Here is a 72,089-nt window from a genome sequence, read left to right as displayed (position 1 = left end):
AATTTAGTAATCATGGCCTGTGGAGATTATTCATGACAAAATTGTGAATATTATTTCTACTCTGAGAAATCAGGACCTCTTAAAAGAAATAACCATCTGAGAATGAATAATACCTAGAGAAGTGGTGACAACAACACACAGAAATACTTTATTTGGACTTCATGTCTTCACATCTCCAGAGTTAATTACATTCAGTTTATTCCAGGATGAAGGATACCTTAATTAACTTCATTTCTTTCAACAGAAATGCATATATGTTATCTGAAGTTGAAAATGTGCCCCACCCTTGGTAGAAAGCATGAGCACTCTTGAGATTGCTTTTGCAAGGAGGATCATCCAATATTTTTCTCATTGTCCCAAGAAATCATGACTTTCCTAAAGAACAGGAAATAATGTTAAAGGTAAAAATGTGAACATTAAAAAAATAAAATAAGAATTAATAAAAATTTTAAAATGCACACACCCATTTAGAGGCTTCATATAAGTAAAAGTCAAATATGTTTTAGAAATACATTTTTCATCACTACAGATATCACAGCTGCATAGGATAAAACTGCCAGTTATTAGCAGTCCATCTTATTCTAAGAGGGATGATTAAAATAAATGTGCACTAAGATTCTGATACAAAATATGTCCTTGACTAATATAAATTCAAACTGTATCTTTCCAAACTGTTATATTCAGAATTCCAAGGCCTTAGAGGAGTGCCAGAGAAGACTCAATTGGGTTGGCAGGAGAGTGTTAGAAATGGTAAGAAAATGTCAGATTTTGTTTGAAGAAAACACACTAGATAGAAACAGAGATAACTGTTGCCCTGATCTAATCTGAGAGGTAAATATTTTTTTTCCCTTGGGCATATAATACACATGAACACAAAAACACAATTCATTGGGTAGAGGATGTTTAAATAGCCATTTAAGAATTCACTCCACAAACTAAAATCTAAACTTCTCTATTTTCATTTAGATCAACATCATAATTTTTTAAAAAACTTTTTTTCATTATATCAATATTTAACTATTGAACTTGAGGTCTCAATTTCTTGTGCATACTGATATTTATTTATTTTGCACAGACAGGGAACTCAAATAACTGCTGAGGTTTTGTTTGATTTCACATACTACTTGCCATAACACTTCCTTTTCAAACAACACACTATATACTTCCCTTAAAACCATCATCAAATCTCATACCAACCACAATATCTTATCACTTCCATTTTTCTTAACTTTTTGTGTATTTGTTTTTGTTGTCCATCATGCCTCTTCTAGGTTATTACCTTTCTGAATTTCTCCTTAAAGTGAGTTATATACAATATACAATGCAAAAAGCACTAAAATTCACCTTCAAGAATATGTTTCTGGAACAAAAACTATGTTTCCCTAAAGAAATAAAGTTATATTCCAAGAGCATATGTCAGAAACTGGAACATGTGGTAGAATTATACTGAAATATATCACTTTCTGGGAGAATACAAAACTAAAGGAGATATACTAGAAAGACAATTATAATATTTGAAAAAGTTGTCACAAATTTGTGAATATTTTACACACTTTATATTTGAAATATTATCTCATTTTTCAAAAACCCATCTAAGTAAGTATAAACCAACATTGGCAGTAATAAAATGTGGCACATTAATTCTTGAGTATGTATATTTTATGTCAGAAGTGGAATTTGAGAGCCTTTATCATTCTTTTGTGGGATTTGTTGTTGTTGTTGTTGTTGTTATTTCTTTAACTTTTTTGAATTTAAAATTATTTCATGTGTCAATTGTGGTAAAGTATACAAAACAAAACATTTAGTATTTTCCATTTTGTAGGATGCACACCTCAGCAGCACTAAGTAGATTCTCATTATACAAGCATTACCACTATACTCTCCAGAAATCTTTTGATCTGTGCAAACTGAAACTTTGTACCATTAAAAAATAAATTCAGCTAGGCATGATGAGGATGGTTTGAGGATCTATGGAAGAGGCTGGCAGCTTAATTCCCTGAGTATTGTCTTGGGGATCTTCATGATTAGTTGCTGCAATGATACAGAGATTTTGTGTGTTATTTCCCCCAGGGGTTTTTCATGAGGCAGATTTGGGGATGTTAATTAGCCAATGTGCTTCTAGGACTGTATCCCACTGCTCTCCACAGGGCACCTCCATGGGAAAAGAGAGTCCTTCTCAGGTTCTGTTTTTTAGGATACTGATATGGGAGTGGTTGTTTTGTTTTGCTTCTCAAGGGGGATTTTGATGTCACTCTTCCACTTTCGGTTTCCCCTGCCACTGGTTCTATGCCACTGGTTGGCTATTGGTTCAATGAAGGAGTGGAAGGGGGTTCTGGCTTCCTCTGGCCTCTCTGATCTGTATTGCCCCCAGCCAAATGGCCTCTGTACAGGAAATTCTCTACACAAGATTGTCCTGAATTGCTAGACTTACTTTAAATCTCACAGCTGGCATCTGCCAGATGCATATGTTGGTTTCAGCCTGGAATTCATAGATCTAAGCTCAAAGTCTGAGTTTATGCCACTTTTTCATGGAGGTATTTAAGTCTGTGCTCCCTGTTCACAGCTCAACTGTGACTTTTTTGTGTACCTGATTATTGGGCTGAATAGCTTCTGGGTCTGCCCATATTCCAGCATTTATAAACCAGACCAGATTTTTCCTGAAAGAAGCGATTCCAGTCTACCTGTGTCAGTATAATAAATATGATTCCTCCTCTTTAACACTGAAAAGGCTACTTGAAGTGTTACAGTATACACAATCAACTTTTTCTATTGTCTATTTCCTTGTCTTCAATTTACAAAGTCCTGTATTCTGCCATTGCCCAGTAGGAGCTCCTTTTCTCTTATTTTTCCTTTAATTCTTTCTTTTTGTAATTAAAGTTGTAGTAATTAATGAATCAGGAAATAAAACAATTAGATGTAAAACTAAACGTTGTTATTTTCTTTTCTAATAAAAGATATATATTGGGATACATATTGGATTTAAAACAGAGGAGACAATAAAAAATATCAAACAAATGCATAACATGGAAAAATACACATATAGTAGTAGTAGTGGTTACCTGCAATTTTATATAGTTAAATTTTTCACAAAACAGTATATTATGTATCTAATTTTTGCATCTTAATGTTACTTGCATATTTAACTAATAGTGTGTGTATGTTTTTGTGTTTGTGTATGCAGAGGCAAAGAAATGAAGAGACAAAAATAAAAAGACAGATTGTCATTTAATCTTTTCATTGTAAAAACATTAAATATTTTACAATTTTTAAGCATCACTTGACTTCTATTCCTGGAAATGTTCCTCTGTATTAACTAAACCCAATTTGGAGTGCCTTTATTGTTATGACTAGAAATAACATATTCTGATAATTAAGTAATATGTTCAAAGAACTCTTGTTTAAATTTCCCAGAAGCATTCTTTCAAACAAGCTCTGGTCTTATTATATACTATTTATTTATCAACTTACCTATTTATTGCATCTTATTTAAAATTAAAATTAAGTGTGTTGAGAAATTGAATGAGTTAATTGTAAAACACATCTAAAAAGAGACTTGTTCCCAATCCGATTGCATTAGGTAGCTAATTTTACATAACAAGCTTTTCTATAGAGAATTCTATCCGAAGAAACTTTCTCTTCAAATTCATCTGGGATAAGTGTACATGAATGGCTTATTTGAAAACAATGCCCAAGAGTCTCAAGAAAAGCATACAAATAACATGATTGCAACCATTCTATGAGTTTTACACTTTACCTCCCTAACCTCTGCTTTTTGTATCACCTGAAACACTGATAGTTCTGAAGCTAATTCTAAATGAACATGTGTGGATATATTCCTTGATTTTTCTGAAAGAGCAAAAAACTCAAGTGCATTTTTCATTACTCTTTTACTGTAGGAAATTTATCAAAATAAGTTGAGTAAAAATACTTGTTCTTATGGACTACTCATTCTCAAAGACGGTAGGAATGTGTGTAGACAATAAAGCCTACTATACATATGAAGGGCAGAGTATATTTCAGTTCAAGAGAGACTTTCCTAAATTCTAAAAAAAAAAAAAAAAAAAACCTAGGTCAGTGGCTGAGGAACAACTAGATATCACTTTGTAATGTATATCTTAGTCTCTTACTTTAAACAATACTGAAAGCATTTAAGTTTTATAAAGATCTTTTCTGACAGAAATACTTGAATGAAATATGAAGTCTTCATTCAATCAAGTGAGTATAAAATGTGAACTCTTTTTTTTTTATTATATGATCAAATTTCAAGGATTGACTTTTCCACACCTTTCAATAAGATATTTTGGTATGAGATGAAGATGACTGATTATTTCTTCTGATCTTTTCCTCCAATGATGCCAAAAAGTGCTAAAAGTATAGATAAGATACTATGTGTTATGAAAATGAATTATGAATAATATACTAGCCTGAAAATGTGTGGGAAGTTGCAAAGATATCAACATGAATAATCTGGAAATTTGCCAACCTTTCTTTAAGCATTCAAGTGTAATGAGATAGGGATGGAAAAATCATCTAATGTAGATAGAATCCAAGTGATAATAAAATGTGAGCATAACATAGAAAAGATATGATCTAAGATTAAATTTAAAGAGCTCAAATATACTTCATAGTAAATGAAATTGACTTACACTGTCTCTGCTATATTCAAGGAAACAGATAAATGAAGGCACTATGGGGTAATGCTCATTCATTATGAACCACCTTTAAGGTGAAAAACAGGAACAAGATTTTAAATAATAAAAATTTAATAAACTCACTCAAAGCATAATTAATGGATTTTTTTTTTTAGAAATAGATGTACTAAGTTATATAAAAATTTTGGAGAATAAAATCTAAAATTGTTTGTTAAAAGATTAAAGTGTGGTTCAGGGTAGAAAATTATGAAATTAAGCCCAATAAATAGATAAGAAGACTCTAACAGTATAATTACTTAATAATGTGGTTAGATAGTAATTTTCATAAAAATATATTTCATAACTCAATAAAATTTAACCAAGTTTACTTAATATTTAATATGAACACACAATTTTAACTGAATAAATATTTGGGATGAAGTGTATTTCTAAATTCTCTGTAGACAATAACATCTTGAATGTCAATTCAAATAAAGTAAAAAGAAAGCTGGGTGTGGTGGCAGCACCTGCCATAATCCCAGCTACTTTGATGCCATGACAGGAGAATTGCAAATTCAAGGCCATCCTGAGCAATCTAGTAAGATCCTATTACATGTAAATAATAATTATAATAATAATAATAATAATAATAATAATAATAATAATAATAACAGCTGAGAATAAAACACAGTGGTAGAGTGGCCCAGGGTTCAAGCTCCAGAAAAAAAAAAAAAAAAAAAAAAAAAAAAACCAAAAGGGTATAAACAAAAAACATTCAAGAAACATACCTTTTGGACATATGCTTTCTTTAAAATCTTTTAGTTATTAGTACACTGTAAGAATAAAGCTTCAACAATGCCCAGAAATATGATTACTAAGATTTCCTTTAAAAAAGCTTATTGGAGTATTTGGTCCATCAGTCTCATTAAAGAGCACCTGGCATTATTATTATTTTATTATTTCTCCTGCATATTTCTGAAATATGATAGCATTTAATCCAAGGGTCATGTTGATGTCTTGGCTCTGAATAGTTTTGTGTCATAGTACAAAGCATGGTAAAGGGAAAATACCTCAGATTTTTGTCACTAGGACAGTGTCTTAAATTTCCATCTGAAAGCTCTCCATCTTATAGAATAGAGTGGATTTAATGGTATACACTATATACATACACATAGATAAATGTATATGTATGTCTGTTTTTATACATAAATTTAAATTATATACAAATTAAAATATATAAAAATTAATATGCAAACAAAACCTTCATTACCTCATTTACATTTCTCAAAATATTGCTTTACTCATCTATCAATTCAATTATTTTCTATGTGCCATATAGCTGAGAAACAAATATATGTATATGTATATATATATATATATATATATATATATATATATATATATATATATATATATATATATATCCTGAAAATGTAAAATAACTGGAGAATCTGAAAATGTATCTGAGCTTAAAGTGGGATATTGATTTTTCTCCTGACAGCAGTTGTGTTTAGTTCAAAAATATATTTTAGCTGTATATACATTCAGTTGACCACTGATAATTATTCAATATATCAATTGTATGCTGATATATTACAACAGGATGCTAAGCTCAGTTTATAATAAAAAACACACAAAGGATATATTAAATAAAATTTAATATAAGAGATTGAATGCCTATGTTTGACACAAAGAGTTATGGAAGAAAACTTTACAAATTAAATTTTTAAACAACAGGATGCTTATGTTGTAATTTTACTATCTCAGTTTGCAGGTACAGAAACTACTGCCAAAAGTGTTTGAACTTCTTGCTCAATTCTGAAAAGCTAACAATTATGTTCAACAGAAGGTCTTCTAACTATTCCAAGGAAATCACACTACTTTGTATTATCCAATGTAGTCACGTTACTTTGTAGCAACTATTATACTACCTAGTTTGATTGGGAAAATACTATATTGACAATTTCCATTGCTCCAGATTTTTTCCCTGTTCTTCCTCAACTACTGAAACCTCAGTACCTTTCCTTTTCTTAACATTTCTGTAATGCTTTGCAGCAGTGTATCTGAAAAGGAACCATCTTATACAAGCACCCCATGACAGAGCTCTTTCATCAGTTTATAAGAACCTACAAACTTTTATACAACCAGAAATATGAAAAAATGTGCTCTATATGTGTAGTAAGAATTGTAATTCATTGAGTTGTGATATATAAGTAAACAATAAAAATAAATAAAAAGAAGAACCTACAAACTTAATGTAGACAAACTATTCTGATGATATTTATGCCAGTAGAAGATTGAAAACTATTGCTTTGAACTTGCCATTGAATCCTCATCAGAATTAAAGGAAATAACTATTGTTACCTTTATTAAATATGAGAAGAAATTCAGTTACAGAATGATAAGTATGTTTGCTAAATGTAGCTGCTTTTAATTTACACTTATACTTATTACACTTATACTATTTGCCTAACAAGATTTTTCATGCCATCTCAGATTTGTGTATAGTCAATGCCTAATTGTGCTTTATCATTCTTTATAATTCTACACTTTTTAAAATAAATTCCTTACTATAGGTGAAACATTTTGTAGAGAATGGCACTAATTAATGAAAGCCACCCTAAAGGTTTTGCTGACCATCCGTAGCTAGAGTTTCCATTATTTGTTATTCTTCTCTTAGCATACCCCATTGGTGAGAAACTGCCATCATTCTGGTATCCAAGTTAGACTCTCATCTTCATAGCCCCATGTATTTCTTCCTCACCAACCTCTGCTTCCTGGACATCTGTTTAACCACAAGCATTGTGCCTCAGCTGCTGTTTAACTGGGAAGTTCTAAGAAGACCATCAGCTATGTGGAGTGTGCAGTTCAGGTTTATTTTTTCAGCACAGTGGGAGACACAGAATTTCTTCTTCTGGCTCTTATGTATTTTGACCATGATGTGTCCTTCTGCAGACCTCTGCATTGCATCCTCATCATGAATTAGCATATCTGTGTCCTATTAGGGTTAATTTTGTGAATGAGTGGAATTACTTATGGATTTTTTGAGGTCACTCTTATATTACAGTTGCCACTGTGTGGCATCAATAAACTGGATCACTTGTTTTGTGAGATTCCAGTTCTGATAAAGACTGCCTCTGGGGAAAAGGAAAATAATGAGCTTGCACTCTCTGTGACATGCATTTTTGTAATAACTGTTCCTCTGTGCCTAATTCTTGCCTCCTATGCTAATATTGAGCATACTATATTTAAGATCAAATCTTCTGAAGGAAGTAAAAAGGCATTTGGGACATCTTATTGTAGTTCTTTTATGTTATGATCCAGCCATTATCATGTACCTTCAGCCCACCTCTTCCATCTCAAGGGAACAACCCAAGTTCATGGCTCTGTTCTATGGATTGTTGACTCCTACACTCAACTCCTTCATCTGTACCCTGAGAAATAAGGATGTGAAGCTGGCATTAGGCAAGCTGTTGAGAAGCATTTTTAGTTCCAGGTAATACTTGGTAAATCAAATGAAACATTTTCAAAATTAGAGTTGATTTACTTGGTTCTCTTTAATAGCTCATTTTATCTTATAATTCCAGCTCATGTTACATATTCTTCTTCCAAAGAATATTTGTCACATTCTTCACAATCATGTCCAAAATAAATAAAGTTAACTAATATGCACCTGTGTAATATGCATCTGTGGCACTCTGTGGAAACATATTATAATGGTTCTATTATGGAACATACATGGTGAAATAGTAATTTCATTTAGTAGTTTTAAATTTAGGAATATAAAGTGATTAGTTCACACTAGTCATCATAGCAATTCCATGGTAACCATTCATCAGTGGGCTTTCCATCCATTCAACTGAGAAACATTTTCCTCACTCTGTAAGATTGGCCAAGGTCTGTGTTCACAGCCTGGCTGCACTCTGTATTCTGTGTGAAACACCGTATGCCCAACAATCAAAAATTTTTCAAACTCAGTTCATGTTGATGTGACATACACTCAACAAATGAAAAAATTGCTGTTGTTTTTCAAGGTCAGATGGCAAAAATTGGAATACATACTACCTTTGTACAAGAATATATCATTATCTTAGGGAAACAACTAATAAAGGAGACATATGAGAAAGACAACACAAAAATAGGAAAAGGTTGCTGTGAGTTAGTGAATATTTGACCATATTTTGTATTTGAAACCTTATCTAATATTTCAAAAAATCTTCAAGGAAAGTATAAACCACAGTTGATATATAACGATGTACCTCATTGATTCTTGAGCTCTTATAGTTTATATTAGGACTGAAAATTGAAAGCATTTTTTTTTATTATTTGGGGGTACAGGTTTACTCACTTTACCTTTTACATTGTTCCCTTTAAATATTATTTCATTTTTTAATGTGGTAAAGTACACATAACATTTATCATTTTACTTTTTTTGACGTATACTTCAGAAGTAGATTCCCCTTGTGCAATCATCACCACCATGCATCTCCAGAAATCTTTTGATCTTCACAACCTGCATCTCTGTACCAATTAAACAATAAATCCAATTCCCACCTCCAAACTCTGACAACCACTATTTTGCTTTTTATCTCTGTGAATGGCTGCCTTAGTTAATTCATGCAGGTGGAATCATACCGTATTTAGTATAGTGTCTTCTGGATTCATTCAAGTCACAGTAGGTGTCAGAATATCCAAATCTTTCCTCATGCATAAATTTTGTTTCTAATTAGATCATTGGTATTTTTTAATTTTAAAGAGGAAGAAAATATTGTACGATTTTGTTATAACAACATAATGTCTTGGAATTACATTAATTACCAAAAAAATCAACTCTTTTCAATTTATAGTAATCTATTTAAAAATACAATGGATTACTGGGTATGATGGTGCATACCAGTAATCCCAGTGCTTGGAAGGCTGAGGCAGAAGGATGGTGAGTTCAAAGCCAGCCTCAGCAACAGCTAGATACTTAGAAACTCAGTGAGACCCTGTTTATAAATAAAATACAAAATAGGGCTGGAGATATAGCTCAGCAGTTGAGTGACCCTGAATTCAATCCCCAGTACAAAAACAAAACAATAGATACTTAAGATTATGTTTCCAAAATCATAAATAATTCAATAATTTTCAAGCTAAAAATTACAAATTCTTAAAATTGAAAATGGGATATATGTTAAACCACCAGGTACCCAAAGAAATTGTAATATTAAAGAGTGTGTATTCTTACATGTGATAAAAACTTATAGGACTTTAAATACTATCATTATGTACAACCCTGAATTTAAGACCATATGAAGTAAAATTAAAAGTTGTTTTAAATAGAAAAATACCTAAATTTTTTTGTTAAGGTAGCAGTGAGGTCCTTCACTAAGATGTGTGTTAAAAATGTAAAAGAAGGGCTGGGGTTGTGGCTCAGGGGTAGAGCACTTGCCTAGCATGTGTGAGGCACTGGGTTTGATCCTTAGCACCACATAAAAATACCTAAATAAAGATATTGTGTACATCTACAACTTAAGAAATATTAAATAAGTGTAAAAGAAACAGAAATTGTGAGAAATTAATATAGTAGGTTAACTTGGAAATTTTATAAAATATAAGTACTCTGAGAAAAATATGAGCCATTGATAGTGGTTATATTTCATATATACAGAAATGAATAGAAGGTATAATTTTTTTCAAGAAGTAAATATCAAGAAAAGCATTTTCTAAAAGAGAGGTAGAACAAGGTGATAAGATTTATCAATAATTGTCCTTCTGCAGAAATGTAAAGTTTAACATAAAGTTTTGTGATGATTCTAATGTAAAATTTCACAAGAATTAAGAAAAAGAGGTGAGAGATCACAGTACCTGATTATTATATAATAAGAAGACGCTAGATTGAAGATAGCAGGAAAGATTATTTTACATTACCCATGTCACTATTTCCTCATGCCCACACAGAAGAATACAGAGAGACATACCATCTATTTGAAGAAAGGAAAGGAAAGCAAGCATAGACTTTTATTTACAACTCAACACTGAACCAACCAAGTAAAATTCTAGACCAAACAGACAATCATAGCCCCTGACCATAGGCTCAGACTTCATATTGCCTCCAACACCAGGTGGGAAATGTAGCCACTGGGAGGGAGATTCACTCTCTAGGTAAAAACCCTGCTGACAGAATACAGGACATTTGGACTTTTGTGAAATTTTCACGGCAGACATGCCTCAATTGTTGTGGTCCTCAGATATACTCTAGTGCAATGGGAGCCTTGTGACCATAGCCTTCAGGTACACCCCTGAGTTACAACAGCTCCAAGGATCAAAATATTCCAATCCAACATGTATTAGTCAGGGTTCTCAAGAGGAACAGAATGAACAGGAAGTATAATTATAAAAAAAGGGATTTATTAGGTTGGCTTATGTGACCAGAAGCTGGATAGTTCACAATGACCATCTGTAGCCTGGAGAGCTGGGAAAACCAGTAGCAGCACAGTCCAAGAGAGTGAAGCCCCAGAACAAGAGGGATCAATGATGCTACTCTAATCTGAGATCTAAGCTTTCTGGAGAATCACTGTCAGAGTCCACTGTGGAAAAGTGAAGAAGCAAGAATCTGGTATCCTCAGAAAATCACAGCAGCAATCAAGAACCCATTCCAGAAAAATTGAGCTTACATCTGCTGCTGCTTCTTTGTATTCCCAACTTTATTCCATTCAAGCCATCATCCTATTGGTTGGTGCTGCCCATGCTTAAGGAAGAACTCCTTTCCAGTTGGCTATCCCACATGCCAATCATTCCTAGACACACCCTCATTGATACAACCATAATCCTCTCAATCCTTGGTATTTTTTAAGCCAATCAAATTGATAATTCAAATTAACCATTACAGCACTATAATAAAGGTAATTGTCAAAGGATATAAAAACCATATCAGAGAGTCTGGCCAAAATATCTATGGATATATTTACATTCCTGCACAAAACTAGTATGTCAAGACTGGAATTAACACCTACTTCTTCAAAGCTTAGACATTGTAATAATCAAGCCAACGTGACTCCATTTTATAAAACAGCCATGCCAAATACAAGGGTCATGATTGGGGTAAGTTGTTCTTTTCCTTTTGCTCTAGAAACCCTTAAGAACACAGAACTACCTAATGGGGCATTGTTTCTGTAGCTAGGATAACAGGGCTGTGTTTCTGTAATTGGAATAACTGGGCTATTGTGATTGGTTAAGCTTCCTGCCACCTGGCTGCACTCTCCTGCTTCTGTAACTTGGCTTGCTTGCATTGACTAGACCCCCAAATGTCCCTTTTGCAGTTTTCAGGTTTATAAAGAGCACCCCTGTAATAGTTTGGGGCTAATCAGGAGAACAAGTTTATGTTCTGGTCAGTTGCCACCAGTGTGCTTCAATAAAGGCTTGATTCTATTACATGTGAGTAGTCTGTAAGTCAATTTATGAAACCTGGGGACGTTGCATTAACTATAACAACATCAATGCAGGAACAACCAGAGAAACATGATATCACCAAAAATCCCAAAATAAACTGGCAGCAACTGACCCTAAAGAGATGAATTACCTGACAAATAATTAAAATAACTGCTGTAAGAGAATTGGTTGAACTTCAAGAAAGCACAAATAAATGAGAATGAAATGAAATTCAAAAAATGAGAAAGAGTAAGTGAGCATAACAGAAAATTTAATAGATTAAAACAATAAAGAAATTTGACAGAAGCCCAGAGCTGGGATACACAAATGAGGAGTACTATTTAAAACATCTACAACATAATTATTCTCCAGAAGACAAATCTTTGAACTCAAACACAGGTAATTTTAAAATACTTATAGGAGAAAAAGTAAAGAATATGATGTGGTATAAAAAAGGATTATAAGATTTATGGGACAAAATAAGAAAAATTTGGAGTTATAGGAGTTAAAGAAGAAGATAAGAAAGACAAAAAGAGAAAGATTACCTACAAAAGTAATAGTAGAAGGGCTAGGGTTATAGCTCTGTGAAAGGTTACTTTATAGCATGCACAAGTTTCTGAATTTTGTTCAAAGCACTGTAAAAGAAAATAAAGGAAAAAATAAAGAATTGGATTAAGGAAGGAAGGAAAAAAGAGAAAGAAATAAAGAATGAAAAAGAAATCTCTAGGATATATAAAAAAATCAAAAATCTTAACCAAAAAACAAATAATCCAATCAATAAATGGGGCAAGAAACTGAACAGACATTTCTCAGAAGATGATATACAATAAATCAACAAATATATGAAAAAAAAGTTCAGCATCTCTATCAATTAGAGAAATGCTAATCAAAACTACTAAAAATGCTAATCAAAACTACTAAATCAAAACTACTCTAAGATTTCATATCACTCCAGTCAGAATGGCACCTATTAAGAATACAAACAACAATAAGTATTGGTGAGGATGTGGGGAAAAGGGCACATTCTTAACATTGCTGCTGGGACTGCAAATTGGTGCAGCCAATCTGGAAAGCAGAATGGAGATTCCTTGGAAAACTAGGAATAGAATCACCATTTGACCCAGCTATCCCACTCCTTGGTTTATACTCAAAGGACTTAAAAACAGCATTCTATAGGGACACAGCAATATCAATGTTTACAGCAACAGAATTCACAACTGCTAATTGTAAAAACAACCTAGATGCATGTCAGTATATGAATGGATAAAGAAACTGTGGTATATACGCACAATGGAATACTCAGCATTAAAAGTCAATGAAATCATGGCATTTGCAGGTGGAATGAGATGGACATCATTACCCTAAGTACATATATAAAAACACATATGATGTGACTCTACTTTGTGTTCAATCGGAGACAAAAAATTGTGTTCTATTTGTGTAATATGGAATGAAATTTTACTCTGCTGTCATATATAACTAATAAGAATAAGTAAAATAAAATTAATAAAAGATGCTTAAATCATTATACAAAATACATATATGAAGATGTGAATGTGGTGTCAACATACCTTATATATAATCAGATATATGATAAATTATTGTATAATGGTGCATTAAGAATTATAATGCAAACAAATAGTCTTCATAAAAAGATGCTTAAAAAGACTGTTTTTAAAAAGACAGAAAATGACTGCTCTGAGTAGATTAAAATTTAAAAAAAAAAACCCACCTATATATTGCTTACTAGAAAGTCATTTTACCTCCATGTACACATATAGACTGAGATTGAAGGAAAGGAATAAAATGTTTCATGCAAGTAGAATCCAAGACAAAACAGGAGTACCACAATTACAATAGATGAAATACACATTAGAACAAAGGCAATAAAAAGACAAATAAGGCCCTTATATAATGATAAAGGGGTCAATTTATCAAGATAATAATGTGTGTGTGTGTGTGTGTGTGTGTGTGTGTGTGTGTGTGTATTCATCCAATACTGGAGCACCAAATACATAAAACACAAATATTAATAGAACAATAGGAAATAATAGACTCCAATACAATAAGAGTTGGTGATATTATCACACTACTTTTGGCAACAGACTGATAATTCGGACAAAAAATCAATAAGGAAATAATGGAGTTAGAGTTATAATTCACACTAGACCAATTGACCCAACAGATACCTACAGAACACTCCATTTAACAACTGCAAATACACTTTTTTGTCAACAGCAAATAAATATTATCCAGGATAGATCACATTACAGACATCAAAAACATTCTCAAGAAATTTTAAAATCTTAAAATTATATGGAGTTTCTTTTCTGACAACAGTCAAATAAAAATGAAAGTCAACAATAAGAACAAATTTCAAACTATACAAATACATGGAAATTAAACAAGTTACTATTGAACATTCAATGGATCAAGGAAGAAACCAAGAAGGAAATTAAAAAGTTCTGAAAGAAGAGAAAATGCCACCGCAATGTACAGAAACCTACAGAATACAGTAAAAGCTGTACTACAAGGAAGATTTATAGCAATTAATATCCACATCAAAAAAAAAAAAAGAATGATCTCAAATAAATGACATAGCTGAATCTCAGGGAACTAGAAAATCAAGAACAAACCCAAAATTAGCATAAGGAAGAACAAAGACCAGATAAGAAACTAATGAAAAAGGGCTAAGGTTATACCTAAGTTGGTAGGTGCTTGCCTTGCATGCACAAGGCCCTGGGTTTAATCCCAGCACCAAAATAATAATAATAATAATAATAATAATAATAATAATAATAATAATAATAATAATAATAACAACAACAACAATAATAATGATAATTTTAAATGCCCTTGGTCTGTTTCTCTCAAGATTTTTGTCAGCTATGGTCCCAGTATAAATTAGATGGTATACTCCACCTGGGATTTTGAAGGTATGTTCAAAAAAAAAGCATTTACAAAGGTGTTTGTGGGAAGGACTTAGAAATACCAACAAGGGATTTATACCTGTGTATTACATATGCACTATCCTGGAGCTAGCAATGGTGGAGAGCCTGTTATCAACCAAAAACCTAAAGAAACATAGGGAGGAAGTGGTACTGGAAACAAGAGAGTAACTATATTAACATGGCCACCTACAGGAGGTTTCACCTTTGGCTGAAACTACAGGCAGCCTCACGTGTTTCAGCTGAGAAGCAGAAAGGGGAAAATACCCTAAACTCTCTTTATTCTCACATGCTAACTTTAATATTGTTTTCCATTAGCTAAACCCAACCAGAAGCCGGATACAAAGGAATTCTATTCAGTCAACCCCTAGAAGCACAAAACATGGTAGAAACATATAGAGAGATAGAGAATGGGTCTGGGATTGAGAGAGGGAGTGGGAAATATCTAGCACACGTGTAATTTGGAAAGACACACAGTCATGTACTACAAGTGATTACCTTCAGGGAGTTAGAAGGATTACAGACCAGGGAACAATTGTCAAAAGAAAGCCTTTACATTTGTACCTGATTTCAAAGATTTAAATTGTTTTTCAAAATAATGCATTCATGAATTATGTGTCTAATTTTTTAAATCTTAATACTTACCCACATATCTTAGTAGCATGCACTTTTGTGTGTGTTAGTCTTTTTGTTATAAAATCATCAAATATTTTGAAGTTTTTAGGTATCACTATTCCTTTCTATTGAAAACATCACTTTTATAATTTTTTTCTCTTCCTAATTGTTGTACCTTTTATTGTTATTATTAGAAGTTATCAAATATTGCTTGACATAATTTAATAATAAATAAAATACTATATTCAAGAATCTCATTTAAATACCCCAAATCATTTATTCAGTCTAGGTTAGATCTGTTTGCTATTTAATTATTCAATTATACAGGAGGCCCTCCCTGTCCCCAGGTTTCTCATCAGCAGATTCTACCAATAGTATATCATGTGCTATGCAGTTAGGCCTAACATGATTGCTTCTGTACCGAACATTTACAGACTTTCCTTCATTGTTATTCCCTAAATAACAGTATAACAATCCATATAGCATTTAAGCTTTGCTAGGTATTATAAGTAATCTATGAATAATTTAAAGTACACAGGAGGATTTTTGTGGGTTATATCCCACTAATATGGAATTTCATGTAAAGAATTTGAGCATACACAGATTTGGATGTCCATTAGGAATCATGGGAACAATTTCTCAGGGATACAAAGTGATAATTTATGCTGTTCAAATTTGTGTCCTGGGGGTTGATAAATTGACTGAGTTTATTTTAGAACACATTTACCAACAGAAGAGACCTGCTCTCATCCTCAGTTCACTAAGTAACTAATTGTACACAAGAAGCATTTAAATTACAAATTCTGCCCCAAGGAATGTTCTTTGTTAACTCATCCGGGAAGTTGATAAATGAATAAAAATGAATGGCCTGTGTGAAAACAATGCCCAAGAGGTCTCAGGAACAGCATACAAATAACATGACTACAAAGCATTTGTAATATTTTCTACTACTGCCTTCCCAATCCATCCTTATCTTTGACAGCCTTGAGTCAAATGAAAAACTGAATTCTGAAACAAATTCTTAAATGCTCATCTGTGTACTTCAGCTTCTGCATCCTTCTCTGAAAGTTTAAAAAATATTGATAAATTTCTTCATAATTTATTTTTACTGAATAATATTTATCAAAATAAGGTAAGTTAAAAGATACTTGTCTTTAAAGGTCAAACATTCTCAGTAAAGACATGAAGATATATAGATCATACTGCCTAATGTACATATGAAAAGCAAAATTTCAGGGAGATATTTTAAACTAGAAATATCACTTCAGTGACTCTGATAACTAAATTTCTCTTCTTAATTAGACCAAACTTTAAAGCATTTAAATATCAATAAACTCTATAACAGAGTGATGTTAAATACTTGAATGAAGTATAAAGATTTCCTTAGATAAAGAGAATAAGTCACATGAAATACTTTTTATTGTATAGTCAAATTTTCATGGATTCACTTGTCCTTATTTCATTCAAATGTTTTGATGTCATATAAAAATAACATTAATTTCTTTATCTTTTATTATAAATAAAGGTCAAAAGTACTGTGAATATAAGTCAAATACTGTGTTTGATGAAAATTAAGTATGGACAAGACATACTACAATGAAAATCTGAGCAGATAAACTAAAGAGATGTCAAAAGGAATAGAGTTTCGTCCTTTATTAAAGTAATTTTAAAATTTGGGGGGTAAACAATTTATCCAGGTAGTGAAATAGTGATGAAAAAAACACTGGAAGTAGAAGATTCAAAAGTCATGGACCTCAAAAACTAAAAATAATGAAATATCATGGGAATGATATGGAAAAGATGAGAGATATAAGAACATAATCGTAGAGCTTAAACTATATTTCAGATTAAATCACATGGAATAGGCACACCTGCAATGGTGTCTCTAGGGAAATATCCAGACTTTCTACACGAGGTTCCAACAGATCAGATCAAACCAAATTGGAGTCACGCATGCTAAATGCCACATAATTGAACTGAAATATTAAAAAATCAGATAGATCCCCAAACAGACAAGGCTTTCCTGAAAAAGGAGATTCTGGTCTACTTGAGTCAGCTACCAAGGTGCTCTGTTTCAATCCTTTCAAAAAGTAACCCAAAATACCTGATGTTAAAAAGTGAGATTTTTTTCAATCATTCTGTTTCCCTGTTTCCACCTTACAAAACATGGTCCTATTATTGCCCAGTAGGAAATTTAATATATTTTGTAGAGTGGAGGCTGCCTTGATTCATGAATGGCAAATAGAAGCCAACCAGATCTATAACTAAATTTGTTGTGATTTTGTCTTTTGACCGGAGTGATGAAAATTCACAAACAAAATGTCACTGAGGTAAATATTATGAATAAAATATAAAATAATACAAATTTAATAAAATTGCTAATGCACATTGAAATGAATAGTGTCATTAGAGAGATAATTAAATGTTATTGGTTATAGAATTCATAGAACATCAACTCTAAAATGTTCTTTAAAATATTGAAAGATGGTGCATGGTAGAAAAATATCAAAGGTGAATATAGCAGTATTAATTGAACAGATAATAGGTGTCTTGTAGTGCAATTATTTAATAATATGGGGAGATTATTATTTTTATAATGTCTATCTTATGAATCTAATTTATTGATACTATGCTTATGTACTATCCCCTCTATACCATAGAATTTTCACCCAAAAGAGAACATAAGGTAAGATATGTTCCTAAATGCACATTGTACAAAGATAATATTTTTAATAATGTCAGCTATTTCAGGCCCTAAAGTACCAGTGCTTTCTATGGAATATTCAAACACTGAAATTCTAGTTTTGATATATCACTAGTTCATTTCTGAGGCATTGATTGCCTTTTGATCTTAATAAATTTTCCAGTTAGTAACAGAATATAGGAGTGAATAACAACATACTAAAATACACATACTAAAATGTTCTTTATCAGAGGTTTGGGTTTGGGTGATAAGGGATTTAATGGATATGAAAAGCTTATTGCGTTTCACACAAAGGGGTCACTAAGGATTGGTTGTAATTATTATTTATTTTTTGTTATTGCACAATTCAGCACTAGAATAACATACGATAAAAGGACAACATTCACATCTTTGCTTTCAATAATTTTATATGACATACCATAGGATGGTTTTATAATCATATGAATGTAGGTTAACTAACTAACTAGACAGGGGACTCAAAACTTTGTACTGGTGTATTATCTAAGCTTCCTATATGAATATTGTCCACCCTAAAGATGATTGTGGATTTCATAAAGCACACTTGAAAACCCCTCATTGATTACTTGTCTTTCTCAAAGTGATACTGTAATCAAGTACTTGATGTTGTTGCTTTCAATGCACATAGTGACTGGGAAACAAGGAAACGTGTATGTCCTGGAAATGTGAAATAATTTATGAGTTTGAATAACACCCTGGCCTGAAATTGAGTTTCCTCCATGGAGTAATTACCTGGAGTTTAAAAATATATTTCAGCTGTTGTATAACCACTGGGTTACTGATGACTGTCCAAATTTGTATAAAAACTTGTTTTAATAAATCCAGTAAAGAAAAATTCATACAAAATGGATAAAATAGAGAAAATTTAGCATAAAATATCAAATGATCAAAGTGAGCTAAGCGGCTGTGCAGATAAATAAATAAATAAAATAGCACACACAAACACTCAATTGTAAGCATGGAGAAACATGTCACTATAACTCAATTCCCTCAAATTCTAATGGAGAAAGATAATTTTAAAAGCATTTATGATAAACCCAAAGTCAACAGCCTTCTGAATAAGAAAAAGCTGAAAGCATTTTCTTTAAAATTGGGAACAAGAAAAGAAAGTGCACTCACTCTCTCAACTTCTATTCAATATTGCACTTGAAATTTTAATCAGAGCAACTAGGCAAGAGAAAGAAACAAAAGGGAGAGATACGAAAAGAAAAGGAAGAAGTTCAATTATTCCTATTTGCAGTTTATAACAAACAATACTTGGAAAGACTTAAAGCTTTCACCAAAACACAGAAAAATAAATGCAGCAAAGTAGCAGGAAACAAAAACCAATGTACAAAAGTCAATAGTTTTTCTACATACCAATAACAAATCTATTGGTATTTCCAATCAGGAAAACAATTCTATTCACAATAGCTCCAAAAGTACATAAATAAATGAAATGCTGCACCATAGGTCTAACAAATTAAGCTAAGTGCTTCCAGTAGGAAAATTACAGAACACTGAATAAAGATATAGAAGAAGATGCTAGAAGATAGAAAGACCTCTCATGTTCATAAACAGGCAGAACTAATATTGTTTATAGAGCCATATTGCCAAAAGTGATCTAGAGATTCAATGCAATATCTATCAATGATATTCTTCACAGAATTAAAATCCTAAATTTCATATGAAAAAACAAAAGACCCAGAATAGCCAAAGAAATCATGATCAAAAAGAGTAAAGCTGGAGACATTGTAATAGCTGATTTCAAAATTTACTGCAGAGCCTTAATATCAAAAAGTATGGTAATGAAATTAAAAAGACATATTGATCAATGGGATAGAATAGAAGACAGAGAAACAAACCCCCACAATTATTTATCTATTTTTGACAAAGGTGCCAAAAACATACATTGGAGAAAAAATAACCTCTTTAACACACTGTGCTGAGAAAAAAATAGATATTCATATATAGAAGAATGAAACTTGATCCCTATCTCTTACTTTCTACAACTCAACAGAAAATGGATCAAAGGTCTATGTATAAAAATCAGAAACTTTGAAACTATTAGAAGAAAACATAGGGGAAACACTTTAACATAAAGGCTCAGGCAATGTCTTCCTAAATAGGACTCCTATAGCTCAGGATATAAAAGCAAGAATCAATAAACAAGACAGCATCAAATTCAAAAGTTTCAGCAAAGCAAAGGAAACAATAACGTGACCAGACAGCCTACAGAAAGAGAGAAAATCTTTCCAACTACTCTTCTGTCAGAACATTAATATCCAGAATATATAAAGAACTCAACAAAATTAACATCAAAACAGCAAATAGCCTGATCAATATATGGGCAAATTAACTGAATAGACATTTCTCCAAAGAAGATAGACAAAAAGCCAACAATTATATGAAAAGTTGTTCAACATCTTTAACAACTCATTGCAAAACAAAATTATACTGAGACTCCATCTCGCTCCTATCAGAATGGCAGTCATCAAAAAGGCAAATAACATTAAGTGCTGATGAGGATGTGGGAGCAAGGGAACATTTATACACTGTTGATGGGAACATAATTTAGTATAGCCATTATAATAAAAATCAGTATGGAGTTTCCTCAAAAAGCTAAAAATAGAACTTCCCTATAATCCCACTATACCACTCCTTGGTGTCTACCTGAAAGAATTCAAGCCAGCATACTTTGGAGATACATGCATACCAGTGTTTATTGGAACACAATTTGCAATAGCCAAGTTATGGAACAAACCTAGGGGTCCATCAATGGATGAATGGATACAGAAAATGTGTACTTTTATTCAGTCACAAAGAAGAATAAAATTATGTCATTTTTAGAAAAAAATGAATGGAACTGGGAAGTAACATGTTAATCAAAATAAGCCATAGTCAGACAAGTATCACATTTTCTGTCATATTGAAAGCTACTGGGGAAACATAAATAAAATAATATAAAATAAAAATATATCATGAAAGTAGAATGAAAAACAATATAGTAAATGAACAGGATCAATCATAAGGAGGAGGTTAAGATTCAGGGGTGGAGGGTACTAGGGAATAAAATTGATCAAATTGTGTTATATGCATGTACCACAATGTCATAATGAAACTCACTGGTCTATATAATTACTATGCACCAGTAAAAAAGAAAAAAAAATGAGAAAACACTAGCAGAAAAACAAAAAAAAAAAGTATTTAATTTTTTTCCCCTCAATTCAAAACAGCTAAGATTGAACCAGGCAAGGTGGTGCATGCCTGTAATCCCAGCAGCTCAGAGGCTAAGGCAGAAGGATCACAAGTTCAAAGCCAGCCTCAGCAAAACTGAGGCTCTAAGCAACTCAGTAAGATCCTGTCTCTTAATAAAATACAAAATAGGGCTGGGGATATGGCTCAGTGGCCCAGTGCCCCTGAGTTCAATTCCCACTACCCACCCCCCCACCAAATATATATATATATATATATCTCCTATGATTGTTTAACATCAAAGTCTTCTTACTTCCTGTGGAGATGATATAATTATTATGCTGATTAATTGAGGTTGGACAAGTCCAGCCTTTTGGGGTTTTTTTCCCTTTTTGCTGATTCTTTTTATTTAAGTGTAACATTGGTATTCATTTTGAAATAATTATAAAGGCATAGAATATAATTTGCTCTTGTCCCTAGTATTTCCTATTTCCCTCCCCTCCTCCCTCCCCCTGCTCCCTTTACTCTAGTGATCTATCTGCTATTTACTTTTAGTTTTCTTCTCTTTTTTCTGTCTTGTGAATATACATGATTGTGAGATTCACTGTGGTATAATCAATTGTGTACACAGGTGGACATGTCTACCCTGATGGTTCTTATAGCTCCAGGTTTTATCCTCCTTCTTCTATTATGGATAGCTTAATACTTTCTTTTTTAATATTTCAGTAACGAGTTGCAGCAGTACTGCTGAAAATGAATCATGTGATTCCTCAGCACCATGTCACATCTACTAACACAACACTTCATTTTTATAGCTTCTTCAGTTGATTTCTATGCAAGATAAAATTTTAAAACCTTTATGTTGGAGTTGTCAAATCACAGTAACTTATTTTTCTAATTTATCCTCATCAAAACCCAAGAAGATAGTTTTTTTTTCAGTTCTCAGAAAGTTCAGTTTCAAAAGGACTAGTTTACTTGTTAAAGGTAACTGTCTTTAACTTAGTTTCATGAAAAAATAATGGGTTCACCTTTTGCCTGAACATTTATATTATTTCTCCCATAACTTATTGCACAAATATCTTCCATGATTGAATGTCTAATGAATAATTATAGTTTGCCATTTCTTGTAACTCTGACTTTTTGCTACCCTACTATATGTAAAATGAACTAAAGAGGATGGCACTGATTAACAAAAGTCATCCGGAAGAGTTCATTCTACTAGGCTTTGTTCACCGCCCTTGGTTAGAACTTTCTTTATTCATTATTCTTCTCACAACATACCCGATGGCCATGATTGGAAACATTACCATCATTCTGGTATCCAAGTTAGACACTCATCTACAAAGCACCATGTATTTCTTTCTCACCAACCTCTCCTTCTTAGACATGTGTTACACCACAAGCATTGTGCCTCAGATGCTGTTTAACTTGGGAACTTCTAAGAAGACCATCAGTTATTTGGGGTGTATAGTTCAGCTTTATTTCTTTAGCATAATGGGGAGCACAGAATGTCTACTCTTGGCTCTCATGTCTTTTGATCGCTGCTGAGAGCCATAGCCAAGTAGGAATGACACATGACATTTTTGGTTGAAAGGTGACCCCAGCAAGCCATTGAGATGATAATGATTATGTTAAGATGCGCATTCAGTTGGAGATTAGACCCCTGCTGTCTGCCTAGGCCTGCTACTTTGGAGCTCTCCAGGGACTCCAGGAGAGTTCCCATTGTTTGGGGAAGTGTGGTAGGAGGAAATTCCTGAGTAGGGATTTCCTGTTGGTGGAGTGTGTCCCGGGAGAAGGCCACATGTGTGGCATTGGTGGGAGTTTTGGAAATAAAGTTTGTTCCTGTTTGAGTGGCTCATGATTTTGTGCCCAGCCAGACTGCAGCATTTGGTGGCCCATATGGGGAACGCCTGAAGCTCGGAGGTAAGTGAAATTGCTCACCCTTGAGGGAAGGTGAAAGAATGGGTGACCATTTCAAAAAAAAAAAAATGTGTCTGGTTTTGATTTATTTTGTTTTTATTTCAAGCTGCCTATCCCTAGAAATTTCTCAGGCAAACTTGGAAAAATGGTTGGCTCAATGTTTGAAGTTGTTCGGCCCTGAGGAAGAGAAAATTGATACAATGATTTTTTGTTCCGTTTTTGTTTCATTCTGTTTCAGTTTTGTTTTGTGTTATCTTATTGGGTTGAGTTATTTTTATAGTAGATTAGAAATTAGTAAAAAACAAACCAAAAGAGTGTTAAGTAAATTGTTAGAGGTCCAGACTATGGTAGAAAACATGTTAGATCAAGAAAAAGAGAAGGTCTCTCAAGCTAGTCAGATAGAGGAAGAAAATTTAAAGGAAGAAAGCTTAGAGGAGAAACAGCTATCGGGGGGAAGCTACAACAGGAGGCAGTTACTAACTGCATTCTATCACCAGAGGGCGTAATTCAAGAGACAGCTGAGTGACCCTCAACCCTAGTAGTTGATAGATGAAATCCTGGGACAGGACCTCAAAGATTACCATGCCCTGTACTTGAACAGTCAGGAAGGCAGCGAATTCACCATGCTCTAGATTTCAAAACAGTGAAGCAGTTAAAGGAGGTTGTAACAACCTATGGTCCCCAAGCACCCTTCACCGTAAGCATGGTCAAATCCATTACCAACTTGGACATGACGCCAGAAGATTGGGCTAGTGCTGAGAGCCATAGCTAAGTAAGAATGACGCATGGCAATTTCCTTGTCAGCCTACCCCATGTTGCTTAGAGGGAGGACTCTCCATTGTGGAAATGGGCTTGCCTTGGACCCAGGTCATTTGCAGTGACATTGCATGAATGTTTGAGTAAGGTGACCCTGCTCAAGGACCAGGGAGGATCCGGGTTTAGGGCAGATCAGGGTTTAGGGCAGATCAGGGTTTAGGGTGATCCGGGTTTAGGGCGGTTCCAGGTTTAAGGTGTATCCTGCTGGGAATAGGGCGTATCCTGCTGCCTCCAGGCACCCTCTCCTTGAGTTTCTGTTGAGTTTTCCCGGGATTCAGAGAATATTTTGGGATGCAGAGCCCAGTGGAGGTGTGGATTTTCCCAGAACGTGCGTGTAGAGTGCCGGTGTATTTTCCCCAGAACATGCATGTAGAGTGCTGGTGAGAGTTCGAGAATAAAGAGTTGCTGTTTGAATCTACAAGGTGTGTGGTGGATTGTGATTTTGTGCCCAGCTAGACTGTGGCATTTGGTGCCCCGTACGAGGAATGTCTGAAGCTTGGAGGTAAGTGAAATTTCTCACCCTTGAGGAAGAGAGAAAGAATGGGTGAGCATTTCAAAAAACAATGTGTTCTTGTTTTGATTTATTTTGTTTTTAATTCAAGTTGCCTGTTCCTAGAAATTTCTCAGGTAAACTGGGGAAAACGTTTGACTCAAGGTTTGAAGTTGTTTGCCCCTGAGGAAGAGAAATTGTTAGAGGAAGGAGGCACACCAGTAAGACCAAGAACAGTTATGATGTATGTTAATACAGTACAAAAATGTAGCCCATGGCTTTTTGAAGATGAGTTATTAAGTATATCAATGGGACCATCAAGGTATCCTGTAGAAGAATTTTTCTTCAACAAGAAAGAGATGGCTAGTTCTGTTTACTACACTTGTCTAAGATCTTGGTTTTTACAGACATCTGATTAATTTACAAAGCTAAAGTGTTAAACTATCAACCACTAAATATAAAATCAAGTACTCTTTACTTATTAAGTTACATAAGGTAATATATTTAAACATTATGTGTGTTTTCATAAATTGGTAAATGAAAAAAAAAGTTAAATATTGCATTGGTCTGTGTCTTTGCTGAAACAAGGTTACTAAGTGTTAAGGTTCTATCAGGTGTAATTTATATACAAAGATAATAAGAAGTTTCAGTTGTGTTTCAATTATACTATTATAGTACCATAAAAAACATGAAAATATTTCATCTTATTAAAGTGGAGTAATTTGTCTAAATCAGACATTTTATAAGAGTTGTTTCAGAATGTGAATTTATAAAAAGGGTTAATGGTTAAAAAAGAAATATAAAAAGATTTAAGATGTGGAAATATATTTTAATGTAAAAGGTTAAAGGAAAAAGAAATGTTTCTAGATGAGATAATCTCTGTGGTAAAGTAAAAAGTTGTAAAACACCATTTAAAAAGATTTTGAGGAAACTAGACTTACTTTAAAAGCTTGAGAAAGGAAGAAAGAAGAAAAAGGTATTTGTGCATGGCAGATTGAGACAAAACTTCTTAATGGAGTAAAAAAAAAGCCTTTAGTTAAAGGGCAGCCATGTAAACTAACATTAAGCGATTTAAACAGAATCTAAGCCTCGTTTAAAAGAGTGAAGCTGTAGGTGGTGAAAAAGTACATTTAAAAGTACAGTATAGATGATAATTGGAAGGCTTTAAAAGGTTAAATTAAAGGTGGTTAAGATGCCTTCATGGCGGAGGAAAGATTGCATCATTTGAAGCCTAGTTAATCTTAAAAAGCATTACTTTAAAAAAACCATGAAAATGGGAAGATAATAGGATAAAGATACTTAGATAAAGAAGATTAAAATTTTGAAGTGAAAAGCTTTAAAGACAGAAGGATAGAAAGTTAAAAAGAAAAAAAAATATAGAAAAGATGTAGGAAGATAAAAAAGATGTAGGAAGACAAGAATTTTAAACCCACAAAATAGGAAACAAAAGAAAACTAAGAGGAAAAAAAGCAACTAAGGGTGAATGTACAAAACTTAGGGGAAAAAAACTAGAAGATAGAAATAAGATAGAAAATAGTTGAAAATGTCAAGTAAAGGTATTTCAGATAAAAAAATACAAAAAGCTAAGACAACTATTAGATACAGACATTCAAGATAGAATTAAAATGTACTTATTAAAGCAAAAATAGGGAATTGGAAAGGGGTATATATCCCCCAAAGATAGACTTAAAATAACACTTTTTACTCTAAACTTATTAATTTGGATACATAAGGACTTAGTGCTGCGGAAAGACATATGTATCCAAAAAATGTACATAAGCCTAAGGTACTTTGGAAAGATATTCTAACAGGACAATGGAAAGGTCCTGACCCAGTGATTGTGTGGAGTCAGGGTTCTGTTTGTGTGTTTCCACAGGGAGAACTTACTTTCACCTCTTCTTTTCATTATATTTAATAATTCTGTTCAGGATAATGTCTCTTTAGCTTCATTGCCAGAATTCCTATCTTCATCCCAGTGCCGGTGAAGACAAAGATAAAACCAAACTACAGCTTCTATGATAGCTATCACAGTAAACTGTATAAACTGATGCATCAAGGAATATAACTCAACAAGTAATGCTCAATCAAGGAGTCGATTTACTTTGGGAGGAAATGGACATATTGATAGACTCCTCCACTTTGAACTGCTTGCAGAACTTGCCTGGACTATGTATCACTTGTATACATTGTGAACTATTGTTTGGTGCAGCGAATTGTGGTAGTGCTGGCATATCTTTGCTGATGGTGTCACCAGTGATACAATTTTTCCAAAGGAGCCATCAATTGGCTTGGTGTCATGGCATTTCTGTATCCTCCTCCCTTCTGTTAGTGATGGTCTAAAATTTGGGGGCCAACAGAGGTGAGGCAAAGTACCTCACTGCCCCACTGGCACCAAGGCCAAATTTGGGGGCCAACAGAGGTGAGACAAAGAACCTCACCCCCCACTGGTGCATAGGCCTATCCACAAGTATGGCTGTATGCTGGACTGATAGTCAGTGACGGGTATGATCCAATCGCAGTGGTATCAACCTAAGACAGGAGGCTGACGCCTAGAGATCAGTTCATCCGATGACGGGTAAGAACCATATGTTGAAATAGACAACCTACCAGGCACGGTCCCTAAGCCACATTTCTTGTTGTTTAATTAATCAGAAAGGGGGATATGCTGAGAGCCATAGCTAAGTAAGAATGACGCATGGCAATTTCCTTGTCAGCCTACCCCATGTTGCTTAGAGGGAGGACTCTCCATTGTGGAAATGGGCTTGCCTTGGACCCAGGTCATTTGCAGTGACATTGCATGAATGTTTGAGTAAGGTGACCCTGCTCAAGGACCAGGGAGGATCCGGGTTTAGGGCAGATCAGGGTTTAGGGCGATCCGGGTTTAGTGCGGTTCCAGGTTTAAGGTGTATTCTGCTGGGAATAGGGCATATCCTGCTGCCTCCAGGCACCCACTTCTTGAGTTCCCATTGAGTTCTTGCGGGATTCAGAGAGTATTTTGGGATGCAGAGCCCAGTGGAGGTGTGGATTTTCCCAGAACGTGCATGTAGAGTGCTGGTGAGAGTTCGGGAATAAAGAGTTGCTGTTTGAATCTACAAGGTGTGTGGTGGCTCGTGATTTTGTGCCCAGCTAGACTGCGGCAGGCTAGCATGTGTAAATCTGTGCTAAATGGAGGATAATATTTGTTATGGAAGGTTGCCAATAAGGAATTTTGCACAGAGACTGCTAGGCGAAATGCAGCAGCCAGTTACCCTCAAAGAAATCTAGATATGTTGTTAGGAAAAGGACCTTATGAGGGTCAATGGCAACAAATTGAATATGATCCTGCTATATATGCACAAATTGCTGCAGATGCAGTTAGGGCATGGAAGGCTTTACAGGACATGGAGATTTACAAGGTCAATTATCTAAGGTAATACAGAGAGCTGATGAACCTTACTCTGAATTTGTAGATAGGCTTATTCAAACAGCTGCCAGAGTTTTTTGGGATACAGAAGAAGCAATGCCATTAATAAAACAACTGGCTTATGACCAAGCAAATCGTTGCTGCAGAGAGGTTATTAGACCATGGAAACATGAAGATTTAAACACATATATTAAATTATGTAGAGACATTAATGAACAAGGACAAGTCTTGGCAGCTGCAGTACAACAGGCTTTAGATGCCAGGCCAAAAGCATGCTACAATTGTGAACAAACAGGACATTTTAAAAGGAATTGCCCCATAGGAAAAGGGTTTAACAAAACTAGGTACCAAAAAAAAATAGAATACCAGGTATTTTCCGTAGAGGGAGACATTGGGCTAATCAATGCCATTCTCAAACCACCATAGAGGGTAAGGGTATTCTGTTATCAAAAAATGGACAAGGACCAGATGTTTACCCATGATATCACGGAAAAAGACATCAGGCTCCATTGCCAAAAAACGGACTGGGGGGCCCAATGTTCCGGGGCCCACAATGACAAATATACGGGGCAATGGAGGAATACAGCAACACCATCAGGGTAGTGCCCAGGACACATTATTCATTAAATCCCTCATCAGACAAACCAGAGGGAATGCAGGGTTGGGCATCTGCGCATCCTCCAGAGCAGTACTACCTCCAGAGATGGGAGTTCAAATCATTCCCACAGGAGTAAAAAGACCTCTTCCCCAAGGAACAGGAGGCTTACTATTGGGACACAGTTCTTCTACACCAAAAGTACTTATGATAAATCCTGGGGTAATTGATCCCGATTATGTAGGTGAAATAAAAATTATAGCTCTCCAAGAGGTATATCAGTAATTTCACCAGGAGATAGAATAGCACAGTTATTAATAATACCCAGCCAGCATAATAAATTTTCCAGTCATACAGTAGAAAGAGATTCCAGGGGATTAGGCTCCACAGGTGTAGAGAGGGCTATGCTGTCTTTAAATTTAGATTCTCGCCCCATGCTAAAACTAAATTTTCAAGGACATGAATTTAATGGACTACTGGACACAGGTGCTGACCTTAGCATCATCTCATCAAGAATGGCCAAAATATTGGCCATTAAAACAAGCCACTCAAATGCTTCGAGGCCTAGGAGTGGCAACTAATCCCCATAGAAGTGCAATGGTATTAGATTGGCAGGATCCTGAAGGATGTGAAGTAACTATACAGCCATATGTATTGGATCAACTTCCTATAAATTTATGGGAACGAGATGTCCTAGATCAATTAGATCTGACATTAACAAATAACATCAATCCTACTACTAGTGCTAGACAAGGTTTTAGGAAAGAAAAAAAAAAGATTAGGAGAACAAGAACAAGGTATAGCAGTACCAAATCAAATAGATCAAGGTATAAATAGACATGGATTGGGTTTTCAGAAGGGGCCACTGAGACAATCAAAATTACTTGGATATCAGAAAGACCAATATGGGTTCTTCAGTGGCCCCTGACTAAAGAAAAGATACAAGTAGCCCATGACCTGGTCAAACAACAATTAGTGTAGGGACATATACAACCTTCCATATCTCCCCATAATACTCCCATTTTTGTCATTAAAAAGAAATCTGGTGAATGGAGATTATTGCAAGATTTAAGAGCCATTAATAATGAGATGGTTATTATGGGACCTGCTCAATCAGGGATTCCTCAATTGTCTGCTTTGCCAAAAACCTGGTATGTTTTAGCTATAGATATTAAAGATTGTTTTTTTTTTTCATTCCAATTCATCCTGAGGATAGTCCAAGTTTTGCATTTACTATCCCTGCACTGTATCATGAAGGTCCTAATCAGAGATGTGAATGGAAAGTACTCCCTCAAGGGATGGCTAACCGCCCAACTATGTGTCAATTTTATGTTAACAAAGCAATCCAGCCACAAAATCAAAATCCTGAACTACAAATATTTCACTATATGGATGATGTATTATTAGCACATAAAGATAAAAACACATTGCTGGAATGTTATGTCACACTTACAAATTTATTAAAAAATTATAATTTAGAGATAACAATAGATAAACTACAATTAAATCTTCCAATTAATTATTTAGGAGTTCTATTATCCTCAACCATGGTCCATCCACCAAAAATTCAAATATGAGTAGATCAACTCAAATCACTTAACGACTTTCAAAAGTTATTGGGAGACATAAATTGGATAAGGCCTTATCTAGGCATAACTACAGTAGAGCTGGGACCTTTATTTGATATCCTAAAAGGTCCATCAGATCCAAATTCACCCCGCATGTTAACTCCTGAAGCAAAAAAATGCATTAAAAATTATTGAAACATATATGGAAAATATTCATTTGGATAGAATTGATATATTTGCCTTTATTATTTATTGTACTACCAACAAAAAATATTCCTACAGGAGTATTTTGCCAAGAAGTTCCATTATTGGGGATACATTTCTCTTACTCTCCTAACACTCTTCTTACTAGGTATCTTGAGGCTGTAGGAGAATTAATACTCAAAGGAATAAAAGCAGCAAAGGGACTATTTGGAATTTCTCCCAATAAAATTATTACTCCATATACTATGGATCAAATTGATGAGTTAGCTAAAGAGTTAAATACTTTGGCAATAATCATGTGTAAATCTAATGTTTCATTTGATAATCACTTACTACCTAATCCTTTGTTGTCTTTTTGGTCCTCGCATCCTGTACTTTTTCCAAAAATGACAAGAAAAACACCTATCATGAATGCTCCAAATATATTCACTGATGGGTCAAATAATGGTACAGCAGCAGTAGTTACCCCTGATCAAACTTTTACATTTTTAGTACCCAAACAATCAGCTCAAAAGGTAGAGCTTAATGCAGTTTTACAAGCTTTTGTGATGTTTAAAGATTCTGTATTTAATTTATTTTCTGATAGTCAGTATATAGTTAAAGCTATAGTATCCCTTGAAGAGCTGGTAGGATTTCTATTTCCTCTACTGTTTTCTCTTTGTTTTCCACTATACAAAGTCTAATCTGGGACTGGAAAGATCCATTTTTATAGGACATATCAGGGCACATACAGGATTCCATGGAGCCCTTAGTTTGGGCAATGATTTAGCAGATAAAACTACACATGACATGCATATTTTCTCTACACTAGAAGAAGCTGCAAATTTTCATAAAAGGTTCGATGTCAATGCTAATACTTTACAAAAGCATTTTAAAATAACTAAGGAACAAGCTAGACAAATAATGAAACAATGTCAAAATTGTGTGACCTTCTTACCACAAGTTAATCTTGGAGTCAATCCTAGAAGATTGATACCTAACCATATTTGGCAGATGGACGTCACACATTTGCCAAAATTTGGAAAATTAAATTATTTGCATGTTACAGTTGATACTTCTTCCGGATTTTTGATGGGCTCTCTTCATGCCAGAGAAAAAACAAAAGATAGTATAGCTCATTGCTTACAAAATTTTGCCACTCTGGGTGTTCCAATACAGTTAAAAACAGATAATGGTCCTTGCTATACCTCTAACTCTTTTAAACAATTTTGCTCATCATTTGGCATTACTCACATAACAGGAATTCCATACAATCCACAGGGACAAGTCATAGTTGAAAGAGCTCATCAAACTATTAAAATTTACTTATTAAAGCAAAAAGAGGGAATTAGAAAGGGGTATATATCCCCCAAACATAAACTTAAAATTACCTTTTTACTCTAAACTTTTTAAATTTGAATTCATCAAGGCTTAGTACTGCAGAAATTCATATGTATCCAAGAAATGTACATACGCCTAAGGTACTTTGGAAGGATATTCTAACAGGACAATGGACCAGTCCTGACCCAGTGATTGTCTGGAGTCGGGGATCTGTTTGTGTGTTTCCACAGGGAGAACAGCAGCCGATTTGGATTCCAGAGAGACTAACCAAAGCGATTTCTACATACCACAAAGAAGATGATTCGACTCAAATCCATAACAGCTGATATCCAGAGCTCCAGCTTGGCTATTCTTACATCTTCGACAGTGATTAACCAGGATGCTTTTTTCAATATCTATTTTATTATTGCTTTTTCCCACATCATAAAGTTATATTTTATTTTTTGAGCTTAAACAGACCTAGGTTAATGTTTTTTTTGATCAGTATTATTTTTTGACTGTAGAGTTTTTAAACATTGCAATGGAGATTTCACCTGTGTAAAGCTACAAGGCCTTTACTTTTGTTTTATGTGTTGTACGTTTGTGTGCACACTTGTGTTTCATGTTGTATGTCTGTGTGTGTGTTGTCCATATATCATATATGAGGAATGATCATGAAAAAATGGATCTGAATTTTTTTTTATTCATGTGATTTTAATGGTTTAATTTAAATGGGGTAAACAGCTGTTGAGGATTGTTTTATTATGTGAACAAATGAGGAGGTTAACAGATCTGTTTGTTTACTTTCACCTTTCCTTTTCACTATATTTAATAATTCTGTTCAGGATAATGTAAATTGTTCAGAAAATTGTTTTCTTAGTACCTGTTGGAATGCTACATATTTTTTTTAGCCATCATTGCCAGAATTCCTATCTTCATCCCAGTGCTGGTGAAGACAAAGATAAAACCAAACTACAGCTTCTATGATAGCTATCACAGTAAACTGTATAAACTGATGCATCAATGAATAACAACTCAACAAGTAATGCTCAATCAAGGAGTCAATTTACTTTGGGAGGAAATGGACATATTGATGGATTCCTCTGCTGTTAACTGCTTGCAGAACTTGCCTGGACTATGTATCACTTGTATGCATTGTGAACTATCTGTTGGTGCAGCTAATTGTGGTAGTGCTGGCGTATCTTTGCTGATGGTGTCACCGGTGATACAATTTTTCCAAAGGAGCTGTCAATTGGCTTAGTGTCGTGGCATTTCTGTATCCTCCTCCCTTCTGCTAGCAATGGTCTAAAATTTGGGGGCCAACAGAGGTGAGGCAAAGAACCTCACCCCCCCACAGGTGCATAGGCCTATCCACAAGTATGGCTGTATGCTGGACCGGTAGTCAGTGATGGGTATGATCCAATTGCAGTGGTACCAACCTAAGACAGGAGGCTGATGCCTAGAGGTCAGCTCATCCAATGACGGGTAAGGACCATATGTTGTATTGGACAACCTACCAGGCACGGTCCCTAAGCCATATTGCTTGTTGTTTAATTAAACAGAAGGTGGGAGATGCTGAGAGCCATAGCCAAGTAGGAATGACACATGGCATTTTTGGTTGAAAGGTGACCCCAACAAGCCATTGAGATGATAATGATTATGTTAAGATGCACATTCAATTGGAGATTAGACCCCTGCTCTCTGCCTAGGCCTGCCACTTTGGAGCTCTCCCATGACTCCAGGGGAGTTCCCATTGGTTGGGGAAGTGTGGTAGGAGGGAATTCTGGAGGAGGGATTTCCTGTTGGTGGAGTGTGTCCCAGGAGAAGGCTGCGTGTGTGGCATTGGCAGGACTTTTGGAAATAAAGTTTCTTCCTGCTTGAGTGGCTCGTGATTTTGTGCCCAGCCAGACTGTGGCAGATCGCTATGTGGCCATCTTCAGACCTCTACACTACACCTTCATCATGAATCAGCACATCTGCATCCTATTAGTATCCATTTTGTGGCTGACTGGAATGATCTATGCAATCTCTGAAGCTTCTGTTAAATTAAAATTGCCAATGTATGGCATCAATAAACTGGATCCCTTGTTGTGTGAGATTCCAGTTCTGATAAAAGCTGCCTGTGGGGAAAAGGAGGCTAATGAGCTCACACTCTCTGTGGTATGCATTTTTATAGTGGCTGTTCCTCTGTGTTTAATTTTTGCCTCATATGCTAGTATTGGACATGCCATATTTAAAATCAAATCTTCTGAAGGAAGGTAAAAGGCCTTTGGGACATGTTCCTGTCATCTAATTGTAGTTTTCTTATTTTATGTCTCAGGCATTAGCATGTACCTTCAGCCTCCATCTTTCACCTCAAGAGACCAGCCTAAGTTCATGGCTCTATTCTATGGAGTAGTGACCCCTACACTCAATCCCTCCATCTATACCCTAAGGAATAAAGATGTGAAACGGGCATTAGGCAAAGTGATGTGGAGCATTTTCAGACCCAAGTGACAGTTGTAAACATTAAATGAAATTATTTAACACTGTAGGTTTATATGAATTTCTCTAATAACTCATTCTAGTATCAAAAATCTGAGTTAGATGTTCTTCTTGCAAGATATGTAATATTTCTTATGTGCTTTATAATAATGTTAGGCAAGAATTATGCTCAGCTAATACACAACATTAGGAGCACTTTTGGAAAATACATTAAAATAATTTTATTCAGAAAGATACTGAAATTGTGCTGAATATTAACATATTCAAATCATGAAGTGTGTTAAATTAACAATACAAATTATAAGTTCATTAGTTCAATATAAACCCTATAAAAATAGCATGTCACCATTTTCAAATGGGCTTCCTGTCACCTTTACCCAAGAAATATTTTCTTATTTCTCTGGGAGTTTATCCCAAGTCTATGTGAGCAGCATGGATATAACTTGACTTTCTGTGTGAAGCACTCTATGTTTTCAAAGAATCATCATTCTTTTAAGTTTATCAAACTTTATTTATGTAAATACCATTGTTCCTTTAAAGATACATTGTAGAGGGTGTAGTGGCACAGATTTGTAATCTCAGTGATTTGGAAGACTGGGAAAGGAGAATTGTAACTTCACGACCAGCCTTTGTAATTTAGGGATATCCTGTCTTAAAATAAAAATGGGCTGGGGGTGTACTTCAGTGTTAGAGTGCTCCAGGGTTCAATATTTGTGTATTTGTTTTATTTACTAACACACACAGAGAAAATGAATTGTAAGAGCTGCAAGTAGAGCTCAATGGCAGAATATTTACCTACTGTGCTCAAAGCCCTTAATTTATAACCCAGCACTAAAAGAAAAAAGTAAAAAATAAAAAAACAACGTAATTAAGAAGACAGTTGTGTGTTTTTAATCTAAAATTTACATTAAACATTAATATAAAGAGATAAAATATGGATGTTTCTTAATGTTCCTTTCAAATACCATAAGTATATGTGTTCTGAATCAGTGAGAGTACGAGGAAGTGATGATAACAATCATAATGAATATCAATCTGGCAACATTTCTGTGCATAAACTGAAACAACCAGGAATGCCTTTGAAATCTGAAAAAAAAATCAATAGGAAAAAGTAATAATTTATATTTCTGGGATGAAAAACAACTCAATTATTTCAGCAAGCAATATTAGGGATTTTTTTTAATTGATTTAAATTTGAATGCAAATAGTGCTCAAAATTTGATTCATTAAAAGATAAATGGAGATCTGGGAATGCAGCTCAGTGGTAGAGCTTGTGCCTCACATGTATAAGGAACTGGGTTCAATCCTCAGCACAACATAAAAATAAATAAATAAAGATATTGTGTCCATAAACAATTTATATATATATATATATATATATATATATATATATATATATATATATATATATATATATATATTAAAGGGAGTCCTAAAATTGTAATCACACTCTGTCTTTTTAAAATGTATCTCCTCCAAAATTCACATATCCAAACTTAATGTCCAATGGACCACATTAAGAAACCTATAAGAGATGACAAGATCATGAGGGCTTCTCCACTAAGAATGAGATTAAGGAGACTTTACAGAGAATTGGATTTTTGTGCCCTCTGCTTTCCACAATGTGAGAACAAATTGATACTCCCCTCCATTGAATACAATAAACAAATCTCTGTCTTGGTAACTGAGACTGGGATCCCTACCAGTCATTAAATGTACTGATGCCTTACTTTGGACTCTCAGCTTTATAATGAGAAAAAAAGTTGCTATTGTTTACAAGTTACAGAGTCTCAGGTATTTGTAATATATTAAATGGACTAAGACATACTAAAAATTTAAAACTCATCATAAATTTATTTATCATTTATGAGAACCACTTAAGGTCTTTGTAGTTATGTAAATTGAACATATATTTTGTGAATCCAACATGATAGGCAGTGAGAAACTGAATACTGTAAGAAAAATAAGAGGTTATTTTTGTTACGTTATTCTGAACAACAATCAGCTGCAAGCCAGATCCACTCTTTGAAGAGTGCTGGCCCAATTCTCAATGTATTTATATTATAGTATGTTCAGTTTAGAAAAAAAAAATTATAAATAACCTTTAAAACTGACTGATTTTCGGATGATACCTGACTACTAAATTTTTATCAAAATTGTGCACACACACATTCACACAAATGAAATATAAATTTTGTGATGTTAAACATTATTTTTTTACATAAGGTATCCTTTGTCTACCTTAGTTTTACACACAGAAAAAGTATTTTTTTTATTCTGTGGTCAAATCCAGTAAAATTTGTGTCAAAAACATAACCACACAGACTGATTATAGCTATCCTATTTACTCTGCTTTGGGATACTTAATGTGTATACTACTTTCCAAGCTGTTGAAGATGACTTATTTCATAAATGTGAGTGATGTACAGATTGTGAAAACTCTGGACTTCCTAAGAATTATATATCAAAATATCAGAAAAAAATACTTTCAGAAGTGATGAAGAAAACCACATAAATATTTTATTTATGTAGAATACTTCACATGTCCCTGGCACATATGTTCAGGATACTCTACAATAAAGCATACTTTGGTTAGTTTTTGAGAAGCTATGTTGAAGAAAAGGCACATATTATCTCTGAAGGCAAAATGTGCTGTGCTTTTAAAGTAAAGAATGTGTAATTCTAAGATTATCTATTCAAGGAAGATAATTAAAAGCTTTTCTCATTTTCCTAAGCAAGCAAGGCTTTCCTGAAGAACAAATGAAAGACAGCAAAATATTTAAACACTTAAAAATAAAATAAAGAATACACTCATGCATTTATAAAATTATTTAGGGCATCAAGATTAAAAAATAAAAGAAAATGTTTTTACAATAGTTTTCTCCATTCAAGAGGTTTCCTCAGATCTGTGTAACATAGCATAATAACTGAATAAGTGGCTTTTTCAAACTCCAAATTATACACAGGGGAATGATTAAAATAAATACATTTTGTGATTCTTGTTCAATAAACACCTTTACAACTAATTACACTACTTGTGCACTCCCTTCAGGATACTGTAACACTATAATGTTGAAATGTAAACCACTTATGTCTTTACTATAAATATTATTTAATAATAAGTACAATAGTTCGTTATAGGACACGCAATATAATAAAATATAAATTCTAAAATCCCAAATGCAAAATGTGGGAAGTGACAAAGAAAAAGTGTAGAGCTTTTTAATACAATCACGGTTAAGTTGTTATCAATTTAAAATATCCTGTTACTACTATAAGATGTTTTCAGAAGGCTCACAGCAGTCAGGAAGTGACAACTTATAATAAACACACAAAGAATAAAAAGCATTGAGTAACTGATTACAAAACCAGGCAAAGACACATCAAAGAAAGAAAACTTCAGCCCAATATCTCTAATGAACATAGATGCAAAAATTCTCAATGAAGTTCTGGAAAATTGAATATGGAAACATCTCAAGAAGACAGTGTATCATGATCAAGTAGGACTCATCCCAGGGATGAAAGTGGGCTCAACATATGGAAATCAATAAATGTAATTCATCACATCAATATACTCAAAGATAAGAATCATATGATCATCCCAATAGATTCAGAAAAAGCATTTCACAAAATACAGCATCCTTTCATATTCAAAACACTAGAAAAACTAGAGATAACAGAAAAATATTTCAACATCATAAAGGCTATCTATGCTAAGCCCCAGGCCAACATCATTCTAAGTGAAGAAAAATTAAAGGCATTTCCTCTAAAATCTGGAACAAGACAGTGATGCCCTATTTCACCACTTCTATTTAACATAGTTCTTGAAACACTGGCCGCAGCAATTAGACAGATAACAGAAATTAAAGGGATATGCATAGAAAAATAAAAACTTAAATTAGTACTATTTGCTGATGATAAGATCCTATATCTAGAAGGCCCAAAAAGTTCCACCAGCAAACTTCTAAAACTAATAAATGAATTCATCAAAGTAGCAGAATATAAAATCAATACCCACAAATCAAAGGCATTTCTGTATATTGGTGACAAATCCTCTGAGAGGGAAATGAGGAAAACTACCCCATTACAATAGCCTCAAATAGTAAATAAATAAATACTAGGGAATCAACTTTACAAAAGAGGTGAAAGATCTATACAAGGAAAACTTCAGAACCCTAAAAAGAGAAATCAAAGAAGACCTTAGAAGATGGAAAGATCTACCTTGCTCTTGAATAGGCAGAATTAATATTGTCAAAATGACCACATTACCAAAAACATTATATAGATTTAATGCAATTCCAATCAAAATCCCAATGATATTCCTCATAGAAATAGAAAAAGCAATCATGAAATTTATCTGGAAAAATAAGAAACCCAGAATAGCTAAAGCAATCCTCAGCAGGAAGAGTAAGCAGGTGGCATCACTATACCAGACCTTAAACTATATTACAGAGCAATAGTAACAAAAACAACATGGTATTGGCACCAAAACAGGCTGGTAGACCAGAATTTGGAAAATTAAAATATTTCCATGTTACAGTTGGTACTTCTTCCGGATTTTTGATGGGCTCCCTTCATGCCAGAGAAAAAACTAAAGATATTATACCTCCTTGCTTACAAAATTTTGCCACTGTAGGCGTTCCAAAACAGTTAAAAACAGATAATGCCCCTGGCTATACTTCTACCTCTTTTAAACAATTTTGCTCATCATTTGGCATTACTCATATAACAGGAATCCCATACAATCCACAGGGACAAGGCATAGTTGAAAGAGCTCATCAAACTATTAAAATGTACTTATTAAAGCAAAAAGAGGGAATTGGAAAGGGGTATATATCCCCCAAAGATAAACTTAAAATAACCTTTTTACTCTAAACTTTTTAAATTTGGATTCATCAGGGTTTAGTGCTGCAGAAAGGCATATGTGTCCAAAAAGTGTACATAAGCCTAAGGTGCTTTGGAAGGATATTCTAACAGGACAATGGAAATGTCCTGACCCAGTGATTGTCTGGAGTCGGGGATCTGTTTGTGTGTTTCCACAGGGAGAACAGCAGCTGATTTGGATTCCAGAAAGACTAACTAAATCGATTTCCACAGACCAAAAAGAAGATGACTTGGCTCAAATCCATAACAGCTGATATTCTCACATCTGGGACAGTGATTCTCCCACACCTGGAGGCTAATGAATAATGAACACTATTTAAGGCCTATTTCAAATGTAAAAAACCTTGGGGCTTACTTGTGGCAATACCATCAGACTCACATGCAAGTTACAGGAAGAAGGATGGGATATCCAAAGAAGAGTCAAACCCAGGTGGTAACCAGGCTGCTTTTTTCAATATCTATTTTATTATTGCCTTTTCCCACATCATGAAGTTCTATTTTATTTTTTGAGCTCATACAGACCTAGGTTAATGTTTTTCTGATCAGTTCTATTTTTTGACTGTGGAGTTTTTAAACATTGCATTGGAGATTTTACCTGTGAAAAGCTACAAGGCCTTTATTATTATGGAACCCAGACACCTTTTGCCACTTAACTACATCCCCAGCTCTTTTATATTTTTATTTTGAGACAAGGCCTCACCAAGTTGCCCAGACTGTTCTTGAATTTGCAATGCTCCTACTTCAGCCTCCCAAGTCTCTGGGATTATAGGCATACATCACATTCCTGACTAGAGTAGTGCTTTTTAAAGTGTGGTCTGTGGGCTAGTGCTACTCTGTGAATTGTTTGTTACCAATTTGTGATGGGAAGAGAAAGCATTTAAAAAATTTTAGAACAACTTGACCTTGCCACAGCACCCAAGCCTGTGATCAGTGGCCTTTTCACATTGAGCAAAATAACAAAACCAAACTGAATCCATGGTCCTCCTACATACTAGACAAGGGATCTACCACTGAGCTCACAGATAGTAAATACTATAAAATGTTGGCTCTTACTTTAATTCTATACCACTGAGCTCTATCAACTTAAATTCTTTTTCTGATTACAAATGTGACTTTTATTCATTGTAGAAAACTTGCAAAATAAAAAAGGGAAAAATTTAATTAAAACACCCATAATCCCACTTAACCAAATACAACTTGTCTTTATATTTTGTGATCCTCAGACTTTTAAAATCAACATATGTCTAGCAATAGCATCTTTTTTATGCAGCCAAAAATGTCTTTAAAAATGAGAATTTGAGAATGACAGGAGGAGGACTGGAACCTCAGTCAACTTCTGAGGCTCTTTAAATTCAGTGTCTAGTAAGACCAGTTTTTTAAAAAAGTGTATATAATCATTATATTCTAAACTCAGTATTTTTTTGACACCTTGGTGTTTTAAAGCCCACATGAGTTCATTTAATAAGAGTTGGCAGAAATTTGGGGAAAAGTTCCTTCTATTGTGAGACAATGGAACCAGAATAATCTGGTGTTGTCATTGGCAGGTCATGTGGTGATGTGGCTTCTGGATAGCAGTAGGTGTCCTTGGTATTTTGGGCACTTATTGGCCTCCCATTGGTCCCTGGCAGTAGCATGGCAGGTTCATTTGCTACACACAACTGAGATCCTAATTAATGAATGGTAAATATGTAGATTATCCTTCTACAAGGTACTTGTGTGTGCATGAATCCTTTCATCATGTGTCTGTGCCTCATGCTAAGGAAGAGGAGGTCATACACTAGATGCTACCTTATTTTGAAACAGTCAAAAGTTACTCACATCACAGACATTGCCTGCTTGCCTATGAAAGAGATCTGTTCATTTGGTCATTATTTATGCATGTTATAGTTATATGTATAACTGTGTATAGTTATATGTTTCTGCCTCATTTTTGATTGGGACTCCCAGAGCTCATAGGTTTAGAAGAATTCAAAACCCATCATGCTTTTAAAGGAAACATCAATTGGCCCAAGGCCTTTTTCAGGATATCTTATCAGCATGTCATATCTCAACATGGTTTAGAATCAAAGTAAGAGCCAAGATTGTATAGTATTTACTATCTGTGAAGAATTGTTCTTAAGCATATTAATTCATAAATTTGGAACTATTTTGTAAGTTTATGAGTTAGATATTATCATCTTAATCCTATTTTTCAGGTAGGACAAGGAGGTGTAAAAGAGATACAATTCTTTCTGGAGATCACAGAACTAGTTAGTGATAGAGTTGAGAGTCTGACTCTAGAAGCTGAGCTTTCATCTTTGAAGCTGTATTACTTCTGCCCTTATTAAACATGAGCTACAGCTGACTGTGGTGCAACTTGTAAGAAAGAGTGTGCCATGAAAAATCTTTCTTCCAAGTTCGAACTGAATTTATCTCCTACTTTGTATAAGAGCAAACAATCTGCATCAGGTTCTGGCTTTAGATACTTCATCACTGCTTTTAACTGTGATGATCTGGAAAAATTGCATCAGTTTTTAATGTTTATGTGTGCATGCATCAATTCCTGGATTATATGTGTTTGAATCATTAGCTGACATCTCCTTACCATTCCATATTGCAGGCCAATCCACCCATCAAAAAACACCATCTAGACAACTTGTGTCCTGTAAATACATTTTACTGCCTGAAGTCATGAAATGTTAGAAGAAAAATGGACCTTAGAAATAATTTTTAAAAATAGTGTTTTAGTTAGCTTTTTGTTAATGTGATCAAAACACCTACAAGAACAACTTAGAGGAGGAAAATTTTATTTAAACTCACTGCTCTGAGCCCAAGGACAGGCAGCATATGCCCAGAGGAGGAAAGCTGCTCAGCTCATGGTGTGGTCTGTAAGCAGGCTGTGTGTGTGTGTGTGTGGGGGGGTGGCAAGGTACAGGTGCAATAGGGAAGATTTACCCCCCAGAGCACTCTTCCAGGGACCCACCTCCTCTAGCTATATACACCCTGGCTCCAGATACCACCCAGTCAGTTCATTCAAACTAGGAGCTCTCATAATTGAATCATTTCACCATCAAATATTCCTGCATTAACAGGAGCTTTTGAGGGACACCTCATATTTAAACTATAACAAATAATTTTGTTGCAGTATATAACCTATATATCATGAAACTCACCCATTTCAAGTAAACAATTCAGTGATTTTTAGTAAACTTAAAGGAGTTGCAAATCATCAGAACAATCTAATATTAAAGTGTTTTCATCATGCTCAAAAGATATTTTGATCATTTGCATTTACTCTTCATTTTTTACCCAAGGCCTCAGGCAGTTACTATTTTACTGTCTGTTTGTATGAATTTGTCTTTTCTTGGCACTTCTTAAAAAGTAGAGTAATACCTTTTAAGATACTGCCAAACTGTTTCCAAAGTAGCTGCATCATTTTATATTTTTTTCCAGTAATGTGTGAGGATTCAGTTTCTCCACATCCTTGCCAGCACGTGTTAAGTGGCTTGATGGCTTTAGTTTTATTTAGAAATCTTTAATTTCTCATTGCGGTTTTAGTTTTCATTTTCCTAGTGACTAATGATGCTGAGCATTTTTCTGTGTGCTTTTTAGCCATTTGCATATTTTCTTTAAGGAAGTGTCTATTCAAATCTTTGGCCCATTTTATAATAGGGTCATTTGTTAGTAAGTTGCAAGAGGTTCTTCATATTTTGAATAAAAATTATCCAACATATAATTTGTAGACATTTACTCCAGTCTGTAGCTTACCTTGTCGTTTTTCAATGTTTTGGGGAAAGGTTTTAAATTGAATGAAGATCAAACTTATCAATTTCTTTTTTCATTTATTGCTTTTAGTGTCAAATCTGAGAAATAGTTGCCCAAACTTAGTCCTGAAATATTTCCTCTTATGTTTTCTAGAAAAGTTTTAGTTATAGCTCTAAGTGCCCTTGAGAAAAATATATATATATTGCTCTTTTATGGAGTGATTTTTTGTCAGTGAGGTCAAGTGCTGTTATAAATCCTTGTTGTTTTTTCATCTTATTGTTTTATACAGTATTTTTAAAAAATTTTTTAAGTTATAGGTGGACACAATATCTTTATTTTATGTGGTGCTGAGGATCAAACCCAGTGCCTCATGCAAACACTCTACCCCTGAGCCACAACCACAGCCCTGTTTTATCCAGTATTGATAGGGGGATGTTTTTACTTGCCAAACGTTGTTGAATTGTTTCCCCTCTATTTTATCAAGTTTTTCTTCATGTATTTTGGGAGACTATAGTTATGTTTGTATATGTTTTATATATCTATAATTTTTAATCCTGATGTATTCACTTTTTATGTTTTCAGTACTGGAAATTGGACACAAAGGGTGTTCTACCAGTGAGCTACAACCCCAAATGCTTTTTATTTTTTATTTTGAGACAAAGTTTCACTGAATTGCTCAGGCAGATCTGGAACTGAAGTCCTCCTGTTTCAGCCTCCCAAGTTGCTGGGATTACTAGTGTACATACTACTAGATCTGGGTTTCATTTGTGCTTATCCTAGTGGAGTTCACTGAGCTTCTTGGATGCATAAATTCATTCTTTTTCATCAAACATTTGTATTTGTAGTCATTATATTTCAAATATTTCTCTTTCTCTTTTGCTAATCTTCCTGTTATGTTTGTTTTATGCTTGATGGTGTCCCACCTTTATTTTTGAGGCCTTGTTCATTTTGCATTTCCTTACTGTGCCAGTTGGATAATTAATATTGATCTGTCTTAAGATATGCTTATTCTTTCTTTTATCTTTGTTGTAGGGCTCTTCTAGTGAATTTTTCATTGCACTATACTTTTCAATTCCAGAATTTCCATTTGCTTCTTTTGTGGTGATTTATGTCCTTGTTTATAGTTTCTGAGAAGTCTTTGTCATCATATTTTAATTCTTCTATCTTTACTTTTTAAAATATATTTATATTTTTTGAAGTCTTTGACTTTTATAGCTATCATTTGGGCATCCTCAGAGGCAGTTTCTATTGTTATTTTCTTAATATGGGTCACACTTTTTTACTTGTTTGCCTTTCTCTTAATTTTTTGTTATTTACTAGACATTTTAGATAAAGTAGCAAATCTGAATTCTGATTCCGTCCAACAATGGCTGGTGCTGCTGCTTGTTTATTTGTTCAGAAACTTGCCTGGACTAATTTTGTAGGGTCTCTTTAACCTTCAGTATTGGCCACAGAATTTTTAAATTCTTGTTTTCATTTTTAACCTTATTAGAGGTTATTCATGGGTCAAAACAGTTTATTAGTTAGAGGCTGTGCTTAAACATCTGGAGCTAGTGAGTCTTCTACCCTTTATTGATGGATCGGTGTGACATAGAGAATGCATTCAAAGTTCCATCATTTTGCAAGTTTGTCTAGGCTCTTACTTTCTGTATGTGTTAGAACTCATATTCAGCCTGAGTTGAGTAGCTGGGTAGTGTATATAGCCTTTCACAGGAGTACAGCTTTTTAGATCATGAAGGATATATGGAATCTTATCCAGACCTACAATGGATACCTTATTCTCTACATCCTCCTATTACATCTGCTTAGACTGAAGGTTTGTTGCTCTTCAGTGTTTTGATTTCTGACTAGCGGACATGCAGGACTTTCCTGATTAATCAATACAGAGATAGCTATAGTTTTTTTTGTTGTTGTTTGTTTTGTTTTGTTTTGTTTTGGTTTTTTTTTGGGGGGGAGCAGGGGATACTGGGGATTGAACTCAGAGGCTCTCAACCACTAAACCATACTCCCAGCCCTATTTTGTGTTTTATTTACAGACAAGGTCTCACTGAGTTGACTAGGGCCTCACTAAATTGCTACAGCTGGCTTTGAACTAGCAATCCTCCTGTCTCAGCCTCCAGAACTGCTGGGATGCTATTTTTTGACAATTCCTTGGGCTTGAATTTTCTTTCTGTTCCAATTAAAGTCAGCCCTTTTATTGCTGATCTTCATGGCCGGTCCTTTCCTGGCACAACTTTGGGGACAGAGAGTTGGATAGATGGACAATGGGAGAAACTTCAGGTTAAAATGCTGGAGCATTTAACTGTTCTTGCTGAGGTTCTAGAAATGTTCTGGAATGAATGCTTCCTAATTTGTGGGATGCCTCTGGACAATTTCCAGGGTCCTTGCATAGTTGTTCTTGACAAATCTTTACAGCTTTGGTAGAAGTATTTGTTAAGTGCTTCACTCAGCCATTCTGGAGTCCTTGTTACCCCCACCCCTGAAAATAATTATGAAAAAGATTGACTTAGGCACATAAATCTACTGAATCCAAGGGGGAAATAACCTCAATTTATTTTGTTTTTGAATTGTATGCATTTCTGGTGAGAAGCCAGATCATTGAATTTGAAGTAATTGTAGAAATCTTGAATGTGTGTATCCTTCTACTTTTCAGGCATTCCATTCAGCAAATATTTGTTAAGCAGCTACTTAGTCATCCTAACAGACCTAGTATGTCCTTTTTTCTTTTCTTTTATAGATAAGGGGAAAGGCTAAAAATACTGAATAACTTACCAATGGGTTGATGGTAGCCAAGACATTAGGGCACAAATCTGATATGCACTCCAGGCCCTTCTCACCCATCTCTAACTCTGGCGTCTGCTTTCCCCCAGCAGATGACATAACTGTAATCTCAACCCTGCCAAGGGAGGCTAGGGACCTTTCTACAGCCATGTCCGTGGGGCTTGAGACCTCCGGGAAGCATCCGGATAAGGCGTGCTAAAACACCTCAGAGGGTAAGGAGCTGATTCCTTGTGTGGCCACCAACTGTCCCAGGCAACCCCTTCCCCCCCAGACCAGCTCAATCCTTACCAGAGCCATCTGAGCGGCAAGACCTTCAACTACCACTCCACCCTCAACTGCCACCGGTGATGTCACAGTGCAGGGAAGCCCTTCCAATGTGCGCAGTGCCATCAGCATAAGAGTTGGAATTCGGACCAGACACACCACCAACTCACGCACGTGAGCGACCCTTCCTGGACCCGCAGTGTAACTGTAGCTTCAGCCACAGTGTTGACCTGGCCAGGCACCAGCATGTCCACATCCGTGAGTGGTCAGGCGGTTCCGCTGCACCCACTGTGTGTACTCACGCACCTGAGGGTACACATGGGGAGTGGCCCCTACCGGTTCAACGAGTGCAGTGCGGCAAGTACTTTTCCTCTCAGACACACTCTGGTCAATCACTGGCATCCACACCAGGGAAGGGCCTTACAAATGCTGGGTTCGCCGGGGAAACTTCAACCATCAATGGCACCTCATGGTCCACAGAGGAAGCACACAGGCGAGCGCCTCTATTACTAGGGTTGCTGCTATGAGGACTTAAGCAGCGGTTCCAAAGTCCTTTGGCACCACAAGCTCCATACTGGTGAGAAGCCATATCGGCTGCGCAGTGTGCGGCGCGAGCTTCAGTCAGAAGAAAAGCATCATCTTGCAATGGAAGCTGCATCCTGGGATGACACCTGGAGGGCTGGCCTGGCCCTCAGCTGGGGCTGCATAGGAGCGACCCTCTCCAGACTCCACTCTTCCTGGGCTTCACCTTTCCTCTGCGGTACTGGTCAAGAGAAGACATGATCCCAGTAGAATGGGAGTGCAGTAGGGGAGCTCAAGTCGATTTTCTATAGATACCTTTCCAGGGATGGAAGCTGACTAACTGGTGTTTCTGGTGCTCAGTCCTTTTCTGTTCTTGCCTCTCCAGGGTCTCTCCCTTTGCTCCCAGAAGAATTGGTTCTCCAGGGAAGAAGGAGCTGAAGATATGGAGCAAAAGTATAGCAAGTAGTATGGGTCTGGGGAAAAGCCTCCTATTTTATAGTTTTCTCATTACCCAAAATTCATCTTACCCTCTTTAGAGTTTATATCTCCTACCCCATATTGGCTTATTGGAGCCTCTGGTCTATTTCATGAGTTATGTTAAAATTGAACATCATGGTCCCCATTTTGCCCTTTATGTTCTCACCTCCAAAATGACCTCTGACCTGTTGTAGCTCAGGGATTCTCATTTGCATCAGTTTATCACTTTGCTCTCTCTTCTCTCTTCCCAAACCTTCAACTTTCACTTATGAAGTTGGGGCATTCTGAACTTAAGGCATCTAGGGGATGGAATATTCATTATATTTGCACTCTGCCCTTCTCTCACTGAAGAACTACCTGTTCAGATTTTCCACTGGGAGATGGTAGGGGGTCTGGGTGTTTAGAAATAAAAATAAAGCAAAGCAAAATGCATTTCTTATCTTTCTTGGGGGCTCAGGATAGAAGTCAAACAAGGAAGGGTGATGGTGGTGGGGGATGTAATGTCCTCAGCTTCCTTTCTGCACTTGACGTTTCTCATGAGGAGGTTCTCAGGAGTGATAAAGTGCAGGTGGAAACATCATCTTTCTCTCAGTCTCTCACCTGGAGAATTGGACTTTCTAGGAGAGAAGGTATTCCCATATTTCACTGGCTCCACCTCCTGGAGGGTGGGGCCAGAGCTGTTTTGCCACTGGAAGTAGAAAGTCATTAATTAAGCTTGTCATTGCAGGAGGCCATTAGTTGTTCGGACCAGTCACACTTTCCTGTGCTGTCTTGGGGTGGGTGTAAAGCTATTGTTTACTAAACTTTTAGGTTGGATTTCTATTTCTGAACTTTGAGAAACCAATTTCTGGTCTGAGGCCCTAACACACTAATAACACTGCTCCTTACTGCTAAATGTCAGGATTATTGTAGTTTTGGTGCCACCATGTGGCCAAACTGAAAAACTGCATGCTGTATAGTACTGGCAAGCATTGTGGCAACGTTTCCTGTAGGTAAGGCCTAAGGCAGTTTTGAAATTTTTTTAAAGTGGATCTTACCCACAGAATTTCTGATTCAGCAGGTCTGAGGTATCACCTGAGGAGCATCTCTAAGTCCCTGGTGATGCTGTTGCTCCTGGTCAGGGATCACTTTTGTTGACCACAGGCAGAGTATAATGACAGGTTAATAGTTGAGACCAAGCTCCACCACCATGGTTCCCACCCCATTCTAGATGATCATAGTGTTGTAATATGCAAACTGTTTTGGAGAGCTAGAGTGGTGTATCTAATATGCTCCCTAACCATAGGTGGTGATCTATAAAATTGTCTAATCTATAAAATTTCCCAGGGAAAATTCAGAGAAGGCTTAGGAAATCATAAGAAGAGATGAGGTCCCACCTCCTCCCAAGGAGTTATATTGTTTACAGGGGCAGGGAAGAGTCAGACTTAACTACCTTCACATCTTTTGAGACTCTTTTGACTTTGGCATGTATCTCACCATTCCCCCCTGCCAGTCTGGGGTCCAGGTCTTGTGATGCTTTGTCTCTAGACCTCTCCCACTGAGCTGTAAATGATAAATGGTTAAGTTAACACACATTTTCATAAGTTCCTAAAGTAAAAATCAAGCAATATAACAAAAAATGATGCAAAGAGAGGAGCTTTTAGAGTTTTTACAAGTGGAATTTAGGAACCTAGTCAGGCTGCTATGTTAATGTTTCTGGTACATGTGCCTGATTTACAAATCCACCATATCCTTAGGAGACTGCATTCTAACACAATTCTGCTGATAAGCCCTTTTCCCGCTTTTACCTATTCTCCATTAATAGGTGAATGAACACATTGTGGTATATTCCAACAAGATATCACTTAGAAATGAAAAGGAATGAGCTGTTATACACCACAGCATGGATGAATCTCAAAAAATTATATAGGCCCTGAGCTGATGGCCCTATCTGAGATACTGCATTTTCTAGATTAGATGCTGGCTGATCAATGTAGCTCATAAATATGATGAACATTTACCAGAGAGATGGTGCAAAAACACACTGTATATTTGGAACAGGTGTTATTTGATCCCTCTCAACTTTGGTGGGGAGTTGGACCTTGGTCACCCAAAGATCCCTCTAATAAGTGGTTCCTCTCTGTGTCTTTGTCTTTACAGATGAGCATGTACACATCGACTCTTTACTGAAATCTCTGTAAACAAAAGAAACAGAAACTTGTCTGCTTCACTTTTAGAGCTGGGATCAGAGTTATGAATTTAGAAACTTGCTAATGCAGTTTGCCATAAGCACCAAGTGAATATACATATTAGGATTAACTTAGATCAAGACCTCTTGGTATGGGTAGTAGAAGAGCATTCATCACAATCTTCTTTTTGGTTCTCAGTGACAGAATCAGGTATGAAAAGCAGAGGGTTCTTGGGGAAGTAAACATAAAACAGTGGAGCTGTAACCCAACACAGCTCATTTAATTCAGCCCTTCTGTTTATGATGTTGCTGAAAACCAGAAGGCAATGAATGGCATTTACTTCTAGGTCACATAAAATTTTAGTAACAGTGGAGCTTGCAATCCAGGTCTTTAGTCTTAACCCAGGGCTTGCTCCATTCAACAATAACCCCTACATTTTCTTTTTCTTTTGCCTGCTGGATCTAAGCCATGTCCCAGAAAGACTTTAATGTGACTTACATAAATATGTAGAAAAAATAATGGGGGAGAGTAGAGAAAGAAAAAAGAACAGACAAAATAATGTGGAGCCAGAAACCAGGTAAGTAGTTCAAAGTGTAGTTTGAGGAATTCTGCACATTTTGGGGGCACAAGTTGCAAATTCTGGTATAAACTTAGTAGCTGTCACACAAAGAGAAACAAGTGATTATTTTCTTTTTAAAGGTTAGGCATATACCTCCTGGATGGATGCATGCAGCCATCCACTTCTGTATATTCATTTGAGCAATGAAAGCATACAGAACTTGTACACAAATGTCATAGAAGCTTTATATGTAAGAATAAAAAAACTGGAAACAATCTAAATTTCTATTAACAGGTGAATGGACAAATTGTGGAATATTCTAACAAGATATCACTTAGAAATGAAAAGAAATGAGCTGCTGTACACCACATCATGGATGAATCTCAAAAAAATTATATTGAGTGAAAGAAGTCAGAGTGCTGGGTGCAGTGGAATGCATCTACAATCCCAGCTACTTGGGAGGCTGCAGCAGGAGGATAGCAAGTTCAAGGCCAGCCTCAGCAATTTATCAAGGCCCTGTCTCAAAATGAAAGGGCTAACTGAACCTCTGAAACCATGAGCCCAAAATAAACTTTTTCTTCTTCTTAAAAAAAATGAAAGGGCTGAGGATGTAGTTCAGCATTAGAGTCCTTTGTCTAACATGTGTGAGGTCCTCATTTCAGTCTCCAGTAACACATATACTGAAAGATTCCTTTATAAAACTCTAGAAAAGGCAGACTATTGTGATGAAAATCAGATCAAAGGTTGTTGGGAATGAGGAATGCCAGTTAGGGTGGAAGTAAGGCCATGAGAAAAGCTTTGGGGAGGCTGGTATGTTCTTTCACAATTACTTGATGATTTCATAGTGCACACACAGACAACACAAAATTTACATTTAAGTATGTGCAATTTATACATATTGATGATGCCTCCATAAAATAGTAAGAAAAAAAGTTATTGCTTATATGACCTAAAAAGTACAGGTATTTCTACTGTGGAGATGTGGGATAAACTTTTCCTCTTGAGAATTTCATAGTGTTGCTCCTTGTAAGCTTTCCTAATGGCAACCAATGGAAATCAGTGGCAGAATGCCAAATCACCTGTGAGCAAGAATATTTCTACCAAGGGTGGGTACTTGGAGATAATTAGGAGGCAAAAATGATGCATTTTAAATATACAGCTCTCCCATGGTCTGCTTCAGCCTGGAGATTAGATTTTCAGTGATTAGAGGAAAAGCTTATTGTTTTAGCAGTCCTATAGGCAACTCTTCCTAAATGCCATTTCTATCTATGGGAGTTTTGATAAATACTGAAAAGCAATAATGTTGAGGTTTTACTCTGATAAAATAAGTGTGGAGAATGCCCTGTTTTCTCTCTTGGAAGGGAAGAGTAACCATTTATGTCCCTTCTCTTTAATGTTTGTTTTGAGTACAGCATTTCTACTTTTTGTGGCTCTCTGACAGTTTTCACAGGAATAAATATGTTCTCTCCAATCAGAAAAGACTTTCTGGGCAAAATCACCCCCTGTATTTAATTGGTATTCACCACAGGGTCAAACAGAGCAATGGCACAAAATAAAGGTATTGGGTATACGGAAAAGTATGTGGGTTATACTTTAAATTATGAATGAATTCTTGCATCTTGAGGGTATTTTTTTCACTTTTTACATTTTTAAAATTTAATTTTATCTTTTTACACAAATGGAGCACAACTTTTCATTTCTTTGGTTGTACATGATGTAGAGTCACACCATTCATGCAATCTGCATCACTGTAGTGTGCTGATTTTAAGTTCTTTGGGTAAGACAAAGGAGTGGAAGAGCTCAGTCAAATGGTGGTTCCATTCCAAGTTTGAAGGCATTTTTTTAAAATTAACTAGTTCAGATTATTTATTTGTTCTGAGGGTCGCTGACTACTGCATTTCATTGCTGTTATATTTGCTCTTCATTATCCTGGTTGTTTCTAGCTTACCTTTGTGCTGTGTGGCAGTTTCCTATAGTCTTGTTGTATGGAGCTTCTTTCTGTACCTTCCTTTGGGTCTCATTGGTCCCAGTGCCACTGACACAAAGAATACCCTTCTTTCCCCAGCAAAGGAATGAAATGTGAGCTGGATGTTATCCTTTGTGCTGATCTGTCTGACTCATTGTTGAGACAGTTTTTGAGATACTAGTTTGTGCCAGATACTAAGCTTGGTGCTTACAAGTCTATAAATTCTCACAAACCACAAAGAAATAGACTCCATTGTTATTTCAATTTTATGCATAAGGAGATTAAGGCTCAAATAGATTGCATCATTTGCTTGTTGGAAGAAATTGAATTCAAATCTATCTAACATCAGAATCTATTCTCTTAACCACTGTGTCGTGCTGATTTTCATAAGAACTTACCTTCATTGATTTTTTTCTGGCCCTTCTTCACATCTTAGGAGATTTGCTTTTTGCCTGGGAACATTGACTATGACCCAACTACACCACTCTACAGTATTTATCTAAAACAATTAAAATCAGCATACTATAGTGATACATGCTTACCTATGTTTATAGCAGCAAAGTACACAATAACCAAAGTATGGAACCAGTCTAGGTGTTTGTCAGTGGGTGAATGATAAAGAAAATTTGGTATATAGTCACAATGGAATTCTACTCAGTCATAAGGAACAAAATTATGTCTTCTGCAAAGAAAATGGCTGGAATCTGAGGATGTCATGTTAAGTGAAATAAGCCAGTCTCAGGGCTTTCTCTCAGATGTGTAAGCTAGAGAGAAAAAAGGAAAACAAAAAGGAAAGGGGTTGGTGGAATCTCATGAAGATGGATGAGAGCTCAAAAGAGTAGCGGAAGGGGACTTGGGAAGGGAGGAAAGGAGGCAATTTGAAAGTACTGATGAATGAAATAGACCAAATCATACTGTGTACATGTCTAAATATGTGACAAGAGAGTTTGGTAATATATATATATATATATATATATATATATATATATATATATATATATATATATATATATATATAAAATTATAATGCACCAATAAAATTTTTAAGAGATTTGTTTTTTTACCTGGTGATAGATTTTATTAGGGATGATTACATATTGCTATCATATTAGCCAGTAGTACTCCCATGAAAAAAATGCCTTCCCTAGAATATAAAAGTGTTAAATGACTTTAAGGATCATTGCTGAAAATTTTATTACCTTGGCATTCTGGTGGGGTTGTAACTTTTCTCTTAGTTGTCAGATTTTTCTGCTTGTAAAATTGATCTTCTCTCTTGAATTTCATGTTTGTTTAGATTATGTGAGTATCAGGGGGTCTTCAGGGGCTTGACTCCAAGTAGTTCTTCAAGGCTAAGTTTGTCTTCTTGACAGGGTGGTCCTCCCCTAGGTGACACCCATGCCTCCTTTGCTCTACCACTTCCTTTGATCCTCGGTGTTTTGAGATTGACTAGGGGTCCTGGCTGCAGTCATCATTGTTGCTGTCCTTGTCAAACCTCTGCAGGCCCCATTTTCTGGATGGTTATCTTTAGGGCAGCTTTGACATCAGTGTTCCTCAGGTTATAGATGATGGGGTTGAGGATAGGGGTGATCACAGGATAGAAGAGAGACAGCAGAGGGTCAGTGGCTGGATCATAACTGGCCTTTGGGCGAATATAGAAAGATGGCAGTGCCATAGAAGAGGGAGACCATGATCAGGTGGGAGGAACAAGTGGAGAAGGCCTTGTGGCGGCCAGCTGCAGATGGGATCCATAAGATAGTAGCCAGGATACGCCCATAGGAGCTCAAGATGAGGCCAAAGGGGCAGAGGATGATGAGGGCAGCAGCCAGGATAATCTGTAATTCATTGAGTGAAGTGTCTCCACACACCAGCTGCAGGACAGGCTGGATCTCACAAAAGAAGTGAGGGATGGCGTTGGGGCCACAGAAGGGAAAGGAGAAGATGAAGGAGGTGTGGCCAAGACCCACCATGGCTCCACAGGCACAAGCTGAGCCTGCGAGCTGCAGACACACCTGGTGGCTCAGCAGCAGCGGGTAGCAGAGGGGCTCGCAGATTACTGCATAGAGGTCATAGGCCATGACCACCAGGAGGTAACACTCGGTGGCACCAAAAAAGAGGAAAAAGAACATCTGGAGGGCACAGCCCCGGCGGGGGATGTGGCGCTGACCAGTGAGGAGGTGGTGAAGCAGCATAGGCACCGACCGATGTGTCCCTAATCTCCAGGAGGAGAGGATTCGGAGGAAGAAGTACATGGGGGACTGGAGTGCAGGGTCCCCTGAGACCAGCGCCACAATGAGGAGGTTGCCTGTGACGGTGAGCAGGTAGACCATGAGAAAGAGAGAGAAGAGCAAGCCCTGGACGTGCGCCAGGCAGGAGAAGCCTACAAGAACGAATTCAGTTACCACCATGGAAGCGTTCGTGCTCATCCTGCTCACATCCCTTTTGATGGGAAGAAAAAGACAAGGCAAAGAAGAGTCGCCACCGGTATAGAATAGTGAGGAGGTCAAAAATGACCTCTCTCTGCATTGGATCAAAGCCCTGGAACTCCCTTTCTTTTAGGCTTTCAGTGTCTTTGAAATGAGGCAGCCCAACTGCCCCCACCCTGGCCCACTCTTGGAACCCTGGGCAAATATTTGTCTCTCTGAGACCAGCTGCCTTGATCTCTTCCTGATGGTGCCTACCTTCAGATAAAGCATTGAATTTGGGTTGGTTTCTCCTGGGTGAAGTGTTGGATCATTCTAACACCCTTTTCTCTATTTCCCAGCCTTGCTGTAGGGCTGGGGATGGAATTTTCCCTCCCAGCAGATATTTTTCTGCTCAAAGCCAGACTTTGTTCTGTGTTCAGGACATGAAAAAACCCATTCCAAGTAAAGAGGATTTCCTTTCCTATTTGTCTCCCTCCTGACGCTTTTTCTTTTTCTTTTCCTTTTTTCACATGTTTTTCTTTTCTCTCAACTTGGCTTTTCTCTGGCCTAATGTTCACCTCTTCCTCTCTATTTCCTGCCCCTTTCCAGCTATTATTCCAGTTACCAGATGCCTTTTTCTATCATTTCACCATGAGATGAACTTCATGGTTTTCAGTGGGGAGAGAAGGGATTGGATAGATCATTTCTTTTAAGGTCCTGAAGGCAGTTGAGTAGTTCAGTTTTCCAGAGGATATTTCTAGTTTAAAAAAATGCTCTGGAAGGAGATAACAAGACCTTTCTCAGTTGCTTATTTCTGCATCTTACAGCCTCTCAAACTTCATCCCTTTATATCATACCACATATACAAATCCTCAGGCCACTTAAATAAATTCTACATATGCATACACTAACATATTGTGTTTCTAAATATAAGCACAGGAGAATAACCTAAAATCCTCAGATGCTAGATTCACTTAAAGTCAAATACACACACTGTATACAAATGCAAACTACAGATAACAATGAAAGTCAAAACTCATTTAACATAGAAATATTAACATGGAAAGACACAGACAAATAGATACATAAATCAAAATTCTGTGCAAAATAACCATATTTAAGAATGCATATTAGAAATACAAGTGCACACATTGATATCCTTTTGCAGTTGAGAATCTCTGGTTTATTCCATGTTGTTCAGTGTTTTCCAGGATATTGTTGGAATAGTGTTTCTCTGTTTGGAGAAATAACTAGTCTAAAGGCAGGTAGCATTTGATAACTTGCTTATTTTATCCTCTCTTTACATAGCAGATCCTCGTGAGAAACATAATCGTAGGTTTGGTGTCTCCGTAAGGTCTCTGAGGACCTGAGTCTCCAAGTATACTTGACTTTCCAATGGGAAATAACTAATTAATCTGTTATTTTAGAGTTAGTTCCTTAGATCACCAAAAGTATAGGATGACCTGTCAAGAATATTTCAGAGACAATGTCCAGGAATATTGGTTTCTTTTAACTCTCCCATAATATCTCTGGGTTGATCTTTTTTATGTTCTTTTCCTTTCTCAAAATTTTTTCTCTCACTGTCAATGTCCTACTACACCTACAAAAAGTAATAATGTCATTTTACCTATCTTATGGAATTTGATATAGTTTAATAATAAATTTATTTTTAGCTATACACAGAATCTCATGTATTTCAGTTATTTTTCATAGAATTAAGAATATAGACGATACATAAACATATTTTGACTAGTGAGCTGATTGATAATTGTTATTTTCTTGAAAACTGGTCCTGAATTTTTCTTGCTTGGATTTTTTTCACTTATTATACAAGTGTCATCTTTACATTATTAGATTTTCAATTTAATTTTTGATCTGTTTCTTTGTGTTCTTACACACTTTCCTACATTTGATAAATTCTGCATCAGAAAAGATGTTTCTAAGACATGTAACAACTGTTACAATAATAAGCCTCAAACTCAAACTGGTTTAAAAATGAGCTAATTTATATGTTCCTGTACCTATAACTTTGGGATTTGCTTATATTAGATCTCCCACTTAGTTTTCTTTACATCATCTGTTTTATTAGGTTTGGCTAAAAGTAATAGAAATACCAGTGGCTCAAAGAGGATGAAAATTAGGACTGGGGAAGTAGTTCAGTGATAAGAGCATTTGCCTAGCATGTGTGTGTATGTGTGTGTGTGTGTGTGTGTGTCCAGCACACACACATATACACACAGGACACACACATACAAACACACAAACACATCTATCACTATTAAAACCCCTCACTACATATTATAGTTATATGTACTATATTGCACCAAAAATAAAAAAAGAGGATAAAAATGTTTGTCCCACTTTATTGTCTGAAGCTCTGCATTTCAAAACAATATGGCTACTTTGATCTAAGAGGTCATCAGAAATCTTGTTTCCTGTCAGTTTATGAGTTTTCTGCTCCTAATGTAAGACCCTCTTATGGCTTAAAATGAGGGCATCCGTGTTTTAGGGAAGAGAACATAGTAGCACACTCTGGAATATTTTGTGGCAGGTAAACATTCTATTAGTATAAAATATGTAGAATTATTGCCAAAGATGTTTATAGCTTGAGTATAATTATAGGAAATAATCAGACAAACCCAATTAATGGCACATTCTGCAGACAATGGACCCAGACTCTTCAAAAATATTAATGGCTTTTGTTTTATCTTCAAAACAAAAGTTGAGGATAGTATTATTCTTAACTGAAGAAGGCCCCCAAAAAATGACAATAAAATGTCATGGCCCATGTCTGGATCCCAGATCATAAGAAAAAACAAAACAAATAGAAAAGACTTTTGAAACAGGAAATTGAATGTAGACTTTATTTTATTGCACCACTATTAAATTTCTTGGGTGTAATAATATTTTTGAGGAACACTTGACTTTAGAAAGTTGGAGGAGAACATATTTAAGGGCAAAGGGTTATCCTTACTGCAAGTTTGTTTAAAGTGGTTCATCCAAAAAAAAATAAATAAATAAATTATATATATATATATATATATATATATATATATATATATATATATATATATATATATATATATATCCTTGACTCTGCTCTACTGGATGTTTGGATGTTTGTCTTTGTAAATAATCATCCTGTTCTTGTCTGTGGAGGCTGTGTAGATTTCACACTCTTTCTCCTATTACTTGGGCAGTGGACTATATTAGCAGGCAATAGTTATATGATAGTGTAGCATGTTGCTGCAAGAGCAAGCAAATCAAAATTTTAGTGGCTTAATACAAAACAATTATTTATTAACCATACAGAATCTCTTGTGGGCTCAGATGACCCATTAACATAGCTGTGCTCCATGCAAAGCTCCATGTAACTTTGATCTTTTGACTTCACCATACTAACATTTGCTTTTGTATTTGCTATGAAGGAATGAGTTGGGGAATCAATCATCATCAGTTAAATTATATTATTTACATTTTTCTGATCAGAGCATGTCACATAGCTATGCCTAACTTCAAAGGGATTGTGGAAGATTGTACTTTCTAAAGGTACCCGTAAGAAGTCTTTCTTACCCGCACACTGTTCTACAATATCATCTTGCTTCTTCTCCATCAAAAAGTGAACCTACTTCCCCTAATTTGTTTAAATCCATTTGGGCTTTGATCATTTCAACCCATAGAGCAAGACGGATAGGATGATGTGTGATTTCTGAAGCTGGATAATAAAAGTGTTGCCACTTCTGCCTTGTGTCTTGGAATATTTACACTTGGACCCCCTTACCTACCATGTAAGAAGTCCAGCTACTCTGATGCTATTATGCTGTGAGGAACCAAGGCACATGTGGAATCCACAGGAGGCAATCAGTGAGCAAACAAATTAAAAATCATCCTAGACCAATACCTGACATATGAATAATGATTCCAACCAGAGGACTCTGGATCCCAGCTGTCAAACCACCCTTTAAAGACTTTGTGTTTTCAAAGTTGATGTCTCATCCATTGTAGGGCAAGACAAGGCATCTTGCTTTGCTGCTATAGAATAACATTATATAGACATTTTCTTTCTCCTTCTAATTCATATGTTGAAACCTAACTCTCAATGTGGTAGGATTTGGAGTTGGGGCCTTTGGGATGTTCATGAGGATGGAATCCTCCTGAGTAGGATTACTGCCCTAATGAAAGAGTTGTGAATAGCTTTTTCACCACTGTGACCAAGAGACCTGACAAGAACAATTTTACAGTAGGGGAAGTTTATTTTGGGGCTCATGGATTCAGAGGTTTCAACCCATATGTGGCCAATGCCCTGGGCCAAATTGTGAGGCAGAACAGCAAGATGTAAAGATGTGGAGTAGAAAATCAGAGAAGGAGGAAATCAGCAGACAGAAAGAGAGAGGGAGCAAGAGCGGGGATGGGGGGGGGAAGCGAACGCTAGTGAGCTTACCAGGGAGAAAATGTAAACCCCAAAGGCATGCCCCCATTTAAAAAACATGTAGCTCATGTATATTAAAAATAATAAAACATTTCATTGCAGACTTTTTTGTTAAAACAAATATAAAAATTCATGTTTTCCATAACAATTTATAAAGTATAAAAAAGTAGAAGTTCTAATTTTTTCAGTATATTTTGCAATCCAGCAATAATCAATGCAAATATTTAATTTATTTTAGTCTTTTTGTTTATTTTTATTTGCTAATCACATGTTTATATACCAATGTTTATATACCAATGTTTATATACTGTTTATATACCAATCAATTCCATGATATATTATCAAAACATAATGCTCTGACAGCAATTAATTCTGAAAAGCATCAGAAATTCATATTTAGGACATTTTGAGGTTAAATGTCTTAAATATCTATATTAAAATTAATTAATTTATGCTCAATAATTTATTAAATATTTATAAATAGTTAGAAATTTCTGACTAACTTTGAATGTCAGACTCTGTGATGTCTGGTTTCAAGAACATTTAGTGCATTTTCTTAGCACTAGCTATAACAACAACAAAAAAAATACAACAACAAAAATCACTACCATTTACTTAATTTGGACAATACAAAAGTGACATTTCATGATTATTAAATGTATTGTTTAATCTGACCTTGAAAACTTTCCCTGTGCTGCTACTTTCCTCATATTATACCTGTGGAAAGCAAGGAATAGAAGTCTGGACCATCTCATCCCCATGCCAAGTACAAGATCTATCAGTTTTAGTCCAGGCCGTCTGATTCCCTGTATTCATTTCCCCTGAGTTAAAGAAGAGTGAAAATGGTCAACTGTATCCAAAGAATGTCTTTGCCAGGAACTTATAGTCCTGGTGTTTAAACTCCTTCTAACCTGTTAGATTTGGGGGCTTATTCAATGTTTCATTCAGGAGAGTCTTTTTTTAAAAAAATTTTAATCAGCAAGTCCTAGGGAAATAATAAATTCTGATTCATATTTTGTAAATACTGAATATAGAATTATAGAATATATTATAGAATATTTATAAAGGTTTATGATTTGGACATTTTTTATTATTAATTTTTAAAAATAAATAAATAAATGACAGCAAATTACATTACAATTCTTATTACACATATATACCACAGTTTTTCATATCTCTGTTTGTATGTAAAGTATTTTGACACCCAATTTGTGTCTTCATACATGTACTTTGTATAATGATGTCCATCACATTCCACCATCCTTGCTAATCCCCTACCCCCTTCCTTACCCTCCCACCCCTCTTCCCTATCTAGAATTCTTCTATTCCTCCCATGCTCCCCCTCCCTACCCCACCATGAGTCAGCCTCCTTATATTAGAGAAAACATTCGGCATTTCTTTTGTGTGGGGGTTGGTTAACTTCACTTAGCATTATCATCTCAAACACCATCCATTTACCTGCAAATGCCATGATTTTATTCTCCCTTATTGCTGAGTAAAATACATTGTGCACATCTGCCACATTTTTTTATTTATTCATCTATTGAAGGACATCTAGTTTGGATCCACAGTTTAGCTATTATGAATTGTCCTAGATTATACAAGATGATATTTAAGAGACTTGTGATGTACATTGCTTCATTTTTTAGGCACGTAAGTCTCTGTGGCATATTCTTCCTAGTGCATCTTTGACTTATTTGTTCCTCAGGGTATAAATGAGAGGATTGAGGGTCGGGGTGATGACTGTGTAGAAGAGGGAGATGAACTTCCCATACGTGTGGGCATAGGAACTGTTAGGCTGGATGTAGATGGCTGTGATATTCCCATAGAAGAGGGATACTACTGTCAAGTGGGATCCACATGTCCCCAGGGCTTTGTGCCAGGCTGCACTGATTTGATGCTTATAACTGCCTTGGCTATATGTCCGTAGGATATGAATATCAGTGGCAAGGGCAAAAGGAGCAAGACCAATGAAGCAAGGAAGAGCTGGATCTCATTGGCATGGATATCCACACATGCAAGCTTAATCATGGAGGGGACTTCACAGAAGAAATGATGAAGCCACTGGTGTCCACAGAGAGGTAGCCAGAGGGTGACAGTGCCCTGGATGAGATCATTTCATGCTCCATTCAGCCATGTGACCCCTGCCATACCCTGTCACAACCATGTGTTCATTACAGCTGTATAGTGTAGAGGTCTGCACACTGCAGCATAGTGGTCAAAAGCCATCACAGCCAGGAGAACACATCCAGTGGATCCCAATGCTAGGGAGACATAGAGCTGGATGGCAAAACCCAGGGATGTGATGCTCTTGGCTGGTCCTTTGAGGTTCCACAACAGCTGAGGGACAATACTGGTGGTAAAACAGATGTCCACTAGGGAGAGGTGAGTAAGGAAAAAGTACATGGGTATTTTGAGTTTAGGGTCTATGGAAGAAACCAGAATAATTAGTGTATTTCTCACCAAGGTAAGAAGGTAGGATATCAAAACAGCCACGAAGAGTATCTTTTCCAGCTGGGGCTGGTCTGAGAAGCCCACCAGAACGAAGTCTTCTTTGGCACTGCTATTGGTCATGCCCATTACCTTGTTCAGACAAGAAGAAAAACATTACAAGAATTAAAAAGAGAGTATAATGTGTTGGTCACTAGTGACAACATCAAACTTTATAAAATAACTCTTTGAAATCCTTACTCAGACAAATTACAGTGGCTCACAGAATAAATTTCAGTACAGTGTCCTTCAAAAGTTGCAGAAGATGTTGTTAAAGACTTTCTTCAGAGAGGCACCTGGAGCTTACTCTGGAAACAAAGGCTTTACTTGAGAGAGAACTATTAGAAGTTGAGATAAAATCTTCCACAGAAGGAAAAAAAATACAGAGAAAGAAAGAAAATTCCAAAGAAAAAAATACATTAAATTCATTAATAGCTTATGAAGAATCATTCAAATCAAATGGAAAAATTCAGTAAAATAAATGTTTAATATAAGCAAATTATATATATATATATATATATATATATATATATATATATATATATATATATAGAGAGAGAGAGAGAGAGAGAGAGAGATACAGATATAGATTATATATATAATTTCCTCCAAATATATATATATATATATAAAATTTCCAGTCTTCAAGCATAAATTTTGAGTTAGGCATTCTTCTTTGATGATTTTGTTTATATGAATGACTGTTGGGTTGCAGAGACTATAAAGATTCTTTTTTATTTTAAAATGGTAAATATTTGGTTAATAAAGTCATATTATTATTATTATTTATATCTAACTGTTCAATAATGTGGACACATAATATCAGAAGCATGTTTCCTTTAGGGATTAGTCAATTTATTTATTCCATAAGCTTATTGAGGATGTAGGTTCATGCAGCACATTCAACAAAACCCTCATTTTTTTTTTTTTTGGTGTGTGGTACTAGGAAAGGCAATGTTCAATGAAAACATGGTTAAATCTGAAAGAGGGAGTGGGGATTATTACTACGAGGGCACATCTAAAGAATGAAAGAGATGCTTCAATGTACATAAAACCTACATAGAATTTTTACTTTTCAAAAGGCTAAAGGGCAGCTTTTAAAAAACTCCAAACATTTATGAATGCAAAAGTTTAAAATATATTCACCCATTCAGTTAATATACCTAAATACCACAACCATACCTGTTGTTTAGGACAAATAGACACTTTCTACATGGATGTGAAAAAATCTTTCAGGCCTTGAAATTTTTCCCTAATAATTTCATATCATGTGATTTTTTATTGTAAAAAATAATGATGGAAATAATATATGTGAAATAATTGTCAAAAGTAATACCTTACAGTAATTTAACTTATCATATAAAATGATATTTAGCAAAAATCAGTAAAAATGAAATCAAAGGAGTGGTGGGGGAGAGACACCAAATAACAACATCAAGTCCTTGAGGGATCACTCAAGAGATAGGGAAAGGGGAGCACTACATGAAAAAGAATATGAAGGAGGATATATATATATATATATATATATATATATATATATATATATATATATATACATATGCATAATTTTATGTATATGTAAAATACATAAAAGGTATTGCCTAGATGTTTATACATATCCATATCCATACAAACCCCCAAAATACATATATGCATAATTTTCAGTTTTCTCACTTTACTTCTATCAATGCAATAAAATAAATTCAGACATGTCACTCTCATTCTAATGCTGCTTATAGCATCTACCCATCTTGGCCAAATGATACTTTTAATAGAGATTTTAACACACATTCTCACACATATACAATCTCAAAAGAATAAAATGAGAGATTAATTCTGGTCATGAGAAAGTTCCTTACTTGTAAGATTGTGTTCATTTTAGGCCCATAGAACAATTGTATTTAACTCTGCTGCAAAATCTGAAATTACATGTGTTCCATATTATCTCCCTTTACCCAGATGGACATCACTTGAATCCAAAATCTCAATTTATTATTAAAAGTTAAGAATCATGAGAATAAGTCAAAAATAAAATCAAGGCATAAAAAATAGTGAATATATTAAAAGAGAAGAAGCTTTTTTATTTTTTTTCATCCCAATAACCACATTTTTTTAAAAAAGAGGAAATTTAAGCCACAAAGCAATAACAATTTTTACCTTGAAGTGATAAATCAATGTCTGAGGCCCATGAATTGGTTGTAGGGACTGTTATTTGAGATTGGAGATCCCTGAAGACCAGAAAATAAAGAGAGGTTGGGAGAGGACACAGGCTATTGAATCAAAAAAGTTCCCAGGGACATAGCTCTCCCAATATGGCAATTAATCTCAGGCTCTATAGTATCCAAAGTCAATGGTCCCAGGAGATCATTCTGAAAGAGAGTCTTACATTTCAGTACTGTTTAAACTAGACAAAACCACAAGGATTTTAACTTTTACATTAATAACCTCCCAATATTGTGTCACTCTGTTTTAAATATATTAATATTACATTTCTATCAATAATCTAATATCACACACACACACACACACACACACATACACAGTAAATACATCTTATTGGCAGATAATTTCATTGGAACCTTAAAAATTTCTCTTATCCTTTCTTTACATCTACCCTGAAAACTCAGACCTGGAACATTTTTACAGGGCTTTTCTCCTCATTTCTTACAAGCACTGGGTTTGATGGAGATAAACATATGACTTTGTGGAATAACACCTTTAAAAATCCAAGTCTCTCTTCCAATGGCCTCTTAGGTCTGCCCAGAAATCATTCTATGTGTGTCCTGTTGTTCTTCTCTTCTGTCATAGAAAACTGGGACAAATTATTAAATCATCCTGCCGCAGTCTGGATGGGCACAAATGCCGCAGTCTGACTGGGCACACAATCACGAGCCACCACACAGCTTGTAGATTCAAACAGCAACTCTTTATTCCCGAACTCACACCAGCCGTCTACAATCACGTTCTGGGGAAATCCACGTTCTCTGCCCAAATCCACATCCACTGGGCTTCTGTCTCCCAAAAAATACTGTCTGAATCCCGTGAGAACTCAAGGGGAACTCAGGCAGCAGGATACGCCCTATTCCCAGCAGGAATAATCTTAAACCTTAAACCTGGAACCTAAACTGGGAATGCCCTAAACCCAATTATCTTAAACCAGGAACACCCTAATCCGCCCTGGTCCTTGAGCAAGGTCACCTACATTCAATGTCACTGCAAAATGTCAGCAACATGGGGTACACTGGCAAGGAAATTGTCATACCTACTTGGCTAATGGCTCCCAGCATCTCCCCCCTTCTGATTAATTAAACAACAAGCAATGTGGCTTAAGGACCGTGCCTGGTAGGTTGTCCAATTCAACATATGGCCCTTACCAGTCATCAATCATCAGATGAACTAACCTCTAGGTGTCAGCCTCCTGTCTTAGGTTGATACCACTGCAATTGGATCATACCCGTCACTGACTACCGGTCCAGCATATAGCCATTGGCCCCCAAATTTTAGACCATCACTAGCAGAAGGGAGGAGGATACAGAAATGCCACAACACCAAGCCAATTGACGGCTCCTTGGGAAAAATTGCATCACTGGTGACACCATCAGCAAAGATATGTCAGCACTACCACAATTAACATGGGGTGCGCTGGCAAGGAAATAAAAATTGCATCACTAGTGACACCATCAGCAAAGATATACCAGCATTACCACAATTCGCTGCACCAAATGATAGTTACATAGTCCAGGCAAGTTCTGCAAGCAGTTCAAAGTGTAGGAATCTATCAATATGTCCATTTCCTTCCAAAATTCGTTTCCTCCCAAAGTAAGTTGACTTCTTGATTGAGCATTACTTGTTGAGTTATATTCATTGATGCATCAGTTTATACAGTTTACGTGATAGCTATCATAGAAGCTGTAGTCTGGTTTTATCTTAGTCTTCACCGGCACTGGGATGAAGATAGGAATTCTGGCAATGATGCTAAAAAGACATAATCCTGAAAAGAATTATTAAATATAATGAAAAGGAAAGGTGAAAGTAAACAAACAGATCTGTTAACCTACTTTAAAAACAATCCTTAACAGCTGTTTACCTAATTTAAATTAGTAAACAAACAGATCTGTTAACCACCTTTAAAAACAATCCTTAACAGCTGTTTACCTAATTTAAATTAAACCATTTAAATCACGTGAATAAAAATAATAATAATAATAATTCGGATCCATTTTTTCATGAGTGCTCCTCATATAAGTAATATGGACATACGCACATACAGACATACAACACAAAACACAAGAGTGTACACAAACGTACAACACATAAGAAAATAGTAAAGGCCTTGTAGCTTTACCTGGGTGAAATCTCCATTGCAATGTTTAAAAACTCCACAGTCAAAAAATAAAACTGATCAGAAAAATATTAACCTAGGTTTGTATGAGCTCAAAAAATAAAAATAGAACCTTATGATGTGGAAAAATGTAATAATAAAATAGCTATTGAAAAAAGCATCCTGGTTAATCACTGTCGCAGATGTAAGAATGGCCAAGCTGGAGTTCTGGATATCAGCTGTTATGGATTTGAGTCAAATCATCTTCTTTTCGAATTGTAGAAATTGTTTTAGTTAATCTCTCTGGAATCCAAATCGGGTGCTGTTCTCCCTGTGGAAAAACACAAACAGACCCCCGACTCCAGACAATCACTGGGTCAGGACCTTTCCATTGTCCTGTTAGAATATCTTTCCAAAGTACTTTAGGCTTATGCACATTTTTTGGATACATATGCCTTTCCGCAGCACTAAGTCCTGATGAATCCAAATTTAAAAAGTTTAGAGTAAAAAGTGTTATTTTAAGTTTATCTTTGGGGCATATATACCCCCTTCCAATTCCCTCTTTTTGCTTTAATAAGTATGTTTTAATAGTTTGATGAGCTCTTTCAACTATGCCTTTTCCCTGTGGATTGTATGGGATTCCTGTTATATGAGTAATACCAAATGATGAGCAAAATTGTTTAAAAGAGGTAGAGGTATAGCCAGGACCATTATCGGTTTTTAGCTGTTTAGGAATGCCCACAGTGGCAAAATTTTGTAAGCAATGAGCTATAACATCTTTAGTTTTTTCTCCAGCATGAAGGGAGCCCATCAAAAATCCAGAAGAAGTATCAAATGTAACGTGTAAATATTTTAATTTTCCAAATTCTGGCAAGTGTGTGACGTCCATCTGCCAAATATGGTTAGGTATCAGTCCTCTAGGATTGACTCCAAGATTAACTTGTGGTAAAAATGTCACACAATTTTGACATTGTTTTATTATATGTCTGGCTTGTTCCTTAGTTATTTTAAAACGCTTTTGTAAAGTATTAGCATTAACATGAAACCTTTTATGAAAATTTTTAGCTTCTTCAAATGTAGAGAAAATATGTATATCATGTGTAGTTTTATCTGCTAAATCATTGCCTAAACTAAGGGCTCCAGGCAATCCTGTATGTGATCTGATATGTCCTATAAAGAGTGGATCTTTTCTGTCCCAAATTAGACTTTGTATAGTGGAAAACAAAGAGAAAACAGTAGAAGAAGGGGAAATCCTACCAGCATCTTCAAGAGATACCATAGCATTAACTACATACTGACTATCAGAAAATAAATTAAATACAGAATCTTTAAACATCACAAAAGCTTGTAAAACTGCATTAAGCTCTACCTTTTGAGCTGATTGTTTGGGTACTAAAAATGTAAAAGTTTGATCAGGGGTAACTACTGCTGCTGTACCATTATTTGACCCATCAGTGAATATATTTGGAGCATTCATGATAGGTGTTTTTCTTGTCATTTTTGGAAAAAGTACAGGATGCGAGGACCAAAAAGACAACAAAGGATTAGATGGTAAATGATTATCAAATGAAACATTAGATTTACACATGATTATTGCCCAAGTATTTAACTCATTAGCTAACTCATCAATTTCTTTAGGCGTCAGCCTCCTGTCTTAGGTTGATACCACTGCAATTGAATCATACCCGTCACTGACTACCGGTCCAGCATACAGCCATACTTGTGGATAGGTCTATGCACCAGTGGGGGGGTGAGGTTCTTTGCCTCACCTCTGTTGGCCCCCAAATTTGGCCTTGGTGCCAGTGGGGGAGTGAGGTTAATGTGGCTTAAGGACCGTGCCTTGTAGGTTGTCCAATTCAACATACGGTTCTTACCCGTCATCGGAAAACTGACATTTAGGCGTCAGCCTCCTGTCTTAGGTTGATACCACTGCAATTGGATCATACCCGTCACTGACTACCGGTCCAGCATATAGCCATTGGCCCCCAAATTTTAGACCATCACTAGCAGAAGGGAGGAGGATACAGAAATGCCATGACACCAAGCCAATTGACGGCTCCTTGGGAAAAATTGCATCACTGGTGACACCATCAGCAAAGATATGCCAGCACTACCACAATTAACATGGGGTGTGCTGGCAAGGAAATAAAAAATTGCATCACTGGTTAATCACTGTCGCAGATGTAAGAATGGCCAAGCTGGAGCTCTGGATATCAGCTGTTATGGATTTGAGTCAAATCATCTTCTTTTCAATCTGTAGAAATTGTTTTAGTTAATCTCTCTGGAATCCAAATCAGCTGCTGTTCTCCCTGTGGAAACACACAAACAAAACCCTGACTCCAGACAATCACTGGGTCAGGACCTTTCCATTGTCCTGTTAGAATATCTTTCCAAAGTACCTTAGGCTTATGTACATTTTTTGGATACATATGTCTTTCCGCAGCACTAAGTCCTGATGAATCCAAATTTAAAAAGTTTAGAGTAAAAAGGGTTATTTTAAGTTTATCTTTGGGGGATATATACCCCTTTTCAATTCCCTCTTTTTTGCTTTAATAAGTAAATGTCTGTATCTAATAGTTGTCTTAGCCTTTTGCATTTTCTATCTGAAATACCTTTACTTGACATTTTCAACCATTTTCTATCTTACTTCTATCTTCTAGTTTTTTTTGTTTGTTTGTTTGTTTTAAGGTTTGTATATTTACCCTTAGTTGCTTATTTTCCTCTTTGTTTTCTTTTGTTTCCTATTTTGTGGGTTTAAAATTCTTGTCTTCCTACATCTTTTCTATCTTTTTACATCTTCTTTATCTTTTTTCGTTTTAACTTTCTATACTTCTGTCTTTAAAGTTTTTCACTTTAAATCTTTAATCCTCTTTATCTAAATATCTTTTATCCTATTATCTTCGCATTTTTTTAAAGTAATGCCTTTAAGATTAACTAAGCTTCTTTCCTCCATCATGAAGGCATTTTAACCACTTTCAATTTAACCTTTTAAAGCCTTTTAATTATCATCTATACTGTACTTTTAAATGTACTTTTTCACCACCTACAACTTCACTCTTTTAAACGAGGTTTAGATTCTGTTTAAATCGCTTTAATGTTAGTTTACATGGCTGCCCTTCAACCAAAGGCCTTTTTTTTAAACTCCATTGAGAAGCTTTGTCTCAATCTGCCATGTACAAATACCTTTTTCTTCTTTCTTCCTTTCTCAAGCTTTTAAAGTAAGTCTAGTTTCCTCAAAATCTTTTTAAATGGCATTTTACAACTTTTTACTTTACCACACAGAGATTATCTCATCTAGAAACATTTCTTTCTCCTTTAACCTTTCATATTAAAATATATTTCCACATCTTGAATCTTTTTCTATCTCTTTTTTAACCATTAACCCTTTTTATAAATTCATATTTTGAAACAACTCTTATAAAATTTCTGATTTAGACAAATTACTCCACTTTAATAAGATGAAAGACTTTCATGTTTTTTATGATACTATAATACTATAATTGAAACGTAACTGAAAATTTTTCTACTCTTTGTATATAAATTACACATGATAGAATCTTAACACTTAGTAACCTTGTTTTAGCAAAGACACAGACACAAAGCAATATTAAACATTTTTCCATTTACCAATTTATGAAAACACACATAATGTTTAAATATGGAACTTAATAACTAAAGAGTACTTGATTTCATATTTAGTGGTTGATATTTTAACACTTTAGCTTTGTAAATTAATCAGATGTCTGTAAAAACCAAGATCTTAGACAAATGTAGTAAACAGAATTAGCCATCTCTTTCTTGTTGAAGAAAAATCCTTCTACAGGATACCATGATGGCCCATTGGTATACTTAATAACTCGTCTTTAAAAAGCCATGGGCTACATTTTTGTATTGTATCAACATATGCCTTAACTGTTCTTGGTCTTACTGGGGTGCCTCTTTCCTCTAACAATCTCTCTTCCTCGGAGGCGAACAACTTCAAACCTTGAGTCAACCGTTTTCCCCAGTTTGCCTGAGAAAGTTCTAGGAAAAGACAACTTGAAATAAAAACAAAATAAATCAAAACAATAACACATTGTTTTTTGAATTGGTGACCCATTCTTTCTCTCTTCCTCAAGGGTGAGAAATTTCACTTACCTCTAAGCTTCAGAAGTTCCCCGCATGGGCTGCCAAATGGTTCAGTCTGGCTGGGCACAAATGCTGCAGTCTGTCTGGGCACACAATCACGAGCCACCACACAGCTTGTAGATTCAAACAGCAACTCTTTATTCCCGAACTCACACCAGCTGTCTACAATCACGTTCTGGGGAAATCCACGTTCTCTGCCCAAATCCACGTTCTCTGGGCTTCTGTCTCCCAAAATATACTGTCTAAATCCCGTGAGAACTCAAGGGGAACTCAGGCAGCAGGATACGCCCTATTCCCAGCAGGAATAATCTTAAACCTGGAACGCCCTAAACTGGAAAGCCCTAAACCCGATTATCCTAAACCGGGAACACCCTAATCCGCCCTGGTCCTTGAGCAAGGTCATCTACATGCAATGTCACTGCAACATGGGGTACACTGGCAAGGAAATTGTCATACCTACTTGGCTAATGGCTCCCAGCATCCTCCCACTCATCCCTGCACAGGTTATCTTACTCTAAGACCAAACAAAGTCCCCAGATGGAAATCCCATTAATTTCCTGCCTGCTGCCTATAAGTACACCATATTCATCCCATACTTTATGCTTTTCTTCAAGCATACTTTTGCTCAATATAGGAGGTGAACTTCAATTTATCTAAGGCTACAGACTCCTTTTCCAATATTTCAGAGTATGAGTAAAAACTCATGCACCCTCATGTTCTAGCCAGATGATACCAATGACAGGTCTAAGAAAACAATTGCAGTGATGTAACCATGGATGGCAACCACATTTATCTAAGGCGTGAACCCAGTACTAAAAGAGTAGCAGAAAATTGGACAAACTTCACAGCATATACAAAATCTGAAGGAAACAACATTTCACCTAACTTGATCATTTTCTGTGCATTGAGTCCCAGTACTAAAAATATTCATAATCCTCAATAGAATCTGGATTTTATGAAAGTCTATTGATTCTTTATATAAATTTATTTCATATCTAAATAAATAGTTCAGCTGGATATGTTGGTACACACCTGTAATCCCAGCAGCTCTGGTGGATGAGGCAAGAAGATTTCGAGTTCAAAAACAGCCCCAGCAAAAGGGAGATGTTAAACAACTCAGTGAGACCCTGTCTCTAAAAAAAATACAAAATAGGGCTGGGGAATGTTGCTCAGTGGTTAGATGTCCCTGAATTTAATCCCAGGTACTCTTCAAAACAAACAAACAAACAAACAAACAAAAAATTCATAAAGATGCAGGTTGATAAATTCTTACATTATGAACACATCTTGATGGAGAAATAAAACAAGCAACACTCCAGAACAACCCTCAATTCATTTCCATATAATACTTTTACTTATCACATGTAACATTTATTATGATTTTTGAATGGTATATAAACAAAATAATGCATCATTATTACTTTTGTCTCTGCGTTCATTCATTCAACATTGACTTTGTGAAATTTAATCATTATGGTGATGGTAACAGAAAGTTACAATTTTTATTCCTGCATTGTATTACATTTGGTGAATATGCCACTCCATATTTAGCCATTGTAGTATTGATAGGTATTTAAGCATTTTCAGGTTCATCTTTTATGAGCAATGCCACTATGAATATTTTTGCACTTATCTCTGGGTAAACCAAAATGTAAGTTATCTTCTGATGTATTGGTTGGACATAGATTATATTCAGATTTAGTAGATACCATTAACCCTGAAAATTGATGTAAACACCTATACTTCTCAGGGTTTGGGAGTCCAATTGCTCCACATCTATGCTTACACTCAATGTTTTGTGTTCTTTTAATTTTATCCATCTGGAAGTAAGTAATGGATATTTCATTACTACTCAAATTTTGTACTCCCCTGATGACTAATAAAATTGACCAGATTATTTTGTTTAAAATTCACTGAGAGATCTTACGTATCATGCTTGTTCAAGTCTCTAGGTTTTTTTCCAAGTTGACTCCTACAGATTTTTTACATATGTCAGAAGTTTGAAAAATAAAAGGGAAAATTCAAATACTTGTTTCAGTCAAAACTAAAGGATAGTCTGACAAACTAACACGGGTTTGAAATGTTATCAAGTCCATTACGAAATAAATCATATTCATTGCCCAAATTGAATTTATTCCAGAGCCAAAACATGAATAATGAAAATTCACCAAAATAACAGAATTAAGGAAGGAAAAATTACATAATTATACCATTAGATCCCGAATCAGCTATTCATAAAATTCAAGGTTCACAAAAATATTTTTTTTTTGTAAACTATGAGTAGAATAAGACATTCTAAACTTTTAAACACATGTGGCTTTTCAGGTCACTAGAAAAAGTATTTTTTTTATTAGATGCTACTGTAATAACTAACCATTCATATGGAAAAGGAGACATGTGACCGCTATCACACCATCAATAAATATTCTCACCAGATTATTATTCAACCAGTAATGAAAGAAAAAATTATACATTCATGACATCATCATGAGAATGCTTTCTTACCAAATCAGTAAATTTTTGAAATATCAAACCATGAAGGAAAAGCTTGATTGATTTGAATGTGTTGAAATTACTGAAAAGCTTTGTCATTGCCCTTGGGTTGAATTCTTAGGAAAGACCCTGCTGTTTCCTGGCACTGTATACTTCTTCTTAGAAAGTCTTCCTACTGTATG

General features: G+C 35.5%; 4 pseudogenes; 2 read left to right on the top strand and 2 right to left on the bottom strand.

Moving 5' to 3' along the window:
* Positions 1-7,226: 7,226 nt before the first annotated feature.
* On the top strand, positions 7,227-8,131 carry LOC117794657 (olfactory receptor 2B11-like; annotated as a pseudogene).
* A 14,545-nt stretch (positions 8,132-22,676) lies between these two features.
* On the top strand, positions 22,677-34,291 carry LOC139706527 (olfactory receptor 2B6-like; annotated as a pseudogene).
* Positions 34,292-53,130: 18,839 nt separating this feature from the next.
* Positions 53,131-54,067, bottom strand: LOC117794685 (olfactory receptor 10C1-like; annotated as a pseudogene).
* Positions 54,068-60,120: 6,053 nt separating this feature from the next.
* LOC114082617 (olfactory receptor 2G3-like) lies at positions 60,121-61,055 on the bottom strand (annotated as a pseudogene).
* Between the last annotated feature and the right edge of the window lie 11,034 nt (positions 61,056-72,089).

Source organism: Marmota flaviventris, chromosome 7 (genome assembly GCF_047511675.1).
Source record: "Marmota flaviventris isolate mMarFla1 chromosome 7, mMarFla1.hap1, whole genome shotgun sequence".
Classification (NCBI taxonomy): Eukaryota; Metazoa; Chordata; class Mammalia; order Rodentia; family Sciuridae; genus Marmota; species Marmota flaviventris.
This window is presented reverse-complemented; position numbering and strand designations above follow the sequence as displayed.